Source organism: Ursus maritimus, unplaced genomic scaffold, assembly GCF_017311325.1.
Source record: "Ursus maritimus isolate PB19 unplaced genomic scaffold, ASM1731132v1 scaffold_2, whole genome shotgun sequence".
In the NCBI taxonomy this organism is placed as follows: domain Eukaryota; kingdom Metazoa; phylum Chordata; class Mammalia; order Carnivora; family Ursidae; genus Ursus; species Ursus maritimus.
In genome coordinates, this window is record NW_024424452.1 from 29,840,276 (window position 1) to 29,910,376 (window position 70,101).

At 50.5% G+C, this 70,101-nt stretch overlaps 2 protein-coding genes across 2 annotated transcripts in view; both read left to right on the forward strand.

Moving 5' to 3' along the window:
* The first annotated feature begins 11,893 nt into the window (after positions 1–11,893).
* Positions 11,894–39,128, forward strand: LITAF (lipopolysaccharide induced TNF factor). Its single transcript, XM_040635321.1, has 4 exons — positions 11,894–11,969; positions 31,469–31,693; positions 34,120–34,276; positions 37,538–39,128. Exons 2-4 carry the CDS (start codon positions 31,474–31,476, stop codon positions 37,644–37,646), a joined length of 486 nt encoding a protein of 161 aa, XP_040491255.1. The 5' UTR covers positions 11,894–11,969; positions 31,469–31,473; the 3' UTR covers positions 37,647–39,128.
* Positions 39,129–48,406: 9,278 nt separating this feature from the next.
* The window catches only part of LOC103668601, a 151,814-nt gene continuing 130,119 nt past the window's right edge, over positions 48,407–70,101 (forward strand). The window contains exons 1-9 of the mRNA XM_040635322.1: positions 48,407–49,209; positions 52,229–56,132; positions 59,305–59,352; positions 60,523–60,683; positions 61,942–62,012; positions 63,733–63,898; positions 63,979–64,113; positions 64,686–64,866; positions 67,080–67,210. Coding sequence (XP_040491256.1) covers positions 55,952–56,132; positions 59,305–59,352; positions 60,523–60,683; positions 61,942–62,012; positions 63,733–63,898; positions 63,979–64,113; positions 64,686–64,866; positions 67,080–67,210 — 1,074 coding nt within the window. The 5' untranslated portion in view covers positions 48,407–49,209; positions 52,229–55,951. The remainder of the gene's footprint in view (positions 49,210–52,228; positions 56,133–59,304; positions 59,353–60,522; positions 60,684–61,941; positions 62,013–63,732; positions 63,899–63,978; positions 64,114–64,685; positions 64,867–67,079; positions 67,211–70,101) is intronic.

Sequence of the window (70,101 nt, forward strand, 5' to 3'; positions counted from 1 at the left end):
CAAAATCTTAAAAAAAAAAAATCCAGTGGTGGAGGGGATGTGGTGGGGCATGGATGAGATCAGTAGATGCTGTTAATAGTGCTTGGTGATTTAGCAAAATCAATCTCTTAACTAGGTGGATAATTACATACCCTGTGTGAGCAAGGCCCTAAGGAGAAAATGGGGAGCCAGAAGTGGGGTTTCGAGTCAAAGGCCATGGTGGGAGTTTGGTTGATTCTAACTGGGCCACGGTGCCAGGTCCACACACTGGAGCAGGGGCGAGGGGCACTGAGAAAGTGCCTGCCGACCTCCTTTCCTTCTTGCTGGCCCTTCTCCTGCAGGAGCCTGCCTGCGAGCTTTAGGGACGAGATCCCCCGGACCTCTAGGTCTGGGGGGGGTCGCTGGAGGCAAAGCCAGCACGGAGCTGTGCCCCCAGCTGTCCATCTGCCCCATCTCAACACCTGCTGGACCTTGTCCTCTCTGTTCAGTGTATACCCAGTGCTATGGACTGAATGTTTGTGTCTCCCTCAAATTCACACGTTGAAACCTAAGCCCCCATGTGAAGGTGTTAGGAGGTGGGGTTTTGGGGAGGTGATGATGTCATGAGGGTGGAACCCTTATAAATGGGATCCGTGCCCTTGATAAAAGAGACTCTATGGAGCTCCCTGTCCTCTGATGCCATGTGAGGACAGAAAGATGGTTACCTGCCAGCCTTTGGAACCATAAGAAAGAAATCGTGCTGTTTCCAAACCACCCCATCTATGGTATTCTGTCGAAGCAGCCCAGACAGAGGGAGACACCCCGCATAACATGCTCTGGGCCCCATTCTTCATGGTCACCACCTACTGATGGGGTCCACGGCACACAAGGCAACCCACCGAGAAAAGATGCCCACCCTGCCAGCCCTGGCTCCGGGCTGCCGAGAGCCGGGGTGCCAGGCTTCCACGGTGGGAGGCCAGGAAGAGATGCTCTCCCCGCCCTCCGGAGCCCTTGGCGCCCGGCTGAGGGAGGAGGATGCTCTTTCCCGCATTGCTGCGGCTCCCTGACATGGGCATCTGGGTCACCGATGGCTCACATTAGGGGACAAAGGTGGGGATGATCTAACCACCCCAGCGTCAGTTCTTTTAGAAGGCGTGAGTCCCAGCTCTTTCGGAAAGCAGTTTGGCAGAGTGTTTCAGGGGCCCGGAAAGGTCTACGCTTTCCTCTCCAGTGATCACACTTCTGGGAATTTGCCTGAAGGAACTAATCCTAAAAAAAAAAAAGAGAGAGAGAGAGAGAGAAAGAAAAGAAAAGCCACGTGCCCAGTAGTATCTACTGCAGCGACATTTATAATAGGAAATCATCGGGCGCACCCCTTGTGCTGCAACCCTTGGTGGATTCGTAAGTAGGCATTTTTTAAAAAGGAGTCAGGAGGGCTCTTTATCCATTTGGAAAATGCTGATGATTTAACGCTAAGCAGAAAACACAATAGCCTTTTTTTTGGGGGGGGGTCCCAGCTTGGTTCCCCAGCTAGCAGCTGGAGCCCCGGGGGGCCCCCCCCGGGGCACCCATTCCATTTTCAAAATGAAGTCTGGCATCTTAAGGCGGGTTTCCTTTTTGGAGGATCTGTGGCTTTCTGGAGGGGTAGAGAAGGACCAGTGGAAAAACCCAGGGAGGCTCTTGAATTCCCCTGGGAGGCAGCACCCCCTCCGGACAGGGATTTGGCCCTTTTCACACTTGTTGGCAGCTCAAACAGCCCGGCCTCTTTCTTGGAGACTGAGGCAGGCACGTTTGCTTCTTTCCAAAAGGTTCTGAAAGCTCTTTATTTTATTGCAAAAGCAATCCACGTTCATTGTTAAAAAAACGAAAGTGCAGAACTGTGTAAAATAGAGCTCCTGCCCGTCACCCCCTCTCTTCAGAGGGACCAACCTTCGGCTGTTTGGGTCCGTCCTTTCCTTTCTTTCTTTTTTCCCATACTAACGGTTTTCAGACTTTTTTTTTTTTTAGCTGCAATCCACAGTGAAAAAATAGATTTTGCACTGTAACGCAGTATATGTGGACGCTGGCGTATAACTACCTAGAAATTTTATGCAATGCTGCTTATTATAAGAAATGCTGTCTGGGGTTGTGTCTCCTATCCTATCCTGCCCTGTCTGCCCTGTCTGTCCTGTCTGTCCTAGCCCATTCCATCCCATTCCATTCTGTTTAAAAGACAAGGCAGCTGGTCATCACCCAGTCATATGGTTTCACGAACCACTGCTGGCTGTGACCTTCAGGGAAACTGAGGCTGTAGGTGTTAATGTTCAAGGTCAGCTGTCCATCCCCCACGCCCTCCCCTGCCTCCCTGCTCTACAGCTTGCCCTTCCCACTTGAGGATTGCACAGCCCCATCTCTGTCACTGGACATACAGGGCTGGGACCATTTTTCCTCCTTTCATGGCGGTAGAGGAACGTCTGTCGGCAGGGACTTCTCACGATGTGTTCGTTCAGCTCCTTCTTAGTAGCCATTTGCATTGTCCACGCCCTGGGCTGTCACCAGTGAGGTTCTGTGGGATGTCCCATGTGTGCAGCTGCAAGGACATCTGTGCAGTGAGTTCTCAGGGAGGAACCCCACGTCCACAAGGGAGCACCTCTCAGACACCTCGATGGCAGCCGGGAATGGCCCGGAGAGGGGCTCACTGAGGTGTGCTTGGGGTGGGTCCAGGAGCACTGTTTGCTCCCCTCAGGGCGCCCTGCGTTCAATGATTACACAGGACTTCACTTCTGTTTCGTGGGAAGTACCTGTATGGGTGTGAGAAATGAGGCAGGCCCTGGATTTACTTCTCCTTTCTCCTTCTTCACTTCTTCTTTTGTCACTGGAGGGCTTTAGAGGAGGGGACCCTCCTCAGCCCTGATTCCACAGCCTTTCTGGCCAGGGGCCTTAGGGTTCTCAGGTTGTGTGACATGGCCTGTCAGTTCCCAGGTGGGAAAAGCTGGCTCCATGCACACATACACGCGATTCGGAATGGGGGCCCCTGGTTGCAGTGAATTAGAATGAGAATTCGAGCAGTTAGTACCAGAATTTATTCATAGTCCTACCTTAGGTTCAAATCCTGGATCTGACACAGGTGGCAAAACCTGGGATCTTGATTGCCTCCTCACTGATAACGTTTTAAAGAGGGGACAGCCAGTGCAAAGGCCCTGAGGCAGGACTGTGCTACAACAGCTGGGAGGTCGATATGGCTGGAGAGGAGTGAGTGAGGTCAAGGCATGTTTGGAGATGAGCGCAGAGAAGCGCAGGGCTTAGATCACCTAGAGTTCTGGAGGCCTTAGGGAGGGCCCTGACACCTCTCTAGATTGTGAAGAAACGGAGTCAGGAGCTCAGGTTGGAGGGGGTGGTTGGTGACTTGTGTCTAGAGTTCATTTGTTTGAGCGGGTTCGTTTTCTCATCACCGAGCCATGGCTCCTGCCCGCAGATCAAAACTGTGATTCCGGAAACAAATGGAGGCATGCTCCTAGGCCTTGTGGGTTTTTGTTTTTGATGGAAGGGGAGCTTCGGAACAACAGCAACACAATTGTAGCAGCTCTGAATGACTGAAGCCTCGCTCTGTGCCAGGCAAGGTGCCATGCTGCTTCCTTTAGTGATTTCGTCTCACTGTCACGGCCACCCTGGGAGCTGGCAGGACAGCTGAGAAACCGGGGGAGTCTGGAGGGAGGGGCTGGCTGAGGTCTCGCTGCTGGGAAGGAGCCAAAGGGAACTTTGGCCCAGGCCTCGTGCCAGAATTGAAGTCATCATCGACCGTTTCCTCTAAGCGGAGGGGCCTGACCACCCACCCCCGACCCGCGAGCCCTGCTCGGAGCCTCTGGAGGTGGGGCAGTTCCAGGCTTCCCTGGACCCACACGCACAGCCCCCAGCCTGCACTTCTGCTTCTGGCTGGAGGAGAAGCCAGCCTTGAACCAAGTTCTGCCGTTGGTGTCAGGCGCCTCGGAGCTGATGGACCAACACTGGCCTGCAGGTTTAAATTCCAGAAAATGCAGAAACAGGCCGGCAGTGGTGTGCCTGGGAGAAAGCTCCAGATGAGGAGGTCCCTTTGAAAGCCGGATAGGAAGCCCTGGACAGACACATCCATTCCACAGCCCTGGACTGGAGGGGTGGGCCAGTGGGGGTTGCGCGGGAGGCCGGGGAGGGGAGGGGTTGGAACATAAATCCCAGAGTCATACTTATTTAACACACAGTCACATGATGCACCAGGCACAGCTCTCCCCAAACCCTATGACGAAGCATTATCATTTCCATGTCACAGATGTAGCAATCAAGGCCCAGAGAGGTTAAGCAAAGGTGCCAAAGGTCACACAGCTGGTTATGGGAGCGGCGGCATTTGGAGCCAGTCTTGTGTTTAGCCACCATGCTGTAAGAGCTTCCTGGAGCTTAGAGCCTTCCAGATGATGTAGACCTTTTGGGCCATAGAGCCTCAGAGCCGTTGCCTCCAATGCAGTCTCCTATGGAGCCCCAACACACCAGACAGAAATAAGCAGTTCCGTGCGACCTGAAGCACTCCACCAACTTCCCCCAGCCCCGCCGAGGTCTCCAGGCAGGTTCCCTCCTCTGCCAGGGGCACCCACGCTGGCCGTCTGCCTCTTGCACCTCTGTCCCCGCAGGTGCCCCAGACACTGGTGCAGCCCGAACCCCTCTGGGTCTCAGTGTCCACAGTTCTAGAATAGGAGGGTTTTTGTAAAGAAAAAATGAGATAATGCATGTAAAAGTGCTTTGTCCAGGGCCCGGCAGCTAGTGGTGACTCAGCTGGTGATTCCCATCATCCCCTCGTCACCATCACCACCACCACCATCATCATCGTCATTGTTCTGTCTCAGGGGGCATTCTGCATCCTTTCCCAATTGCAGTGACCGGCATCTGTCCCATTGAATAGGAACGCGGAGACGCATCACAACATCTGGGTGTCATTATGAAGGGAGGTCCTGGCTCTCCTCCCGAGGACACAATTTCCCTGTGATTTTGGGGGTCCCCACAACAGGTGACCCAGTCCTCACTCTGAGCAGGCCAGGAAGGACTCTACCTGCAGCTTGTAGGGCCGGGGGAAGATGGAAGGGTGGCCAGGTCTGGACGGGTCTCCCACACCCCCGGGGCAAGGAGAGGCTGACCCATGTAATGACAGGGCTGGGGAAGCTCACGTGGGTGTCCAGCCGGGCGCTGGCTGCAGGTGCCAATGCTCACGGACAGAGACCAGGGACTGCCTGCTGACCTGGGCCTCCTGCTCTGGCCCCCGCAGACCGGGCAGGTGGCATTGCCAGAGAGAATGGAGAACATCCAAGGAAATGTGAGTTTTAGACAAACGAGGAGTGATTTTTGTTGTTGTTGTCATTAGTCTAAGTATGTCCAGTGCAATATTGAGACTACGTTATAATTCTGCAATATTGGGACATACGTACACTAAGCAATCACTGGCTGTCTGTCTCACATGCACCCGGGCACCTCGTGTTTTCATTTGCTACATCAGGCAGCTCTCCCAAGGCCTCTCTCCAGCACCCCCCCGCCCCTCCCAGCTCACCCCACTTTGGCTTCATCTCGTGGCAGCAGAAACAAAGGTCTTGTCCAGGGCCAGGATGTGGGCACAAGGTCCCCCTGGCCTCAGTTTCCCCATCTGCCTGACTCTGCAGTAAGAATCCCTGCTCCACGGGGTTTCTCGGAGGATGAGTCATGTGCTATGTGCAGGGACCGTGTTTTGCAAACGGAGGACGTATTATGGAAACATTAGGTACCAGAATCTGTAGTTAGGACTAGCACAAACCAGTCCGTGGAGGCTGTTTCTGGGGACTGAGTTCCTTCTCTGAAGATTCATTATTTTAAACGAGCAAGTTGTCCGTGTCCCGTAAATGTCAGAGAAATGGAGGGGAGTAACAGGGGACATTCTCATTATTCAGAGACTACAGTTGGTGGTGTTCTTTATCCTCAAGAAAGTACGAAGGCATTTTCTCAGGGGTGTGTGTGTGTGTGTGTGTGCGTGTGTGTGTGTGTGTGTGTGTGTATTTTTCCCCCCTTTTAAGAAAAAAACAGGATCATCTGCATTCTACTAGACAACTCGTTTTTCTCCCCCCGCTGCTGTCATTACTGATGTTCAGGAGGGCATTTGAGGGTGGTTCCCCCTTTCTGTCCTGTCCGTGTGATTCCAGGGCTGTGGGCGTACATGTGTTCACTTCCCAGATCTCATGCTGAGCCTTTTTGGGTTAGAACACAACAGCAAAGTCTTCGGCGAGAAGAAAAACAGTCACGGATGTCGTGAAAAGCCATCTAGCTCCCCACCCTGCCCCCTCTGCCAACTTTTGCTGTGTCCTAACAGGGCATACATGGGATGCCTGGTTTAAAAATTTTTTTAAAGATTTTATTTATTTATTTGAGAGAGAGAGAGAGCACAAGCAGGGCGAGGGGCAGAGAGAGAGAGGAAGAGGCAGACTTCCCGCTGAGCAGGGAGCCCACCGTGGGGCTCCATTCCAGGACCCCGGGATCATGACCTGAGCCAAAGGCAGATGCTTCACCGACTGAGCCACCCAGGCCCCCCTAGTTTTTTTTTTAATTGAGATAAAATTCACATAATATAAAATTTAACATTTCAACTATTTTGAACCCTAGGATTCTGCAGCATTTAGTACATTCAAAATATTGTGCAACCATCCCCACGATCAACTTCCAGAACATTCGTAGCACACTCAGAGAGAAACCTCATACCCATTAGAAGTTGCTCACCCTTCCTTGAGGCCCCAGGGCCGCCACTAATCAGTCTTCTGTCTCCGTAGATTTGTCTATTCTCGGAATTTCATACAAATGGAATCATAGGAAATGGGACCCCTTTCGTGTCTGGCTTCTTTCAATGAGCATAATGTTTTCAAGCATAATGTTTTCATCCACCTGGTAGCACGTGCTAGTACTTCTTTCCATTTTATGCCCAAATGATATTCCATCACAGGGAGACACAACATTTTGTTTATGCGTTTATCGGTCGACGAACATTTGGGTCATTTCCACCCTTTGACTGGTGTGAATATTGCCGCTATGAACATTCCTCTCTACATTTTTGTTTGGATACCTGTTTTCAATCACTTTGTATATATATTTAGCGCTGAAGCAGCAGCTGTACCGTTTTGCATGGCCACCAGCAACGTGTGAGAGTTTCAGTTTCTTCACGTCCGTCCCAGTACTTGTTATTTTCCATTGAGAAAAAAAAATTTTTTTTATGACCAACCCAGCGGGTATGAAGCGGTATCTCATTGTGGTTTTGATTTGCATTTCCCCGATGACTAACGATAGGAAGCATTTTTTTCATGTGATTCTTGGCCGTTTGTATATCTTTTTTGCAGAAACGTCTACCCAAGTCCTCTGCCTATTTTTAACTTAATTTTATTTCTTATGGGAAAATATACATGAAAATTTACCATTTTAACCATTTTTCAGGGGTCACATCAGTGGCATTAAGTACATTCACAATGTTGTGCAACTATCACCACCATCCAGCTCCCGAACATTTTAAAAGCAGTGCTAAGGGGAGACTGGGCAGTGCAGTCGGTGGAGCGCGCGACTCTTGGTTTCAGCTCAGGTCGTGATCTCAGGGTGGTGAGATCAAGCCCTGCATTGGCTCCGCGCTCAGTGTGGAGTCTGCTTAAGATTCTCTCTCCCTCTGCCTCTGCCCCTCCCACTCGTGGCCTCTCTCTCTAAAATAAATAAATAAATCTTAAAAAAAGGGGGGGCAGCTTTAAGTTCACAGCAGAATTGAGAGGAAGGTACAGAGATTTCCACCCCCCCCCCCAACTCCGGGTGTGCACAGCCTCCCCGTTATCAACATTCTGCACCGGAGTGGGACGTTTGTTTGTCTGTTTCTGCCAAGAAGGCAGTTGGGATTTTGACAGAGAGCACACTCATCTGTACATCAGTTTGGGGAGTCATGTCCATGATGATTAGTTTCATGCGTCAATTTGGCTAGGCTATGGTAGTCAGTACTTCAAGGAAACACTAATCTAGGTGTTGCTATGAAGATATTTTCAGATGGGGTTAACTTCTACAACGAGTTGACTTTAAGTAAAGGAGCTTATTTTGGTAATTTGGGCCTCATCCAATCAGTTGAAAGGCCTTAAGAGCAAAACTGAAGTTTCCCAGAGGAAGAATTACACCTACAGACCAGAGCTTCTGCCTTCAAGCTTCATCTGTCTCTCTCTCTATCCATCCTATCCTGTCTACCTACCTATCCATCCATCTCCCTACCTATCCATCCTATCTATCCATCCTATCTATCTATCTATCTATCTATCTATCATCCATCTCCCTACCTATCCATCCTATCTATCCATCCTATCTATCTATCTATCTATCTATCTATCTATCTATCTATCTACCTACCTACTTATCCATCCTATATATCCATCTATCCATCCATCCATCCATTCATCCTATCTATCCGTCTACCTACCTATCCATCCATCTCCCTACCTATCCATCCTATCTATCTATCCATCCATCCATTCATCCATCCTATCTATCCGTCTACCTACCTACCTATCCATCCTATCTATCCATCTATCTACCTATCCTTTCTATCTACCTACCTACCTATCCGTCCTATCTATCCATCCTATCTGTTATCCATCCATCCATTCTATGTCTATCCTATCTATCTATCCATCCATCCATCCCTTCTATGTATCTATGTATCTATCCATCCATTCTATCTATCTATCTATCTATCTATCTATCTATCTATCTATCTATCTACCAATCCATCCTATCTACCTACCTATCCTATCTATCTGCCTACCTATCCATCCTATCTATCCATCTATCTACCTATCCTTTCTATCTATCTACGTACCTACCTATCTATCCTATCTATCCATCCTATTATCCATCCATCCATCCATTCTATCTATGTATCTGTGTATCTATGTATCTATGTATCTATCTATCTATCCATCCATCCATCCATCCATCCATTCTATCTATCTATCCATCCTATCTATCCATCCATCCATCCAATCTATCTATCCATCCTATCTATCTATCCATTCTATCTTTTCTTTTTTCTTTCTTTCTTTTTCTTTCTTTCTTTCTTTCTTTCTTTCTTTCCTTCCTTCCTTCTTTCCTTCTTTCCTTCTTTCCTTCCTATCTATCCATCCATTCTATCTATCCATCCTATCTATCTTTCTATCCATTCTATCTATCTATCCATCTATCCATCCATCCATCGTCTCCTTCCAGCACTACTTCTCTGATAGAACTCTGACTGATATACCACATGAACATCTTTCCATTTATCTAGGTGCTTATTTTCTTCAGTAATGTTTTGCAGTCTTCAATGTACAAGTCAAACTTCCGTAGTTAAACTGCTTCCTGAATCTATTTTTGCGTCATTCCTTGCTAGTGCATAGAAATGCAATCGATTTCTGTATGTTGATCTAGAATCCTGCCATCTTGCTGAACTTGTTTATTTGCACTGACAGTTTTTTTGTGGATTCCTTAAGATTTTCTCTATATGAGATGATGCTATTGGGGAACAGAGATAGTATTACTTCTTCCTTTCCAATCTGGATGATTTTTATGTCCTTTTCTTTTGAAATTGTCCTGGCCAGAACCTCTGGGACAATGTTGGATAGGAGTGGCAAAAGCAGACATTCTTACTCGTTCCTGACCTCGGGGGGTGGGGGGAAACATCCAGTCTTTGACCGTGGAGGATAACGTGAGCAGTAGATGCTCTTTATCAGCTTGTAGAAAGTTTCCTTCGATTCCTACTTTGTTGAGTGTTTTCCTCATGAAAAGGTGTTGGATTTTGTCAAATGCTTTTTTAGCGTCCATAGAGATGATCACGTGCCTGGTTTGCTTTCCTTCCCTTCTCTGAAGCATTGGGTTGGAAATTCAATCTCTGTGGTTTCTCAGGAATTAAAAAAACAGTCAGAGTTTTACAGCTCTCCCCATAAATAATTGCCAGCTCCCAGGCGCAGTGAAGTGCTTAGGCTATATGAAAAAAACAAAGCCAGCTCTCGTGCTCAGCAGTTGCAAGCAGAAAAAGGAACGAAAACATGGTAGCACTGAATAAAAGCAGTAAATTCAGTAAGCAGTTACTTTTCCTCCTGCAAAAAGGAAAAAGGAAAGAAAGGGGAAGGGGAAGGCAGGCAGGCATGCAAGAAGGAGAGGAAAGGAGGCAGGGAGGAAAGCATTCACACAGGGCCGTTTCCTAAACATTTTGCTCTGAGTTTCTCTAGGCTCTAGAAAGAGGCTCTAGGCCTTGTGTCTTGCTAGTGGCAGTTTGTGATACTCTGCGTTAATGTCGGGATGCCAGGTCTTTTTGCCCACCTTGAGAATGGAGAAGGGCAGAGGTTGGGCATAATCCAGCTTCCTCTATCGTGTGTTTTTTTTTTTAAAGATTTTATTTATTTATTTGACAGAGAGAGAGAGACAGCCAGAGAGAGAGGAAACACAAGCACTGGGAGTGGGAGAGGAAGAAGCAGGCTCCCAGCGGAGCAGGGAGCCCCATGCGAGGCCCGATCCCAGGACTCTGGGATCATGCCCTGAGCCGAAGGCAGATGCTTGATGACTGAGCCACCCAGACGCCCCCCTCTGTCGTTTTAAAAGAAAGGATTGGCCTCCCTAATAACATCTCCCTGGAGATTTCTTATGGTTGGGAGGACTTTGAAATCCCCTCCTCCGATTGAGTCCATGGCTGATAATGGCTGGGTCCACATGGTAAAAGGTGGTGTGAGCTTTGGACAAGGATGGAGGGGACAGTTTGCTGTGGGACTTTGGGCAAGTCCCACTCCCTGTCTGGGTCTCAGTGTCTCTGGGGTCTCAGTGTAAAGGTAGGGGATTCTATCACTGGAGGAGTTCTAGGATCCAGTAGGATCCAGGTCTATGAATCCCTCGAGTGGCTCATAGGCTCTCCACCCAAGTGGCATTTCTCTAGATGGCCACATTAGGGTTCCTGGCATCTCCAGGACTCTGTACTCTGAAAGCTGCACGAGCTCCTTAATGCCTTGGGATGACTTCTCAGAGGGCCTCGCTGGATCAGGGCTGCTGCTATTACCCGAGCAGGCAGACAAGGCTCTCACCAGATAGGCAGGCAGTACTCATTTAGGGCCAGAGGATTGAGTGGATGTTGAAACCGGAGATACTAATTTCCAGAGCTTTTAGTGATGGAATGAGAAAGTACCTAGGGGCCCTGGTCCACCCTGGGGGCATAGGAAGTAGTAAAACAGCAGATGGTTTTTTGTTTTTTTTTTTTAAACACCCAATCTCTGCTAATCCCTTTGCCTGCATTATATCGGTGAATTTTTAGTAGAATTTATGAGACAGATACTGTTATGCCCATTTTACAGGCAGGAAGCTGAGGCCCAGAGAGAGTGGGTGACTTGCCCAAAGGCACGCGGAGTATTTCGGGCTGTCTGGATGCGTCTGAACGTACAGAACTGAGTATTGGGGAGAAAAGCGCCGCGCTACGAAGAGCAGGGAACCTTGGATCTGGGACTGGTGGTTGATGGTCCACGTTGTCTGAGGGTGGGGAAGGGGAAGGAATGCCAGAGATGGGGTGCCTACGGGAGTGGGGAGAGCAGGAGGCGGAGATCGGGAGGGGAGGGGACCGACTTTTAGGGGCAGAATCCCTAAGGGGAGACCCAGGGTGGGGCGACTGGGGCTCCGAGGTCAGAGCGAGGGCCCTGGACTGAAACTAGCGGGTCCCGGGAGTGAGCGGGGTCGGGGTGTACTCTGGGGATGCTCCGAGGGACGGAGGGGACGGGCAGAATCAGGAGGGTGGACAACCTCGGGCAGGGTCTCGGACCAGGGTGGGACGGGTGGGCCCGCACTCTGGTAGTGGCAGCTGGCGGACAACAGAGAGCCGGAAGCTGGAGTCGCCCCGCCCTCTCCCCGGCCCCCGCCCCCGGCCCGGCCTTGCCCCGCCCCCGGATCCCGCCCCCGGCTCGGCCCCGCCGCTCGCCAGCGCGGCGCGCTCAGACCTCCCGGCTCGACTGGCGGCGCGGACGGCGGTGAGTGCAGCTCGGGCGCGGGCGCTGGTGGGGGGCGCGGCGGCCCGCGCGGGAGCGGGTCTCGGCGGTGCGAGCACTGGCCCCCGGCTCGGGAGCAACCGAAGCCGAGAGATCCGCGGCATCGCACCGGTCGCGGCGGCGGAGACCCCGGCGGGTCCCGGGGGTCGAGGCGGGCTGGAGGGCGTAGGGGTCCCGCCGAGATGCGCCGCGCGGGGCCTGCCGGGGCCGGGGGACAGGCTGGGTTCCGCCCATCGCCCGCGCTGGGGTCCTCTGAAAGAATTTTCGGACGCCGGTCCCAGAAATTCGGCTTTTAAGGGCCGCGCTGTATCTGCGCTTTTTGCCTCGCCACCCTCAGCGGATGCCTTTGTGGACACCCGGGGGGCCTAGGGAGCCCCCCAAGAGGTGAAAATACGGACAGAGCGCGAAGGAGTCTTGGCCCTGGCTAGACCCCTTCCCGGCGGGTTAAGGTGGGCACCAGGTGAGTGCAGGGGTCGGCTCAGACCCGCCCACTGCCGGTGCCGGATGGATGCCCTTGGCACCGGGTGGGTAACCTGTGGCAGAGGTGGACATCACCCCTCCCCTGCCAAGCCTGGCAGGTGGCCTCCTCCCCTCTGCTCTCCAGCTCAGTATGGATCCCAGCAGTGGGGTTGGTGTTGTGTCTGCACCTCCCGGTCAAGGTCAGGGGATGGGGAAATGGGCATATTCTGGAAGGGCAGTACATTACAGAGATCAGGCCAGTTGGACCTTCACCAGTTTTCTGGTCGCTTTTGTACTTCCGATTCATGGGGCTGATGTCATTACCTGTTGAACTGACGTTTGGTGGTTGGGAAACCCAGTTTCTGGAAGCCACGGGCCCTTCCCTTCTTAACTCATCAGGTTAGACTCTCCCACCAGTCTTCCCAAGAGGGATAAATCCCTGCCTTGGGCCTGGTGGGCTGGTGCTGGTTCAGGGGGTGCCTGGAAGGCAGGTTGGCCCTGCCATTCCCCTGGGGCCCTTGTAAGGAAAGACATGGTTTGCATTAGTATATGCTTGACTGCCTCACTTACCTTCCTACCCCCACCCCCAGCTTTTTCAGGGTGGTTCTTTTAAAATAGGACTAACCCGGATGCCATTGTAAAGAGAGGCATGAGCTGGTGTCTAGGACTCCACCACCGGGTTTGGTTTTATCATAGTTAGGTCAGAATCCAGAGAGCAGGTGACTTGTTCTACCTGGCATGGAATAACATCTCCTGCTGCACTTGGCTTACCTCTAAGCCAGCCTTTGTCTGGGATCTGAATGTGCACCAGCCTCTCTAAGAAACATTAATTGTCCATCTACTCTCAGAGAGGGCCATCTTCCCTCTTTCCTGTTTTCCTTTTACTTTAAGGCATTAATAATAGATGCTTTTATTCACGTTCGAAAACGTATCCTTGTAATGTTTTTTTGCGGGTGAAGTGACTGGGAGATTGATCTGAGACAGAGGATCAATTTCTTAGGTCTCTAAAATACTAGATAGTTTGGTGAGTATACCTCCCTTTGCTCCTTCAGTCCCTTTTATTGGCTGGCTGTGGGGAAACAAAGTGCTACCCTTGCCCTTTAAAGGACACAGGAGAAATGGCTCCTGGTCCAGAGGGGTTTACTCTGTGGGTTGAAAGGGGAAACACATTCAGGTGAAGAAGTCAGTGCTCTCTAATGCGGGGAAGGAGCTTGAGGGGAGTGGAAAGGAGGGAGGTGTGGGCAAGGAGCCAGGATAGCCACAGTGGATTTAGTAGCAAAGCTGAGGCCTGAGCTTATGTGGTAGAAGGGACATGTGGACACGGTGAGCCTGCGTTGGTATTCTGGGCTACTGTGAACACTTCCTTGGCTAACGTAGTTGTCCCTGGGTTACAGGTTATTTCAGTAGAAGTGTGTGTAATTTCACAGGCTTCAAGACACGGAACAGAGGGCTGCCTGGCTGGCTCAGTCGGTACCGCTTGCGACTTGGGATCTCAGGGTTGTGAGTTTCGAGTCCCATGCTGGGGGGTGAGATTACTTAAAAATAAAATCTTAAAAAAGAAAAAAAAAAAAAAACAGAAGAAAGGACAGATTGCAGGTGTTTGTGTGGTGGTTCCCTGCTCACCTGTAGTAGGTAGAAGTTTGTTTTGCCAGGATCCTAAAAGCTCGAGGCACTCCCTGCTTTATCACTTTCTTCTTTATAGGTGTTAACTTGAGGGAAACGAAAGGAGGATTGCAGCTGCTTAGCTCATGGAGCTTTAGAATTGACAGTGTTCCTGGGGTAGATTGAAGAGCTCAGCATTGACTTGCCTCAACCTTGAGTCCAGGGAGGTTATTTGTAGGCGATGCGTTGATGTTTTTGAAAGTTATATAAAAAATAACACTATTGCAGAAAGCGTGGAAGATAAAGAAGATCGGCCATAATCTCAGCCTATGAACCAAACAGCTAGCATCAGTTTTCCTTGTTTGTTCAGCGGCTCGACCTTTTATCAGGGGTGCCTGTTTATTTCTGAAGCTACAATCAGGGTACATACAATTTTGTATCCCGATGCATTCCTATTAATGTTCTCATCGTGCCGCTTCATCAAAACTTATCATTCCTGTGGAAACTTGGGGATGTGGTTTCACCAGGAATCCAGAGGGAAGTCGCCCTCTCTGATTCCGGGGGAGCAGCCCACCTCCCCAGTGGAAGGATTTTCCATTCCGCAAATCAGTGTAATTTGTACTTATGCCATCTTTGAACCTGGCTTTCAGACTGTGGTAACTTTATCTTTGATTTGTGGGACATGTCACCCCATGGAAACAGACAGAATTCAGAGGATGGCATTCGAAAAGAATTTCTCTGAATTATTTCCTATGAGCTTTGGTGTTTTTACTGAGGTATACTGAATTTGAATTTGTTTGAGGGCAAATAGCCCAAGAGCCGTAGTAGTGTTTTCTCACTTCCTTTCCCAAAGAGGGCTGGAGATCCCATTTTCCCCTCTTGTCTAAATTCTTCCTCCTTACTAATTTAGAGTTTAGAAAGCACCATTTGCCTGGGACATTTTCCGGAACCGTGGGCAGGTTAAATTCCATTATAACAAAAACAGCATTGCAGTATCTTTGTATTTTCAAGTTTGCTAGCTAGTGGCCCTTAGTTTAAGAATTTTGAGCAATATTCGGTGTAATACACGTACAAGCCAGATGGTTTCTTAGAATTTTTATAATCCGGTTTTGCTTATGTCCACATTATTATAAAGAACATTTTTCTCCAGAGATCGCAAAAGGTCAGATCTTTTTGGCCTTCTCACCCGGTTCTCCACCTTGTGTACAAACAGGGCTGTTTTCTTAGGGCTCCTGACAATTTGTTGGAGTGCCCTTTGCTCCACCCCACACCCCACCTTTTTCGTTTTTTGCTGAAGGAATCCCTTTTCCACTGGGGTCCTTTCAGTGATGTGAATATTCGAATATTGGGAGCTGGTCTCTGGGCTCCTTTTCTGGGCCTGGAGGGTGGGGGCAGGGAGTAGAAGTGAATAATCTTTCTTTTCTCTCCTTGAAAGAACTGATTTTAAGAAGGAGGATTAAGTTGGTGGTGAAAAAGCTGCTTTATCTTCTCCCTGAAGACCTTGCTCTTTTCTGTGTTGATCTCATGTATTTTTAGAAGAGTTTATCACCCACATGTGTGTAAAACCACTGTGAGAGTTTTGAAATCAATGTTTTAAGGGAGGGGTACAGATCTGTGGCCAGGCATCCTCGTAAATCCAGCTGGGAGGGGTTTGGAGATTCCTTAAACCTCAAGGCCTGTACATTCGCTTATATTTGGGGATATCTTTTTCTTTCTTTTTTTCTCTTTAACCTCCCCAATTAGAAATAATTAGAAACCTAGTCACAGAAACTGGCTTCACTTCATCTTTTTCATTTAACCAAAATACACTTAAAGAAAAAAACAACTTTCTTAAAAAAAACAAAAAACAAAAAAAACCAAACACAACACCTTTAAAATTTTTTTGGTGTTTTAAAATTCAACCTGAACACCTTTGGGTGAGGCCTGCCTGCCCTGGTTCTCCTTATAGTTTAGTTTTAAGTTTGCAGAAAAGTTGAAGCTAGCACCGGGAGTTTCTGTTGTTAATGGTGTTGTGCGACATCCCCACAGTACCGTCAAACCAAAGAACTGACATTGGTGCCTCGCCATTAACAAAACTCCAGAGTCTGTTTTGGAGTTCACCAGGTTTCCCCCTGCCTTCCTTTTTCTGTTCCAAGGTCCCATCCCGGGTACCACAATGACATTTTAACTCCTTTTCCCAGCAGCCTCTGATCTCACAACGTCTCAGTCTTGTTTCCGTGACTTCTTGAGGAGTACCAGTCGGAGGTTTTGTAGAATTTCCCTCAGATTGGGTTTGTCTGGTGTTTTTCTCATGGTCGGGGGAAGAATTGGCATGGAGGCGAAATGCTTTTCTCTTGACATCAGGGGGTACCTGCTCTCCACAAGGCATTGCTGATAATCCGAACCTTCCTCACGAGGCTGAGGTTGTGGTTGCCAGGTTTGCCCATTGCCGAGTTCCTGTCTTTGTCTTTGTTGTAGACTGTCCCTTGAAAGCAAGGTAGTAAATCCAGCCCATACCTGGGAGAGAGATGGAGGGACTAAGCTCCACCCCCTGGAGGGAGGGGTACCGACACACTCCATTTGGGATTCTTCCATAAGGAAGATTTGTCTTCTGTATTTAAAAACTACACACTTATAAAAGAGCTTGCATAGTGGATATTGCCATCGTGTGTGGGGTACATATGCTGTGAATGTGTGTAAAATCACAGCTCCACAAGGAGGTAGTGTGGCATTGCCCTTGCCCTGGAGGGGTGTTATGTGGTCCACTTAGGGAGACAGAATCTAACTTGCAGGCAGGAAGCAATTAGGATGCACGAGGAAGGCTTGTGTTGTGGGGGGCTGGATTGTGTAGGCAAGGCCTGGGGCACGGGGGCAGGCTTTAAGAGCACTCAGTAAGTGACGTTTACCACCCTGTTCTCACCTGAAGTCTTGCTAAAGGCGAGGCGAAGGTTTCCCATAATTTTCAAAGACATGACAGTTATAATCCCCGCAGTCAATTGAAACATAGCCAGAATTAAGGAAATAAGCAAATGTGAGACTCCCAAGTAACACAGATATGTATCAAGACAGACGCCCAAGTGTGTTTACCTTACTCACAGAAGGCACCCAAGGAAACCAGTAACTTACTTTGCACAGAGTTCTTACACAGTGGATGCTGTTTTCCCATGCTCAGAGGCTTTGACACAGCGAGGGCAGGGGTGGGATGGGGGCTGCCAGCAGCCCCAGGTTGGACCTTCCGCAGTCTGGGATAGCACAGAACCACCAGATGCCGACCCAGGCATCTTCTTCTTGTTGTTTGTTTGTAGACTTTAAGGAAGCAGAGAGAAATACGGGGTCGGTATTAGAAAATATTTCAGATACTCTTTGGGTAGGGATGCTGCTGGAAGCCACCCGTCAGAATGAAGCAGTAGGAGAAGTTATGAGGCTGGGGTTTTCGTTGTGTTCAGACATGATGTGGGGAGAGGGACCCCCTTGGCTATGGGCCGTTGGGCCTTTGATGTGTGTTTATACTGATGGGAGTTGCTCCGTGGCTTCCGCCGTGGTTGGTTTCTCCTGGTGTTCTACGTTTTGAGGCTTATTTTTAGAATCTAACTCTCCTTCTTGGCAGGAGTTGAATTTTTTAAGGGGGTTTTTCAAGTTGCTCTTGGGCTGCTGGTTAACTAAGCAGAACCCTTGTGTGGGGTCCCTCCCTGAAAGGTCCAGCCCCGCGCGCACCTCGCCAGGACCAGGCAGGCTCTTGGTGGTGGGAAGGCTCCCATGATCCGATCCCACCCTCCTGGCCAACTGCTGCTCGCCTCCCCACAGGACACAGGTGTGCCTGTTTCTGCACGTCCAGCCACGCTGTTCCCCACCCCTGACCTGCCCTTGCCTGTGTCCCTTCTAGACCCTCCACTTGCCTTAGAATCTGGACTGTTTCCCCTTTGGAAACATATCTTCCCCATGTTGGCTAACTTTGCCTCCCCAGAGGGATTCCTTAAGGCCAGTGAAGGAGGGTCCATGTCTCTCCAGTCCCATATAAACCACCAGCCTTCAGAACCCCCTGCATGAAAAATGGGTCATAGCACAAAATTCAAAGAGAAGAACTTTATTTTGGTAAATAGGACATTGTTGGTACAAATCTGGGGATGATATAGTGAGATTAATAGTTTACACATCTTGTCACCAAATAGAAGTAATCAGAAGCTTTAATCACTCTGCAAACACTCAGGGAGGGGCTAAGGGCCAGGTGCCGGGCAGCAACGTGAGATGGTTCACTGGACAAAGGGCTGTGATGACATCATTTCACCCACAGGTGGGAGTACATGGGAGGCTGGGCTGGGGAGGGCAGATACGGGTTAATTTTTAATTTATGTCATTTAATTGTAAATATGTTATGATTCATAAATATTGAGTCATGTAAATTTAATAAGCTATAATTAATAAATCTATTTTATTGAATTTTTTCTTAATTCGATTTTTTCATTATGTAATATTGCCATGGCTCAGTATACAAAAAGATCAGCCAAGTGTCGGTGAAGAATGTCCTTCCCACTGCCTCCCCCAGTCCGCCCCCCTCCCCTGCTCATAGGCAGCCACTGTTACCAGTTTCTTATATATACTTCTGGAGCCATCCTAGGCACATTCTGTAAGGATATATGTATATCCTTCTTCCTTATACCCAAATGTTGGCCTGCTGTGAGCAGTGTTGGGGCTTTTTTCACGCAGCGATATGTCTGAGAGGTGTGTTTCCACACATAAAACTCTTGCTTGTTCTGTTTTGATGGCTGTGTACTATTCCCTTGGTGTGGCTGGGCCATCACGGATCTGCCCCGTCCCCTGCCGATAGATAGTTAGGTGGTTTCATTGCAGCAAATACCCCCGTGCTCATGATTTGTCACTTCACCCATGCGTGGGCTCTCTTGGCTCCAAATACCTAGAAGAGGAACTGCTGGGTCCATGGTCTCATGCACATTACATTTTGGTAGATGCTTTCATTGCAGATTTACAGAAAAGTCGCAGAGTTAGCACAGAAGTCCCATATTTACCCCATCCAGTTTCCCCCACTGTGTAAACATCTCACATCATCAGGGCATGTTTGTCACAACTAAGAAACCGACGTCGGTGTACCGGACTCTTCACCCACTGCAGACTATGCGAACTCAGAGGAAAACCTTTGCTTTTTCTGCTGGACTCTGTTCCAGGATCTAATCCAGGATCCTACACTGTATTTATTTGTCATGTCTCCTTCTCCTCTGGTCTGCGACCGTTTCTCAGACTTTCCTTATTTTCTGTGACCTTGGTGGCTTGGAGGAGTGCCGTCCTGGTTCTCTGAGGAAAGTCTGGGTTTGTCTGATGTGTTCTCATGGTGAGCCTGAGGGTGAGGGTTTGGGGGAGGAAGACCACGGAGCTGAAGTGCACTTTTCACCCCGTCGTATCAGCAGGTGCATGACGTCCGTGTGACTTCTCACTGATACTAAGCTTGACTGTCGGTCTCTGCACCATTTTAACTGCATCTCCTCGAGCGAGATGAGCAGCTTTTTGCCCGTGATGACCCAGCGGAGTGGTCCAGGATGGGCCAGGGCCAGCTTGATGGGTGTGTGGTTGAGGAATGCGCGCAGACCCCTGCGTCCCAGGGGACCTTTTTGGGGAGGGCTGGTGGGGAAGGAGCACCCCTTGAAGGACACAGAGGGGCAGGCCTGTGCCAAATGAGGAAGGCCCTCCAGCCTGGGGAGAGGAGAACAGGAACTAGGAAGTGGGCTTAGTGGGGTCATGGCTGAGAGAGAAATGAGGCCCTTGGGGGTGGGGGGAGTGAACCTGGGGATGGGGAAGAAAAGCAGGGAGCCAGAGGGGCTGAGCACCCAGGCTGACAGAAGAGGGGTGTTTCTTTTTACATGGTGATAAGGAAGGGTTTGAGCCATCATAGAGCTCTTAGGAGAGGAGCCATCCGAGAGGCAGGACACATTGGCAGGTGGGGGACACAAATGGAGCAGAGTTCTTGGGGACACGGCAGGGCATGCCGGGCTGGCCACGCTTAGCACACTTACATGAAGTCTGAGCCCCAGAACGGCTCCTTCCGTATTGAGGACAAGCAGACAGAGGCCTGGGGGTTCAAATGGGAGGCTGAGGAAGTCAGGTCTGCAGGGGGGGCAGAGGCGTGGGGGGCCCCACATGGGAAGGTGGGGAGCCCCCTCAAGAATCCACAGATCGGGAATCTGGGCAACCCAGCTGTGAGGTGTATTCATTTCCTATGAGCTCAGTGGCTCAGGTAACAAATCCAGTATCTCACGGGTCTGGAGGTCAAGTTCAAAATGGGTGTCACTGGGCTAAAATCACGGTGTCCCGTTCCTTCTGGAGGCTCTGGGGGAAATCCATCTCCTGGCCTTTCCCGGCTTCCAGAGGCACCTGCGTTTCTTGGCTCATGACCCCTTGCTCCAGTTTCAAAGCCGGTAGGGGAGCACCTCCTCTCTTCTCAGGTCCTCCTGCCTCCCTCTTACGAGGAGCCTCGTGGTGACATTGGGCCCACCAGGTACTCGGGACGGTCTCATCTCTTAACTGAAGCACAGCTGCCAGCGTCCTCCTGCTGTTTAAGGCACTGTGCTCACGTACGCACATGTTCTTGGGGATTAGGGTGTGGACGACTTTAGGGGGCACTGTTTCAGGTAGGAGTGCGGGTAGGTCGTGGCCCCAGAACGGGAGCACGGGGTGCATTGGGGTCTATGCTTGGATCTTGGCAGTGAAACCTCTGTGCCCCTGTGGGCGAGTGATGCCCTCCCTGGTCCTTGTCTGGTTCCCTGCAAGTCAGTGGCACGAATGCTGTTATAGTAACCCTCTGCCCAGGGTTCTGAGCACATCCACTTGCACCCCTCTGAGATATGGGTACTATTAGCCCATTTTCCAGATGAGGAAACCAAGGCACAGAGAAGTCGGGCAACTGTCCCAAGTTCACACAGCCTAGAAGCAGCAGAGTTGGGCGTTTGAACCAAGGGAGCTTATCAGTTCCAGAGTTTCTGCTCTTAAACGTTCGACCTGCCTCTAGATTCCGTCATCTTAAAATAAATGCATGCCATCACCTTGACTTTCTTTTGAACTTTTCTTTCTTTTTTTTTTTTTTTAAGATTTTATTTATTTGACAGAGAGAGAGACAGCCAGCGAGAGAGGGAACACAAGCAGGGGGAGTGGGAGAGGAAGAAGCAGGCTCCCAGCGGAAGAGCCTGATGCGGGGCTCAATCCCAGAACTCCGGGATCACGCCCTGAGCCGAAAGCAGACGCTTAATGACTGAGCCACCCAGGTGCCCCTCTTTTGAACTTTTCTGTTCCCCTCTCTGTACCCTTCCTGCTCCCGTCCTTCCGTGTCTTCCCTTGTCTTGCGATCACTGGTGGGTCTTCAGCAGGCCAGCCTATAGTTCCCTGCCATTCCTAGTGACCCCTGAGACATGGGTGGTGCCTGCCCTCTCTTGTATATGACTGGGGAGTGCGTGCAGGTGTTTCTGGAAACCCCACGTGTGACTGTATCTTGGGCACCAGGCCCGCCTGAACTGTCCCTGAACTCGGTGGTGGCTGTGGCCTCCGATTCCCCACCAGCTCAGCTCCTGGTTGGATTCTGCAGTGAAGCCCATCGTGTCTTGTACCATTGCCCAGAGAGGCTTCTCAGCATTGGGCATCATCTCTCTGTCCTTCTTTGCTTTGGGGGCTGCCTGTTGGTCATCTCATCAGAAAGAATGGAAGGGACGCCTAGGTGGCTCAGTCTGTTAAGCGTCTGTTTTCAGCTCAGGTCATCCCAGGGTCCTGGGATCAAGCCTGGTGTCAGGCTCTCTGCTCAGTGGGGAGTCTGCTTCTCCCTCTCTCTCTGCGCCTCCTCCCACTCATGCATTCTCTCTCGCTCGCTCTCAAATAAATAAATAAAATCTTAAAAAAAGAAAAAAAGAAAAGAAAAAGAAAGGGATGGGAATGGGCAGGAAAAATGACTCGAGATGTTTGAAGTCCCTCATCTGCCGAGAGTATCCCTTCCGTCCTTGCCCATTATAAACAGGCACTGGAGATCGAGGGGCCAGCGCAGGTGTGAACCCTGTCCCCCCTTTCCTGTCCATACTCGGCAGCAGGAGTTGCTGACGTTTATGGCATCTTGGGGTACAGGATAGTTAGAGCCTCTGAGTTTTCTTGACACCATGAAAAAAGGACAGACTGTCATTTCTGGAGAATGGATGACACACCATCTATGGCGGCCAAGCGGCTCGAGAGCCACACCACGGACCAGGTAATGAACGTGGAGGGGCAGGTGTTTCTGAGTTGGGGTGAGAGCAGCGAGTACCCGGCTCACGAGTCCGGATTTTGAACGGATGATCGTGTCGTTGGATGAACCCCTCATTCCCTTCAATAATTCCAACCAGAGCCAGGAGCACCTTCTGCGGAGCGGGGATCCCAACAGCTTCGCAAGCTTGCATTGGGGAGTAGAAAGAACCCATCTTGAGGTTCAGAGATGGTGGTTTTTTTTTTTTTTTTTTCTTTCTGATTCTATCTTGTTCGTGTTTGCAAGCCTCCACACTTCCCTTTCCTGCCCATGTCTTGGCTCGTTCTCCTGCCATGACACCCCGGGGTGCCCTGTTGAGAAACACCACTCTCCTCAGGGATCCTGGAGGAAATGAAGGATTTCAGACCCAATTAAATGATTCCAGCCCTGGAGCGTGTTTGGTGACACTTTGGCCAAATACTCGTGTTACCTTGAGCTGAACCAGGAGCCCATCTGTTCCTGAGGCTTGTCATGTATAAATCTGTTCCTGCAGAAACGGTCTTAGCTTCTAAGTTGAGGTGTTAGGGGAAGACCCTCCCATTTACTTCTGCTTCCAAATCCTGATGCCATCCAAGATGGGTCCGGTTTGCTACCCACATTTGTTGGAAGTGTCAGGGTGACCAGCTTGCCCTGGGTTGCCTGAGGTGAGCCCCCAAATCCCATATCCAGGGAAACCCCTCCATCCCGGTGGGTCACCCTGTAAAGAACCCATGTGTTTTGAGTCTAGTTCTAGGTGCTAGGGATGCGGATTGTAATAAGTTTCAATCCTGGCCCTCATGGGGCCCACAGACTCATCTGGAAGCCAGACAAGTACAGAAGAGTGCTCTGTGACAAGTTCAGTGGAGAAACAGGTCTTGGTCACAGCTAACACATACTCACTGCTTCTGTGCCCCTCTTTGCTCTGCCTGCTTTTCACAAGGGGACTCATTGAATCGTCCCAAGAGCCTTAAGAAACCGCCAGTGTCCCCGTTTTATGGATGGGATAACTGAGGCACCAAAGTCATGCCGTGAGGCTTGCCATCTGACCGGAGACAGTGTGGCTACAGATGCTGTGCCCTTGATCTCTGCACTGTGTAGAGAGGTTCAAGTGGGGATTAATCCTCCCCTGAGATCGCTTCTTGGGGGAGGTGATGCACAAGCTGGGGTAGGACGGGTGAGAGGGAAGGACACCAGGGGCGGGGGAAAGAGCATGCCCGGGATGTGTCTGGGGACATCTAAGCCAGGCTGCAGACGCATCACAGACCTGCAGCGTGGTGGCTGGTGACGTGGGAGATGGGGTAGGGCGAAGGGTGCGTGGTGCCCTGGGAACCCCCTCCATCCCGGGCAGCCCAGGATCTTCCGTCATCCTAGTCTTGGGGGCACTGGGCATGTCGGAAAGACCCCAGCGGTTTTGAGTTTTAGGTAAATGGGGCCCCAGGATGGGCTGAACTAAGTCTAGTGGTGAATTTGGAGGCTTAAATTGCTGGCCTTGGCTTGTGACCCGGAGACTGGAGATTTCTAGCGATGCCTTTCCTTTCCCCTTTGTGATTAAGGTGAAGCTTGCATAGCATAAAATTCACCATTTCAGAGTAACAGTTCAGTGGTGTGTAGCACGTTCCCGGTGTTGTGCAAACATCACCTCAGTCTTTCTCCAGAACACTTTCGTCACCCCAGTGAGCCTGTACCAGTTAACAGCCCACCCGTGTTCTCCGCACAGCCCCCCTCCAGCCCCCTGGCCAGCACCGCCTGACCTTCTGTGTCTGGACGCCCCCGTTCCGGGCGTGTCTTGGAAATAGACTCAGACCCTATGCGGTCTTTGCGTCTGGCTTCCCTCCCCCGGCGTGGTGTTTTCAAGATTTGCCCGGCGATCTCTTGGGGCCCACTGCTCGGTGGTAAGGCTGGTCTGCCTGCTGTCTCCAGGCCTCCCAGAGGTCAGAACCTTCCCTGGGAATTTAGGATCCCGGGCAGAGCGCTGCCGGGCTCGGCTCCGCAAACACCGAACGTGCATCTGTGTGGGCACAGAACGGGGAAGACGATCCCCCGAGAATAGCAGCCCCCCCCTCGGGCGTTCCAGGGAATTCTGAGACTGTTCAGGCCGAAGTTTTTAGGAGCAGATCTGTTGTTGAAAGCGAGGCCTCTCTGGGTTTGTTCCAATGTCCCGAGGTCTCAGGACCAGTTCGTTAATAGCAGCTCAGGATGTGAGGCCCGCCAGGCCCGACAGCGGGGCTTCTCTCCAGGATTTTGAGGGCGCTTTGCTTCTCTTTCAACAGAGCAATATTAAAAGACTGAGGCTGAGCTGCTCTAGACTCCGCCGGCCAGGCACCTCTGCCTTTCCCACCCCAGGTGTTCCAGCAGGTGGCAGAGACACCTGGCACCACGAGGTCCCTTAAATAATGCAGCTTCGGACCCACGTTGTATCTCTGGGGGGTTCTGGGATCCTCCCCTTCTGTGTGTCTTTCTTCCAGAATGAGAGGAAGAGCTTTGTGTGTGGATATCTGCCTTTGGTTGATATTAAGGTCCTGGCCCCCTGATCCTTATTAGAGAAGCAGATCATTTTTGTTTTTGGATTTTTTTAAAGATTCATTTATTTTGGGGGTGGGGGAGCAGAGGGAGGGAGAGAATCTCAAGCAGACTCCCTACTGAGCACAGGGCTCCATCCCAGGACCCTGAGATCATGACCTGAGCCAAACAAAACCGAGAGTTGGATGGTTAACCGACTGAGCCACCGAGGCACCCCAAGAAGCAGATTATTTTAAATCACAAAGTCATCAGTGACAAAATTAGTTGGAATCCATAATAGGTATTTTTTCACCCTGTCTTAAGTGTGTGCTGTGAGAGTCTGCAGGAAATGGTCTTTTTGCGCGTGTAAGGCAGAGAGAGAGAAAGGCGTTCCAGTGTGTTGCTGCCATATTTTCATGTTTCATTTGGGGGTAAGGTGATTGATTGTGTCTGTGTCTCCTGGCCTGGGAGGTGTTTGGTGAGCTCAAAAGCACTCCAGAGTCCCCCCCGATGTGGGTTCAAACCCTAGCCCCGCCTCCTCCATCTGTGTGACTTTGGACAGACAAGCAGCTTCACCTCGCGGCCCCAGTGTTTTCGAGTATGAGTTGGGACGATGGTAACAATCATTCACTCAGCGGTGTGAAGACTACATGGGATGACACGCGTGAGGGTGTGAATTCCAGAGCCTGGTGTGGTAAAGTAAGAGCCCACTGTGGTTCATCTTAATGCAGTTGTGAATCTGGGGTGGGGGTGGGGAGTAGTTGACGGGTGGTGGATTTTGCTCAGACCAGAACCTCTGGACTCAGATTCCTGAGTATGGTTGATTATCTGGCCCCCCTTAGCACCCTTGATTTTCCTCCTACGTGAGAATCCAGCAAATTCGATGCAGATTCAAGACTCAGAGGAGTGACCCCAGCACCCCCATCCTGCTTGGCCCCATTATGCAGAGGGGAGTGCTCCCCCGCACTGGTTACCTTCACCCTCCCATCTCCCTTGGTCATGGCTCATTAGATTAAACCGTGAGAGAGCTGGGCGTTGTTGAGAAAGAATATACAGATGTAAGGGACCTCAGGCCTCAGTCAGTAAAGGGTTAAAATTTGTTCAGACAATTGGATTTATGATGGCAAGGAAAGGGGAGACACATTTTGGGAATACTAAAGGAACAAATGTCGGTGATTTGAAAAACTCATTGGCACCCAAATACCTCATTCCCCACCTCCCTCCCCCATTCTCAGCGGGGACCCAGGGGAGTGCAAGTCAGTTTTGGAGGAGGGGAGAGGTAAAAAAAAAAAAAAAAGAAAAGGAAAAAACAAGTCTTAGATATTACAGTGGTGTGTGGCCCTCCAAAACTCAACCCTATCCAATGAAATCTTATTTCTTAGTATTTCATTTTCTCTTGTTAGGCAGAAATTAAATTATATTTAAATTAATTAATTAAATTTAAATATAATTTAATTTTTCTCCTTGGGGGCAAGGGGGGGTGGTTGGAGGAAGCTATAATGAAAACAAGACTGAGAAAACGTGTTCTGTACCCGGGTTTGATGAATGAAGCTACTGCTGGACTCAGTCCCATACACCCAGGAATAAAATATCCGTATACCCCTCACTGCCCACTTAAGAGAGAATCTCTCACCGAGGAAATCGTGGAGACTTGGAGCAAAGGGAATTTGCAGCTAGGGATCCCAGAGTTCCAGGTGCCACATTGACAGGTGAGAACGTGGGGGCCAGGGTCGTGTGGCTGATCATGGGTCAATTTCCAGGTCCCTCTCCAGTCCTTCTCGCATTAGAAATGCATCTCCGTGCATCAGACCTGCCTCGGTTCCCGTGACCTGCGGTCACACTGGGCTTCATGACCTGGGGCCCCAGCGCAGCATGGAAACGCCGGCCCCGGGTTCCCTTAGTCTTCAGAATTTCAAGATGGTAGCCGCAGAGTGTTGGGCTGAGCGTAGTCTCGTGGGGCTGCCCTGGTCACATTTTCTGATTGAACAATGGGTTTGGAATGCCTCTCTGTGGATTTGGAAGTCGCTAATGACAGAGCCATTCTGAGGTGGGGAACACGGAGCTCCCCAACCCTGAGCAGTTCCTTGATCTCTGTGTGGACGGGTGGTGGTGGGGGGAAAAGGTGGATGGAGAATTGCCTTCAACGCGGTCTTTCAAACGGGCAGTTGAGAAAAACCACTCTCAGGGGCCTAATAACAAAGTTAAACAAGTGGGGAGGGAGGAAGGAGACCCCCTCGTTTTCTCCTTTATTTCCCCCCTGGAGGCTCCCTGTAACTATGACAACCTGGCATCTAAAGAGCCCGCCCCAACCCACCGCCAGGGCCGCCGAAGGGATTCTCAAGGCAAAACTGTGGCTTTGCTCTTCTGTTCAATTCAGAGATGCTTTCCTGTTTGTCCCAGAGAAAGGAGCTCAGGTATTAGATGGAGTTGGGCTCATACCTCAGCACGTTGGCGGCCTGATGTGGAGGGACAAAGGGTTCTCTGGTGACAGTGGAGTGTGTGTGTGCGCGTGTACCTGTCTGTGCATCTATATTTGGGTGTGTGTGTGGGGGGGGTCTATTTCTGTGTCCTGTGTGTCTGTGCATGTGTGTGGGTGTGGGTGTTGGACTGAGAGGGACTGTCGGTTGCCCTTGAGGACTTTCGTGTTGTGGGGCGAGGACCAGGAGGTCGAGGCAGGTTGAGCAGATTCTTTCTGGGGGGGTGGCTGGGTGGGTGGCTAGGTGGGCCTCCTGCCCCCTGGGGAAGCCGAATTAAAAAGAAATGGGGGTGGGGAGTGTGGGGAGAAGAAGAAAGAGAAGTGGGATTGAGCGAAGTGGCATTTCCTGGCCTGGGGCCTGGCGAAGGGAGGCTGTGGAATTTATTTAGAAAAGCCCTCAAACCAGCTGCTTATGGGTTTGGTTTGGTTTTTACCCCTCTAGCCTGTCGCTCTCGCTCCTTTTCAGAATCCTAAGCGTTGTTTACGTGGCTGTTTGATACAAAATCAGTGTTCCCGAGAGGCAGGGTCCCGAAGTTCAGAAACTAGGCCGTGGCCACAAGACCAGTGATGCCCGCACGATAAGCCGGTCGGCCTTGATTTCCAGAAGCTCAGGCCTTTCCTTCCTTGAGAGGAAAGGATCACCCCCCCCTCCCGCGCCGCCGCCCCCAGCACCTCCATGTCCGCCCTTGACGACGCAGCTGCCTTGGGTCACTTTTGGAGTAGGGAGCAATGGGTCTGAAGGGGAGGGATTCAGTTTCCGAGTTGAGTCATTGTTTCCCAGCAGTTTGACCCAGACTTTTTTTTTCTGCACAACTCAGGGCGCCCCAAGACCTCATTTCCCCCCTCCCAAAGCACTCCCCTTGCAACCGCGGCACACCATGCTATTTTAGGCCCTCTGTCTGCCCCGGTGTTTTCTGCTCTTGCGGTTTTCTGCTGTGAGTCAGTTTTCATGATAAATTGTGTAGGCAGCTGGGGGTCTGCCTTTCCTGAGACAGGAAGGGACAGCGAGTCCCTGACGCTCGGCGAGGTCGTGAGTTCCTCCAGCTCCTCCAGCGCACCGAGGCGGCCGGCCCCCAACCGGAGTCTCCGAGCACAGGCTGGGCCAGAAGCAGCTGCGCGGGGCCCGGGGAGGGGGGCCGTGTTCCTCGGGCCTGGGAAGGGACATCAAGCCAGCTTCGAGGGTGAACCGGGGAAGAAGTGTCCAGGGGCTGCTGTTTGTGGTCTGCCTCCCTCCTTCCTTCTGCTTTTCTGTTCCCGTACGTCAGAGGATATTGACCATATGCCATAACCGCTTCTCGCAATCGTTTTCGCATTTTTAAACCCTGGACCCGTTGTCACCTAGCTGCCCTGCCATCTCCGTAGCTCCCCTTCTGTCTTCCTGATTAACTGTCCCTGTAGACTTAGATGTGGCGGCCACCCACCATCCCCTCCACCCACACCCAGGGGCCTTCCAGTGTTTGCTTCTTGCTTCTCTGACAGACCTGCTTCATCTATGCTTTCTAGGGTTTCTAGGGTTCCCTATAACCTTCTATGGCTCCCCATGTTCCATAGTGCTGCCGTCCTGTAAAAGCAGAAAACTGTGAGCCACATAGGTAGTTTAAATATTTCCTAGTAGCCACATTTTAAAAAGTACAAAGAAACGGGTGAAAGGAATGTAACAATGCATTTTACTGAACGCCAGCTCTCTGAAATGTTATCATTTCCAATATAAAAAATTATGAACAAAATATTTCACGTGAATGTTTAAAAAATTTTTGAAATCCAGGGTATATCTTGTGTTGACGTCATATCCCAAATTGGATGCTAATATTTTGTCAGAATTGTTTGATCTAGATTCAGAGCCCATTTTATTTGCGGTTGGAAAAGTAGATTCACATAGCCAAGTTGCCCTTTGGAAAGGTGGGAAAAGTTACGTAAGTTTCTGTAACCTTATGCAAGTTTTCCAATAATTGCCTGGTGTATTGGATTTTATTTATTTATTTTTTTAAGAGAGAGGGACAGAGCATGCAAGCTGGGGGAAGGGGCAGAGAGAGAGGGAGAGAATCTTTTTTTTTTTAAAGATTTTATTTATTTGAGAGAGAGAGAGCTAGAGAGCGCAAGCAGGGGGAGTGGCATAGGGAGAGGGAGAAGAAGCAGGCTCCCCTCTGGGCAGGAAGCCTGACTCGGGCTCCATCCCAGGACCCTGGGATCATGAGCTGAGCCAAAGGCAGATGCTTAAACGACTGAGCCACCCAGGTTCCCCAGAGGGAGAGAATCTTAAGCAGACTCCATGCTCAGTGCAGTGCCTGACTCAGGGCTTGAGCTCATGACCCAGAGGTCATTGCCTGAGCCGAAATCAAGAGGTGGATGCTTAACCAACTGAGCCACCCAGGAGCCCCTAGATTTTAAATTTAAACCATTTAACTTTTACAATGTAAAAATTCAGTTCCTAGGTCACACCAGCCACACTGTGAGTGTGTGTGTGTGTGTGTGTGTGTGTGTGTGTGTGTGTGGCGCTGCTGGGCAACCATATTGGACAGCCCAGATGGAGAACATTTCCATTCTTCCAGAAGGTTCCATTGGGCAGGCTTATACAGTAAAGCCCAAACACCTCCATAGGGCTTTCAGTTTTCCTACAACCTGGCCCCAACCTGTCTAGCTTTATTTATTGACTTTATTTGACATATGTCCACTTTCCCATGCTTCTCTTTCCCCTCTGAAATCTCCTGTCCTCTCTTCTCCTGGAGAAATCGCTTTTGGTGTCTGCTTAAAGGCAGAGAGCTTCCTCGAAGGAGTCTCCCCTTCTCCCCGCGGCAGAATGACTTGCTGCCTCCGCTTCCCACGGGTTCTTGGAGACGAGGCAGAATGTGGGGGGAAGAGGTGGCAGGCCTGTCTAAGCCCCTGGCCCCGTGGCACACCGCCCTGGGAGCTCATTTCCCCATTTCTCCTGAGGCAGGTTTGAATGGGTCTTCTAAGCCAGAATTAGCCCTGCCCCTTTAGAAAAACAGAACGACACAAAGGGCTGCACTGTGTCCTTCTCCAGCTGCCCCAGGGCCACTGTGCACAGGGCTGCAGACAGGAACACACCCTGGGTACAGGCCGTGTAATTCTAGGCGGTCATCAGCTCTGGGGGGGGGGAGGGCAGAAGCGGGAGTGGGGGGGCACCCTTTCTTTGCCCTCACAAAAGGAAATATGTGCCTGGCTCCTCTGATAGTCCTTTTTCAAAATGGGAGCTGGCTTGTGTGTGCGTGTGTGTGTGTTTACTTTTTATTTTTATTTTATTTATTTATTTATTTATTTTTAAAGATTTTATTTATTTATTTGACAGAGAGAGAGGCAGCCAGCGAGAGAGGGAACACAAGCAGGGGGAGTGGGAGAGGAAGAAGCAGGCTCACAGCGGAGGAGCCTGATGTGGGGCTTGATCCCATGACGCCGGGATCACGCCCTGAGCCAAAGGCAGACGCTTAACCGCTGTGCCACCCAGGCGCCCCTTGTGTGTTTACTTTTTAAAAACCGTAACATACAAATAGAAAAATGCACACATCTTAATTGTAGCGCTTGGATTTTCACATAGTGTGCACACTATGCGATCAACCCCAGATGAAGAAAAAGGACAGGAGCAGCCCCTTAGAAGATCCTGCACCCACCCGTCCACCCCTTCCAGCCTCCATTCCCCACCCCTCCAGGAACAACTGCTTCCCTGTCTTCTGGCCCGTGACTCATTCGGCCTGCTTGTGATCTGGGTGTAAATGGCATCACACCGCGTGTGCGTTTCTGCCCCCTGGATTCCTTCACCAGGCACTCTGTTTGCCATAGCTTGTGGTTGAGTTTGAGTGCCTTTGTCTTTTCCGGCATCTGAAATGCTTTTAGTAAAAACCACAGTGGTTAAAAAGAAGACAGTACTCCATGTGAAAGACAGGCCACTGTTGCTGGTAGTTTGAAGGGTGAAGAAGAGAAACTTCTGCTCTAAGTGGGGTGATGTGTGCCCTGGGGATTTTCTAGGTTTTGATGATTTGGGGTTGTATCTATTTACCTTTTAGCTTTATTTAGGGAATCCCGTGTTAAGGTGATAATTCTTGGGTCTGAGAGGGACATTAACTCCCTTTCCGGCTTTTGGACAAGGCTGGACACAAGCCACGTCTTCATGTTTTCTGTTTGTCCGGTAGAAATTAGAAGATTCGGGGGAAAAGGGGGGGGGTGTCACTCGCATTTCTGATCCGGTGTCTTCTGGTTTTGCTTTAGGTAAAATGTCTGTTCCAGGATCCTACCAGGCGGCTGCTGGGCCTTCCTCGATGCCAACCGCGCCCCCATCCTACGAAGAGACGGTGGCCGTCAACAGTTACTTCCCCATGCCTCCTGCCCCCGCGCCGGGGCCGACCACGGGGCTGGTGACGGGCCCGGATGGCAAGGGCATGAATCCTCCTGCCTACTACACGCAGCCAGTGCCCGTCCCCAACGCCAATGCAAGTATGTGCTGCCTCCCGCACCCTATTACCTCTCCTTGGCCCTCCACCCTGGCCTTGGGGACTCGGCGAGAATCAGGGGAGCCACGGAAGCGACTTTCTCTGCCTAAGGGTCTAAGCCACGTGCTGGTCAGTCCGGCTTGACCCCTCGTCCTGGAATGTGTCCCATCTAGTCTTCTGGGATCCACATCTGGGGGGCTTGCGTCTTTTCCCTAACAAAGCTCAGTTTGTAAGCTCTCCCAAGTCGGCCACAAAGCAATCCTTTGGTGCTAACCACAGAGGCCCACCAACAATCCCAGAGAAACTGGGGAATGGGAGTTTGCTTTTAAGGACCCCCCCCCCCACTTCCTGCTGAGGCCAGGGCTGGAGAGGGAGAGGGAGCAGAAACAGCCAGGAGTTAGACACCAGTAAGCTGATGCTGTCCCAGCCTGCCAGCCCACCCGAGCCTGCGTGGCTTCCCTGCCTTCCAGCAACTTCTTCATGGCCTTGCCCCCTGGGACTTCCTGCCGCCCAGGTGACCCCAGGTGTGTAGCTGATTCAGTATCACAAACAGCTGAAGGGAGTAGACTCGCCAGCTCAGAGAGTAGGCCTGTGAGACTGCCTGGGTTCACCTAACCGCCTGGTGCCTCAGTTTCCCCACGTGTACGATAGGGCTCATCAAGTGCCTCCATCAGTGGGTTGTTCAGATGAGATAAAGTTCTATGAGTAATCCCTTTGATAAAAGTGAGCTATTGTCATTGTGCTCGAGTAACTTTGACCCCTTCAGATAGAAGAGAACACGGTGACTTCAGGCTGATAATGCTCTGATCAGTAATTTATTGCACCAGAAAAAAAAAAAGACTTTAATACAGTTTACATGTAAGTGGTAAAGTATGCTTAAATACTGCTTTTCTGGACGGAGAGTCTTTCTAGGTCTTTCTAGGAGTATTAAGTTCTGTTGGCTTGGACAACAATGAATTTCCCCTAAGACATAGATTATAGAAATGGCATTCCAGCACCGCAGAAAGGAACAAAGGAAGTCACTCTGACAGAAATACGAGCTCAAACAACTTTGCCGAAACCCAAAAACATTCTCAATGCTAAGGACTTCCATGATTTATGTAACTCTGGGCTCTTCTCTGGTGACCGTGAACGCCTGTACGTGTTTTTCACCTTGTTTTCTCTTTTTAGCACAATTTTATATATTCATTTCGTGTGTCAGCTCGATTCCCGGACTCCTTGCAAAGCCTGGGCCAGCGTCCCCCGGCTCGGTAAACGCCAGCCTTATCGCTGGACCTTGGACTTAGGAGCCCCGTGTGAAATGCGGGAACAGTGTAATCGAGGGTTCGCCGTGTCCTGGAGTGCGAGCTGCTTTACTGTCCTTATCTCATGGAATCCTGTTCCGTAGAGTTCACCCTTTCAAGGTGTCTGATTCAGTGGGGTCAGTATAGTCGCAGAGTTGTGCAAGCATCAGCACTCATTCCAGACCATTTCCACCGCCCCAGAAAGAAACCCCATCCCCCCCTGCCCTCGGCAACCGCTAATCTATGGATGAAGAAAATTGAGGCTAAAACCCCGTCGTATCGGTGTTTCTGGAATTACCATCTGCAGACCACCTTTGTCGAACCACACAGGGAGCTGAAAAAGCCTTCTGGGGACCCTGCCCCGGACCTGCTGACTCGGCCTGTCCCAGCGTGGGGGGAGGGGGGCCAGGAACCTGCATTGGCAGCCATTGGCAGTAAGCTCCCCACCCGATTCCGTGGTCAGCGAGTTCGTAAAGCCTGGTCGTGCTGAGCCAAATCCCCAGTCCCGGAACCTCTCCCCATCTCACGTATGGGGGCGGTTGGGGGCATGGAGAGCCCCTCAGATGATAATGCTGGAAATCCGCCACTGTTTTGGTAAAATACACGTCCCGTAAAATTTATCAACGTAAGCACCTCTCGGTGTACAGTTGAGTGGTCTTAATAAGCACATTCATGTTGTCATGCAAGCATCACCACCATCCCTTTCTAGAACTTTAAAATCTTGTAACACAGAAACTCTGTACCCGCCAAACAGCGGCTCCCCGTTGCCCCCCTGCCCCTCTCCCAGCCCCTGGCATCCACCGTCTCGTCTCTGTCTGTGAATGGGGTGACTCCAGGTGCCTCATATATGTGAGAAATTGTGCAGTGTTTGTCCCGTGGCTGGCTTATGTCGCTCAGCGTCGTGTCCTGAAGGTTCGGCCAGTTGTAGCGTGGGTCAGAATGTCCTTATAAGGCTGAGCGAGACTCCGCTGTCTGGCTAGCCCCCATCGTGCTTATCCATTCGCTCATCCGTAGACACTTGGGTGGCTCCCCCGTTTGGCTCTCGTGAACAGTGGGTGTGCAAGCCCCCCCCCCCCCGAGACCTGGCCCCACCTCCTGGTTGTCTGACGGATGCTTTCCCCATTCACCAATCTCCCTGTTCCCCCAGTTGCTGTGCAGACCGTGTACGTGCAGCAACCCATCTCCTTTTTCGACCGTCCGGTCCAGATGTGCTGTCCTTCCTGCAACAAGATGATCGTGACTCAGCTGTCCTATAATGCCGGCGCCCTCACCTGGCTCTCCTGTGGGAGCCTGTGCCTGCTGGGGTAAGTCTGGGGCCCACTGGGCCCCCAGGCTCGTCTTCATTCTTCTCTCACAGGATTTCTGCACCGCAGCGGGATTTGTCTGTGCTGGAGTGTGTGGGGGGATGTGTGCACCACAGGGTGTTAAGCCAGAACCCCTGGCCTCTGCCCTCGATGCAGGTGGCACCCCTCTCCGCACAGACCCCGGTGGGGAACAAGTGCCCTGGAGCAGATCAGCACCGAAAGCTGCTGTCCCCTCTGTCTGCTCAAACCACTCCCTGAGTGTAGGGGCAGCACAGCAGCTCCCTGCATCCGTGTCGGGTGATATCCTGAGGAATGCCTTTTTTTCTCTTTTTTTTTTTTTTTTTGAAGAATTTCACGACCTAAATAATAATGTTTGCCCGAGTCTGAGTGAAGCTTTGAATAGCCTGCACGTTGAAGTACTTTATAGTCATCTCTCTGACACTTCTTATCCTTTTAGGACCCCAAGTATTTTTCCGTTGTCTACACAGGGAAAATGTGTATTTATGTTTGCACCAAGGGTATTGTCTTGAAAGAGATCATAGTTTTTGTTCTGGGAGAAATTTGAGGAAACACGGTTAAATTTTTTTCCCCCCAGACAGATAAAGGGAGCCTCCTTATTCCTGGCTCTGTTTTCTCCCTTGAAGGAAACAGTGTCTGTGGATTTCTTTTTTAGGAGCCCCGACCTCTCGTACAACTTGTTTATTCCTCATTGTTTGTGGCTTAGCCCAAGAAGGAACGCTGTTTCTCTTACTCATTTCGAAGAGAGGCCCCAAAGCCCCGGAGAGTGTAGCTTCCTTGAGGACACATGTGCAGTGGGGGTAGAAAGGAGCCCAAGCAGGATTCTTGGCACCAGGTTCCCTGTCCTGCCCACGGGACTGCAGGGATGGCCGACCTCTTCAGTCCCTGGACCGAAAATGTGAAATAAAAGTTCATCGTCCTTGGACATCTGTATTAAAACTCATTTTTATCTTGGAAACCAGGGAAAGACAGGATGAGAACTATTGAAATGTCAGCCTCTGCTGATCTAGCTCTCAAATCGAGGCAGCTTTTCTGTCCCCCCCTCCTTTTCTTCCTTACATGTGGCCCTGTGGGTTCCAATCCTACCTCTCACTGCTGTGTGACTGTGGGCAAGTGACTTCACCTCTCTGTGCTCCAGGTGCCTCCTCTGAAAACTGGAGGTAATTATGCCCCCCTTCCAGGGGGGTTGTGGAGGATAAAATAAGTGAATATGTGTGTCCAGCAGCTCGGAGCTGAGTTTGTAGGCGTAAGAGCGCGGTAAGGATTAGCGCTAATGCACTGTGGCCGCCCTTACTTGAACTTGGGTAAACTTGGGCAATAGGAGGAAATTTTTTTCATCAGGTCGTTTCCTCATCAGGCTGTATCCTGTTTCTGCTTTATGTAAATCAGTGTCTTCCTGGAACTTGTTGATTTTCTTATTGAATTATAATTGACGTGCAGTATTATATCAGTTTCAGATATACAAGATAGTGCATTTGGTATTTTTATACAGTATGAAATCGTCACGGTAGGTCTAGTTACCATCTGTCACCCTATCAAGTTATGACAGTATTATGGGTTATATTCCCTGTGCTGTGCATTATAAAATGGTGATTTTTAACTAAATTTGGGCAAACATTGGTCGTAAGGCTGTGGGGGTGTTTTCTGATACCAGCGAGCTCTCTGACACTAGCTGGGTGTCCGGTGATTCAGTTCAGTTCTGACACTAACTCCTTGGCATTAGTGCAGAGCCCACGGCTTAAAGACCCAGTCCCGTAGGCTGCCCCCCAGTAGAGATGCGAGTCACAAGCCTCAGGCCACCCAGACTTCTGACAACCAGCGATAAACTGAGGGTCCTGCTGTCCCTTCTTCAGGTTTGCTAATTTGCCAGAACAGCTCACAGAACTCAGGAAGGCACATTATTTACATTTACCAGTTTATTATGAAGGATACCAATGAAAAGCAGCTGGATGAAGAGGGACAGGATGAGGTGCAGAAGGGTCCCCAGTGCAGGGGCTTCTGTCCCTGTGGACCTGGGGTGTTACCACTGTCCTACCACAAGGATGCTTTTACCCCTCGAAGCTCTCCACATATAGTTGTTCAAGAGTTTTTATGACCTGACCCCAGCCCCTCTCCCCTCCCTGAGGTTTGTGGTTGGCTCTGAAAGTTCTAACCTTCCAACTGGGAACCAAGGGTCTTTCGATCCTAAGGCAGGGACTGCCCTGGTCGCCTTATTAGCATAAAATCAGGGGTGATTGAAGGGGGCTTGTTTTGAATAACAGAAGGCACTCACTCCTGTCACTCAGGAAATTCCAAGAGTTTTGGAGCTAATTGCCAGGAACTGGGGACAAAGACCAGATCTATTTCTTATTCCACCATAGGCTGTCTGAAACTCCTGGCTGGGTGCACGGATAATGGATTACGTAGATTAAGAGATGTTATGTGGGGAATTTTGTTTGGTTGTAAGAAGTGGCCTCTCCATATGGAAGAGTAATCAGTCTAGACACCAGGGTTAGCAAACTACAGCCCTGGGGCCAAATCCAGCCCATTTTCGTTCTACGGGAACATACCACACCATCTGTTTACAGATTACCTGTGGCGGTTTGCAGGTGATGGTGGCAGAGCAAGGTCCGTGTAGCCTAAAACATGTACTATCTGGCCCTTGACACAAGAAGGTCACCGACCCCAATCTAAGACAAAGATGCTCAGATGACCCAGGGTTTGAAAACACACCCAGGGCGGTCTGTCTGAGAGAGCCGGCTCGGCATCGGCTGGTATATTGTTGCCTAGAGCTGCCATGACAAATAACCACGAACCTGGCGGCTCAAACCCAGAAAAATCTATTCTCTCTCCCAATTTCGGAAGCCAGAAGTCCACAGTCAAGGTGCTGCGCTCCCTCTGAAGACTCGAAGGGCAGAGAATCCTCCCTTGCCCCTTCCAGCTTCCAGGTGGTCCTTGGCTGGTGGCTGCAAGACTTCAGTCTCTGCCTGCATCTTCACGGGGCCTGTGTCCCTCCCTGTCTTTCTGGGTGTCCCCTCCTCTCCTTGTGAGGACATCAGTCATGAGTTGAGGGAGCCCACCCGGATCTTGCAGAGTGATCCCGTCTTGAGATCATTCATGACACCTGCAAAGACCCTGGTTCCAAGTACAATCAGAGCCAGAGTTTCCGCGGGGTTCGGCCGGCCGGCCTGTCTTCTTGGTGGCCACCGTCCAAACCTGTGCCAGAGGGTGACGTGCTCCGTGTCTGGCTGTTCTGCCCTCCAGGTGCATCGCGGGCTGCTGCTTCATCCCTTTCTGTGTGGACGCCCTGCAGGACGTGGACCACTACTGCCCCAACTGCAAAGCTCTCCTGGGCACCTACAAGCGCTTGTAGGACTCGGCCAGACGTGCGGGGAGCCGCGTGCTGCTGGAAGCGTGCTCCGACTCTCACCCCGGCCCGCCCCTGGTGTGGGGGGGTCCCACCTCGGTAGCCTCATCTCTCCAGGGGCTTCACCTTTGTGTCTTCTTTTGGGGGAAAAACATCGCAAAAGTAACACACCTCCTCCAAAACCCCAGAGATTGCTGCTTGGAGTCGTGCACAGGACATGCAAAGACGTTCACCTCGAGTGCTGGTTCCCGCCTACCGTGATGCCAGGTCACCCCACCTAACTGTGACTGTTGCCCCCCTGTGAATATCCTCTGGTGATCGGCCATTGGCCGGCTTCACTCCTTGCCTCCGTGGGCCTTTCTGGAGGCGGTCTCAAGCTGAGAAGCCACGGGTTGCCTTATTTTTCGAGACTGTTCTGGCCCGAATACGGCCGACCCCACCTTTAGTGCCTCCCGTTCACCTGTTCCCACTTCTGATGACAAAAATCTTTGCCTTACCAGCGAAGGGCTTGGCTCACTGTGGGCTTTTCAAAGCACACAAATTCACTTTAATTTCTTCATTCCTTTTTAAGTGCCAGGCAGAGCTATTCCCACCCGCCAGACTCCCACCCATGAGGTCCTAAATGCGTGCTAGAGATGGAAGGCTGGGCCTTACCTCGAATCCGCCTTCCCTCGCTTCTCAGCACCAGGTCCTCAGGCCCTTCTGGGGAAGGGCTTTTTCTTCTAGAGGAATTGTTTGTTTTAACTGTTCTTATGACCTCCTTTTGGTCTTAAACACCTTTGAACATAATTGAAAGGAGGGATTTATTGAACCATTTTTCGTAACCATATGATTACCGCCACTTTCCTATGGGTCAATGCATTCTTTTTTGGGGGGGGGGTCCTTAACAGAAAAAGCAATGGGTAATTTTATCCACTGCCTCTATTTGGGTTTAATGCAATTCTTAAAAACCTTTATAACGGGACTCTTCAAGGCGGACCCCTTGGGGGATCCCAGTGGTGTGTTTAGAGAGAGGAACGTACAGTGAGCACATCTGGGTACCATGGTGCTGGAGAGCCTGGGACCTGACTGTTTTCAAAGGAATCTAAATTCTGATTTTATTTTTCAGAAATACAATTTCTTGTAGGACATCAGAAGACATGATTTCTAGGACTCAATCAGCAAGCTAGAGTTCTCAGTTAGCTGCTGCGTCATCTTTGAAGTCAAGAGAAAGCTGGGCTCGACTTTCGAGAGTCCCCATTTTGATAATAAATAGGCACAGGGAATGCACGTGAATAATATTACATAGAAATTAAGCCTAGACCTGGAACGAAAATATGTATATTGGCCGAAAATTATAGTTGTAACCAGTGATCCAGCTTATTCATTCGATGTTTTCAAAGTTCCAGTAATTATTTTTGCAATGAATACGGATCCTACATAGTACTTTGGTGTTATCTGCTTTTAAAAAAATAAAGTCTTTGGTTCACTCGGTGAACTATTTATCAATTCTTATGGTGTGAAGAAAGGTCTCGTGTTGTGTTTCCAGCCACTGATACAAAGAACCTTTATTTGTTCATAATGGTAGAAAACCCTTCATGATAAAAACGTCAGACTTGCTGACTATCCCTCCATGTCAAGATGACCGATGTTGAGTTGGGTGGATTGCTGGCGCGTCTGATGTGGACGTTAGGCTGTTGGAACTCACTAGGCATTATCTGTGGCAGCCTGCCATAGCTTTCAAGTTTTAATAAAATGCCCAGAAGAAAGCGGTCCTCATTCATTCTCCAAACAAAACATGCTTTGTTAATTGATCGGGCCAGTTGCGAGTTGCGAGAAGGGGGCCATTGTTAACTCACGGGGATATGAATGTCATCCACCCTTTTCCTACCTGGTGACAAAGCTGCATTTCGGAAGGCACAGGACACTGATGTCGTCTTGCTGTGGCTAACGTTGTCCTTTAAACTCTAACTTCAACAGCCCCGGAAAATTGCCGCTCGCCTGATCTCAATCGTGTGTTTTCCTTTCATTTGACCAAACGAGGGCTCTGCGTATTTAGCAGTTCTGCTCAGATGGGGGTATATAAATGGTCTCAAGCTGTTATTAATTACATATGCAGAGTCAACAAAACAAGAGCCCTGTTTCAAGGACCATAAAACATATTCCGTGGAACTAAAAATAAGGTCAGACGCCTGGACTAGGAGGCCTGCATCCGTCGTTCCCTTGTATTGTTTGCAGTGCGGACGTACTCATCCATGGTTCCCAATTAAAAGGCTCTCTGGTTTGGCCTCTATGCATCGGGGACGTCGGAGTTAAGTTTGTTAACACAGAATCACAGCCAATTGATGGAAGAGCTTTAAATCGGCTTCGACCTCAATGTAGAATTCTGCCAATTTCAAGCCCCCGACGGCTTACCTACTGTTAGTCCATCTGGGAGAGGTGGGCTTCTACTGAAGTGTGGGGTTTGTGCCCAGTTAACAAAGTATTCAATTATAGCTTCTATTTAAGCCAACTAGGAGCACAGGACTGGTTCCTGGCTGACCACAGTGCTACCCACGAAAATGTTTTCTCTGGGACAACTGGCTTCCCAGTTGCTACTGAGCCGCTTCTGTTGGGCGCCGAGCTATTCATAAGTGTGGCTTCATACACTCACACGGCTTGGCCTCGGTTTTCTCCCCAGCGACAGCCTCCCGTGTTCAGGATGTTAAAATCCTTCGCTGACGTTCTGCGCTCAAAGATCTCTATTAGGAGTAAATTCAGACGTCGGAATTTTACTTCCAAAATTCCGATTTGCGTTTTGGATCCTATTAAAGTTATCTCCTGCACGTACGACTCAAATGTTTACAATGAGCCGTCTGTGTTTCGTAGGCACGCGAGAGAATTGTAAGTAGGTCCAGCAAGGCGATGAAAGAGAGAAACCAGGAGTTTGGTGTTTTTTTCCCCCAGTCTAAGAATTTTAAAGAAACAAGATTCTGAAGCTCAGCTTAAAACACGAGCGCACGCGCGCACACCCCCCCCCCCAACAACACCCCAGTTCACAGCCAAGTATACCGGCCAGCACATTTAACCGTTCTGTGACTAATCTCCACAGTATTAGGAAGATGCTCACACATGTAAGTATCTTTATTTCCCTTCTCAATAAGCCTTTTGAGATCAGTTTAGGTTCCCAGCAGAGCGAAGCAGGAAGTACAGAGATTTCCCAGGCACCCCCTGTTCCCCACACATGCACGACCTTGCACGGACCCATCAACACCCGAAGTCCCCCATTTCCATCAGGGTTCATTCGCTCCTAGTGGCGCACCTTCCACGGGTTTGGACAAATGTGCAATGACGCGTGTCTGCCATCAAAGTACCCTACAGACTAGTTTCACTGCCCTGAGACTGCGCTGTCTGTTCATCCCACCCTCCCCCTTAACTCCCGGCAACCACGAATCCTTTTTCTCTCTCCACAGTTTTGCCTTTTCCAGAACGTTTCAGAGCTGGAATCATCCAGGATGGAACCGTTTCAGATTGGCGCCCTTCTGCTTGGCGTTTTGCAGTGGAGCTTGAGAGCTCCTTTGTTTTGGGTGCTGAATAGTGTTGCATGGGGCGGATGTGCCACCCATTCGAGGGGGTCTGAAGCTGTCCGTGCTGCTGCGTCTCCTCAGTGGTCATGCGCCGTGTCCCAGATAGCATCAGCTTTGCGGCGCGTGCCCCGTGACACGTCATCACAGAGCACAGTGTTGTTCGTGAACCTGTGTGTGTAGAGTCGTGCATGGGTGTGGGCAGGGGCGTCACAGTGCAAAGCGAGTGCTGAGGACGATGTCTGGGAGCCTCCGGTCTGCCCCCTGTGGTCTCCGTGTTATCATTGATTGACTCCTGCTGTACCTGGGGCCTCGTACAGCGGGGGTACCAAACACAGCCCTGCCTGGGAAGAGGGAGCAGTGGGCCTAGCACGGCCCTGCCAACGTGTCTGGGGGCGTCTGTTTTTTAAGCTAAAATGCACCTGCCATTAAAATGTGGAATGCCGTGCGGTTGAGAACGTTCACGGTGCTGTGCAACCCTCTCCTCTACCAAATTTTGCACATTTTCATCGCCCCCCCCGCCATGAAATTGCACACCCATGAAGTCACACCCCTTTGCCTCCTCTCCAGGCACCTGGTAGCGTCCCATGAGCCCTGTGTTTCTCTGGATTTACCTATTTTGCATATTTTGCATATTTCATGTAAATGCAGCCATCTGATCTGTGCCCTTTGGAGTCTGCCTTCTTCCTCTCAGCACCCTGTTTTTGAGCTGCATCCATGTCGTACCCGGTCTCCGTGCTTCCACCTGGTGTGGATACATTACCCCACATTTGGTCTGGGCCGTTAGGAATAATGGAAGCTGCCGCTCATGTTGGTTTGCGGGTTTTTGCGGGTTTTCGGTTTTCCTGAGTGTCTACCTGCGGGGGGGGGGGAGTTGCTGAGCCCTACGGTAATTCAGTTTAACTTTTTGAGGAACCTCCCTGTTGCTTCTTAAACAAATGTTTCCTATTGCAAAGCCACATCTAGCAAGGGATCCCCATTTTGAACCGAGCGGGCGTGGAGAACTTGGTCATCTTCCGCGGCAAGAGCCATTGGGAGCAGCTCGGTGGCCATAGAGCTGGATTCCGAGCAACCTGCAGCCTAGGTTGGCCTGCCTCGATTCCTGGGCTCATCTGACCCCCTTCGATCCTTCTGGGGCTCTCACTGAGCCTGAAAAATAAGGAGGGGTGGGTGCTGCATCTCAGCCCTCTGTGGGGAGGGACCCTCTTTTGAGAAGGAGCCACAGTCTCCTAAATAGAGTGATCAGATGCAAACTTATTTACCTGTATGCTCCGCTTGGGGGACAGCACTGAGGGGGACGCTGCCCCCTCCTCTGTGGCATTGACAAGAGAAGGGGAGAGAGACAGCAAATAAACCTAGCATTATGGACTGTTACAAGCCGGGAGGGAGAAGGGCAGGTGATTGCCTGTGTGGGGAGGGGCACTTCATCCTCTGGATGCTCTAGTCATTCTATTTTTTTTTTATTTTAATGATTTTTTATTATATTATGTTAGTCACCATACAGTACATCCCCGGTTTCCGATGTAAGGCTCGATGATTCATTAGTTGCGTATAACACCCAGTGCACCATGCAATACGTGCCCTCCTTACTACCCATCACCAGCCTATCCCATTCCCCCACCCCCTCCCCTCTGAAGTCCTCAGTTTGTTTCTCATAGTCCATAGTCTCTCATGTTTCATTCCCCCTTCTGATTACCCCCCCTTTCTTTATCCCTTTCTTCCCCTACCGATCATCCTAGTTCTTATGTTCCATAGATGAGAGAAATCATATGATAGTTGTCTTTCTCTGCTTGACTTATTTCACTTAGCATTATCTCCTCCAGTGCCGTCCATGTTGTAGCAAATGTTGAGAACTCGTTCTTTCTGATTGCTGAGTAATATTCCATTGTATATATGGACCACAACTTCTTAATCCAGTCATCTGTTGAAGGGCATCTCGTCTCCTTCCACGATTTAGCTATTGTGGACATTGCTGCTATGAACATTGGGGTACATATGGCCCTTCTCTTCACTACGTCTGTATCTTTGGGGTAAATACCCAGTAGTGCAATGGCTGGATCATAGGGTAGCTCAATTTTTAACTTTTTAAGGGACCTCCACACTGTTTTCCAGAGTGGCTGTACCAACTTGCAGTCCCACCAACAATGTAGGAGGGATCCCCTTTCTCCACATCCTCTCCAACAATTGTTGTTTCTTGCCTTGTCTATTTTTGCCATTCTAACTGGCGTAAGGTGGTATCTCAGTGTGGTTTTGATTTGAACTTCCTTGATGGCTAATGATTTTGAACATTTTTTCATGTGTCTGTTAGCCATTTGTATGTCTTCATTGGAAAAGTGTCTGTTCATATCTTCTGCCCATTTTTTGATTTGTTTATTTGTTTCTCGTGTATTGAGTTTGAGAAGTTCTTTGTAGATCTTGGATACCAGTCCTTTATCTGTAGTGTCATTTGCAAATATATTCTCCCATTCCGTGGGCTGCCTCTTAGTTTTTCTGACTGTTTCCTTGGTCATTCTAAATGTTTCCTCGGCATTAGGAGGCAGCCCTTGGGCTTCTCCGCCGGAAGAGTCTGAACGTTTATTTGCTGTTCTGTGCCTTTTTGTGACTTAATTTGCTGTTTCTCCCTCTTTGGGTGGAGTCACCGGATTCCTCCCATTTTCTATGGAGGAGCGGCTATCCTTGAAAAATAATCCTTTCCTCTGGCTCCTGCCTCCTGATTTCCTGTCGATAAGCCGGAAGCGGGGGGCTGGCTTCCAGTAAGCGGGTGGGTCCTGGTGGGGTGTGGCTGGGCCCACCTGCCTCTGGTCGGTGGAAATGGGACATCTGCCCACAGGGCTGCGACGTTCTCCTAGGCGTCCGCCCCTGAGGGTGGGGACCCCCTCCAGAAGCCGGGTCACCTGAGCAGACTTGGCCATCCCCAGTAAGGACGTCGTGGGAAACATGTGATGACCACTTTCAACATCCAGGGGGGATATTTCTGTTGCCTTGTTCCCAGGGTGTCCCAGCCTGAGAGAGGAGGGAAGGGCATATATGGTAAGAACACACACAGCATCTTAGGATAGTTCTAGAAACTCTATTTTGTATTTCTTGTTCCTGTTTGAAATGAAAGTGGTAGAAAAAAAGCCCTCATTGTGAGGCTGGTGGGGAGGTTGTGGGTTGGGGTCTCGCCTTTCTGCACATTCTCAAAACTGAGCTGTTAGCACAGCAGTGAGCTCCTGTGTGTGTGTGTGTGTGTGTACGTGTGTGATCATGGCATGTTTGTCATTTGGCATCTGGACCGTGTAATTACAGGATTCTTTCCCCATGTCATCGAGAGCCTTTCTTTCTTTGTGGTTGTACTGGTTAACTTTCCCTGCTTTATTATTTTTTTTAATTAATTAATTTTTAATTATTTATTAGAGAGCGCACACAAGCAGGGGGAGTGGTGCACAGAGGGAGAAGGAGAAGCAGGCTTCTCACTGAGCAGGGAGACCAATGCAGGGCTTGATCCCAGGACCCCAGGATCATGACCTGAGCCAAAGGCAGCCGCTTAACTGACTGAGCCACCCAGGCGCCCTGCTCCTGGGGTTTTAACTAAGAACGTTATCATTTTAGGATCGCTTTTCCTGTTATAAGGTTATCTTGTATACTAACACTTCTTTGCATGTTGTCTTCACCGATCCTGCCGGGAATGCTTCCGGGTGGAAGGACAAACTTCATCCCCGTTTTACAGATAGAGTAATGGAGACACGGACTGAGCGATTTACCCGGGACCACTGAACAATCCGCAACAGAGTGGCGACTTCTGGTCCTGAAATTCACCTTCTGCTTGCTAAACTACGGATTCCTGGGCCTCTTGCCTGGAGACTCATATTCAGACGACCTGGGAGGGGCTCAGGAGTATGCATTTTTTTAAAAAACTACGGGTGGTTTGTGGGGTGCCTGGGTGGCTCAGTCCGTAGAGCGTGTCCAACTCTTTGATTTCAGCTCCAGTCGTGATCTCAGGGTCATGGGATCGGGCAGGCTCTGCGCTCAGCAGGGAGTGTGTTTCTCCCTCTCCCTCTCCCTCTGCTCCTCCCCCTACTCACACACTCTCTCAAATAAATAAATAAACAAATAAACAAACGAAATCTTTAAAAAAAGCAGGGGCTATCTAAATGGGGTCATAACAATTAACAAGTATATTAAGAGTATAACGTGTAATTAAGTAATATTGGTAAAGCAAAGGGTAGAATTGAGGGCAGGACCTCCGTACTACCGTCTTTGGAACCAGGACAGTGCAGAGGAAGGGGGCAGTACAGGCTTGCTGACTTTCAGAAGGAAAAAGAAGTGAAAGCAGCAGTTCCATCAAGAATTGTGCCTGAGTCACCTACAGCCTGCAGTGTGGTTGGGGCAAGTCATTTAAACTTCCCTGGGCCAAGTTCCTCTCCTCTGGAAAAAGAGGTAGGGTGATCCTTCCAGCTCTAAAAGTCTGTGCTGGGGAATAGGCGGGTCCAGGGGAAGGCTATGGAACATTCCAGAACATGCCAGAACATGCCAGAGCATGCTGGAATATGGCAGGGGCCGGCTCTCAGGGCCTATCAGGGGCAAGCTAGGAAACTTCTCAAAACACATGCTCAGCACCAAGCAGTCTCAGTCAGGACCAGGCAGCGTTCAGCTTTGATGAGCAGGATCAGAAGAGCCAAGCAGGTGAGACTCAAGACCTGACCACCCGTGTCCCCTTTCCAGCATCTGCTGCCAGGTGTGAGTGTCGGCATCAGCACACCAGGCTCACCGTGGGGACGGAACCAGTGGCCACCTCTGCGGGTCACTTGAAAGCCCTCACGTTCCTTTACAGGTGGGCCTGGGGGCCGCCTTCCTCCCCAGCCTGCAAAGCCCTCTTGAGAGCATCTCTTCCGTGTTCACGGGCCTCAGGCCAGGTGTTTCTTCCCTGCGTCCTGATGAACGGGGCCCATTCCCTGGAAGCAGAAACGAATACACGCTTGGGCGTGGGTTATGGTCGTCACAGGAGCTCATTGATTACCTGGCGGGCCCCAGCAGCGGGTGTGAATAGAATGCTGCACAGGTGTTCTCAGGTTTGGAGGAGGTGGGGTTGCAAGCAGGTGTGGATGATCTAACAGAGACCCAGGCGCAGTGGTTGCTGGGACTTTGAGCAGGAAAGGTGGGGGAGAAGGGGCTGGGAGACGTAGGCTTCCGGACACGGAGGAAGCACTCAAACTCCACTGTGCGGTCTCTTCTGTCGACAGCCACTGACAAAGGGTGTCAAGGTAAGAGCTTTCTTGGTGGGGGGGAAGGGGTAATAGCTTTATTTTATGGAGATAGAATCCTCCCGTTTAAAGTGTACAACCAATGGGGTTTCTTGGGGGTATATTCAGTCATAGAATTTTGCAACTATCACCATCATCAACTTTACAACGTTTTCATCATCCCCAAAAGAGACCCCCTTTTCACTAGGTTGATCTTTCAGAAGCTTTTTTTTTTTTTTTTTTCACTTAGCACAACATGTCTGAGTTCATCCACGTTGGAGTGGGTGTCAGGAAGTCTCCCGCTGCGTGGATGGACCGCATTTGGTTTCTCTGTGGATGGCGACCTTTTGCTAAGACATTCCTGGTTGTGAAATCGCTACTTGCTGTGTTGGCCGTTCAAAAAAGGGTCAGCTGTGTGCTGTTTGTTAGAAGGGTTGCTTGTTGGACAGTTTTGCTCGCCGTTCTTTGAAGATTTTTTTTTATTGCGGCAAGCCAAGGTAGGAACTTTTGAGGATGAAAGGGGTTGCTGTTTACGATTGTCCGAGACGGCAGGTGTGAGTGGGGGGCCATCCTGGGCAAACTGGAGGTACGGATGCCCCACTCCTGGACCAGGGTCTTGCTCCAGCGGCCCCTCGATAAGGACGCTGGGGAGACCGGCTCCTGCTGACGACCCCGTGTGTGATTTCTCAGCCTGACCAACCGGGCTCGGGGCTTCCCACTCTTCCCCCGTCCCCCTCCAGCTCAGGGTCCGTAAAACAGCCAGAGCCTTTTGTTCTGGGAATTCCCCAACAGTGAGAAGACTCCCCTACGTCTGGGCTGATCCACCTGAACCTCCGTGGGCACCCTGTTCCCTGGGTTGGGGGGGCGAGGAACAGGAATGGTTCCCCCTTACCCCATCGAATTGAGTGATTGAAGGGTTAAGGTGTCATTTGGGGCTGGTTGCTTTAACTGATAGCAGCTCCATGCCTGGAAGCAGCTGGAATGGGTCCTTGGTCTTTGGTGGGAAAGTGGTTTCTGTATTGGGAGGCCTGTAGCTGGTGTGTTAAATTAACATGAGGCTTGACGACCTGACCCGCTGAATGTGGAGGGCAGCCACCCACATGGGGTCCGTGGGCAGGTCCTTTTCTCTGCATCGGTGCTCCCACCTTGGGGAAGTGAAACCCACGGGGTCGTTTTCATTGAAGATGCAGTTTCAGTACACCCCCACAAAGGAAGTAGAGTCACAAGATTGATTATGTAAAGAAATGGGCTGGGGCCCCAGTGAGTTGGGGGATGGGCAGTCCTCTGGGCCAGGGCACCAGGGAGCAGGAGACGGAGAGTGGGGTAGCCTCCACCTGTCCCTTATAAGATGGTGGGGTGGAGGTCGCTGACTTTTTCAGTGCTCAGCTCGGGGCGGTTAGTGCCTCCCCGGGAAAGCAAGGTGGGAACTTGGGGTGGGAATCCGGGAGCTGGGGTTCTCCCCTTAAATGTGCAGATCCTGGGCGTGAGCTGGGTTGTTCTATGGTCACATGCCTCCCTAGCAACTCAAAACAGCTGATTTCTCATCACAGTTGCCCCCGCAATGAGGGATACAGAGGGAAGGGTGGTCTTTGCCCTTGACGTTATTACACTGTAAAGCGTTTCATGGCCTGGCGCTTACCTGCCTTCCCTCTTTCCTGCAAAACATCCAAACGCCTTTTCTGTTTCTTTTCCCTCGTTTTTCACTAGCTGCCAGTATTCCATGCAGACTTCTTGGCCTTTCACTCATAAACAGTTAAAATTTATTAAATGTTCCTATTAATGTCTTTTAGAGTATTTTTCTAAGTTTGTTTATTTTTTAATATTCTGTGCACCCAACATGGGGCTCGAACTCACAGCCCCAAGGTCGAGAGTCGCATGCTCTTTCAACTGAGCCACCCAAATGCCCCCATAAACAGTTAAATTTTTAAAAGAAGATTTTATTTATTAGAGAAAGCCTGTGAGCACACAAGCGGGGAGAGGGGGAGAGGAGCGGCAGGCAGAGGGAGGGGGAGAGGCAGGCCCCACTGAGCAGGGAGCCCAACGTGGGGCTGGATCCCTGGATCTCGGGATCTTGACCTGAGCTGAAGGCAGCCGCTTCACTGAGCCCCCCCCAGGCACCCCAAACAGTTAATTTTTGAATAAGCATTCTATGCCCCAGAGCAAAATTCAAATGGTGCAGTAAGAATGGACTCTTGTTCATGCTTCTGGCAGCCCCCCCAGACAAAACCACGGTTACCAGTTCCTGGCAGGTTCTTGCCCACAGGGCTCTACACATTAGCAAGCAGACACATTTATTTTCTCTTTTGCTTCAATCTTTTAACACATGGTGATGGCTTAAAACCTGCAATGCTCTGCATCTTGCTTTCTTCATGGTGGAAATATGAAGCATGGTGGAGCACGGTGGTCCCCGAAGTCCATACACGGGTCCCTGCAACCTTGATGTTACAGTTCGAGGCCAGAGGGATTTTGCAGGTAAGGTTTACAGACCTTCGCAGAGGGCGATTATTCTGTATTACCTGGGTGTGCCCAGTGGTTCGAGGTGAGAGTGACCCCCTACGTATGTTCACATTCTGATCCCCAGACCCTGTGAACGTTACCTTATATGACAAAGGGGACTTCGCAGATGATGAATGTAAGGACCTGGTGATGGGGAGATTATCTTGGATAATCTTTAAGATGGGGACAGGAACCATAAGCCAATGAGTGTAGGAAGACTTCAGAAGCTCAAAAGACACGAAAATGGGTTCTCTCCACTCGGACCTTCCAGAAGAAATCAGCCCTGCCAACACCTTGATTTTTAGCCCGGTGAGATCCACATTCAACTTTTTTTTTTTTTTTTAAGATTTTTATTTTTAGGTAATCTCTACACCCAACACGGGGCTCGAACTTACAACCTCAAGATCAAGAGTTGCATGTTCTGAGTGGGCCAGCCAGGCACCTCTAAGTCTCTTTTAGTTCTATGAAACTCTATCGATGTGTTGTTTTCTGTGAATAGGGTGCTCATATGCCTGGTTCATTTATTGAAGAATCTTTCCAACTGTACCTGATGCTATTTTTATCACTTGTAACTCCTCTGTGTACTTGATTCTTTTCTGGCCCCTCTGTTTTCCACTTGAACAAAATATGGAGCCAGAAGACCCTCCACCCATAATTTCCAGCTCCTTTATTATGTCAATGAATGAGTAAATCCAGAGAAGTCATAAGACTTTTCTAAGCTCACACTACTAAGTGCTCAAGAGATGAGCTAACCTTCCCCACCCTACCCCAGCTTTTCCAAACCCACTAATCAACAGGGAGCAGGCTTTATTTCAAAGATAAAAGATACAGCAAAAAGTAGAAATCCTACCATGCCAGCCCTGAGATTACAATGAAATTAAACTGGAAACTAATAATAGAGAACAGAAAAATCCCCAAATACTTGGAGATCAAACAATACACTTCTAAATAACAAAGTGGTCAATGAAGAAATCTTAATAGAAACTAAAACATATTTCAAACTAAATGGAAGTGACAATACAACTTAACCAAAATTTGTGGGACTCAGCAAAAGCAGTGCTTACAGGGAAGTTTGTAGCATTGATTGTAGGTTTTCTGCGCATCTAATGTATGCAATCGATAATCTAAGCTCCCACCGTAGGAAACTAGAAAAAGAAGAGCAAATCAAAGAAAGCAGAAGAAATCCTAAAAATTAGAGCAGAAACCAATGAAATTGAAAAAGGATATCGGAGTCCACAAAACCAAAAGTTGGTTCTTTGAAAAGATAACCTGGCTCTAGGCTTGTAAATTTTATTTAACAAAGAAAAAGAAAGGATACAAATTACTAATATCAGAAATGAAAGAGAACGCATCATCATAGAGCCTGTGGACATTAAAAGAATAGTAAAGGAATACACTCTATACCCACAGATCTGATAACCTAGATGAAACGGGCCAATTCCTTGAAAGACACAATCTGCCAAAAACCATATAAGAAGGAACAGGTGATTTGAATAGGTCTGTATTTGTTAAGGAAATCAATAATAAACCAGTCAATAATTAACCTTCCAAAACAAAGCAGTGCAGATGGGTTTACTGGTGAATTCTACCAAACGTTTAAGGAGAAACAGTACCAGTTTTCTGTAATCTTTTTCAAAAGCTAGAAGCAGAGGGAATACCTATAACTCTGTGGGGTCAGCATTAATCCACTAGTGAAATCAGACAAACACGTTACAGAAAAGAAACAAAAAACAAACCACAGACCAATATCTTTCATGAACATAGATGCAAAAATCCTCAACAAAATATTAGCAAACTGAACCCAACAATGTATAAAAGGTATTATACACCATGATCAAGTGGGATTTATCCCAAGTATGTAAGTCTGGTTCAACATTTGGAAATCAGTTAATGTAATCCATCCCATCAAACATACTGAAGAAGAAAAATCACATGATTATGTCAGTAGGTGCAGGAAAAGCATTTGACAAAATGCAATACCCATTCATGACAAAAACTCAACCAGAAATAGAAGGGAAATTCCTCAACCTGTTAAAGAAAATCTATCAAAAAATCTGCAGTTAACATCATACTTAATGGTGAGAATCTAGAAGCTTCCCCACTGAGATCAGAAATAAGGCAAGAATGTTCCCTCTCACCACTCCTTTTCTTTTTTTTTTTTTTTTAAATGATTTTTTCCCCTCTGAAGTCCTCAGTTTGTTTCTCATAGTCCATGGTCTCTCATGTTTCATTCCCCCTTCTGATTACCCCCCCTTTCTTTATCCCTTTCTTCCCCTACCGATCATCCTAGTTCTTATGTTCCATAGATGAGAGAAATCATATGATAGTTGTCTTTCTCTGCTTGACTTATTTCACTTAGCATTATCTCCTCCAGTGCTGTCCATGTTGTAGCAAATGTTGAGAACTCGTTCTTTCTGATAGCTGAGTAATATTCCATTGTATATATGGACCACAACTTCTTAATCCAGTCATCTGTTGAAGGGCATCTCGGCTCCTTCCACAATTTAGCTATTGTGGACATTGCTGCTATGAACATTGGGGTGCATATGGCCCTTCTCTTCACTACGTCTGTATCTTTGGGGTAAATACCCAGTAGTGCAATGGCTGGATCATAGGGTAGCTCAATTTTTAACTTTTTAAGGGACCTCCACACTGTTTTCCAGAGTGGCTGTACCAACTTGCATTCCCACCAACAATGTAGGAGGGATCCCCTTTCTCCACATCCTCTCCAACAATTGTTGTTTCTTGCCTTGTCTATTTTTGCCATTCTAACTGGCGTAATCACCACTCCTTTTCAACATTGTTCTGGAAGTTCTAGCTAGTGCACTAGAACAAGAAAAGGAAATATAAGATATACAGATTGGGAAGGAGGAAATATAACTCTCTTTATTCCCAGATGACCTCTGACCATCTATGCATAAAATCTGAAAGAACTGACTAAATGACTCTTGGAACTATTAAGCTATTATAGCAAAGTTTCAGGATACAAGGTTCATAGACAAAAGTCAATTGCTTTCCTATCTATTAGCAACAAACAAGTGGAATTTGAAAGTAAAAACGACACCATTTCTAGTAGCATCCCCCAAACGAAATACCTAGGTATAAACCTAACAAAATCTGTGTGGGATATACATGAGGAAAACTATAAAACTCTGCTGAAAGAAATAAAATAACTAAATATATATGCAAAAGACCCTAACAGACCTCCCCCAAAATCTATGGATGGCAAGTGAGTGCATAAAAAGATACTCTGGATCATATGTCATCTGGGAAATGCAAATTAAAATAATGAATTTTACTTTTTGCCTATTTATACCTATTTGCATAGCTAAGATCTGAAAGCCTGACAACATCAGATGCTGGTGAGAATGTGGAGCAACAGGAACTCTCATATGTCGCCAGCGGGAATGGAAAATGGTGCGGCCACTTTGGAAGACGGTGGTTTCTTAGAAAACTAAACACACTCTGCCGTACGGCCTGGTGATCACGCTCTTTGGTATTTACCTGGAGAAGTTAAGGGCGCCTGGCTGGCTCCGTAAGTGGAGCATGTGACTCTTGGTCTCCGGTCGTTCAGTTCAACCCCCATGTTGAGCACAGAGCCTACTTAAACAAACAAACTTATGTCCACACAGAGCTCTGCACAGAGATGTTTATGGCAGCATTATCCATAATTACCGAAACTTGGAAGCAACCAGGGTGTCCCTCAGGGGGTGGATGGATCAGCACGCATGGTATATCCAGGCAATGGAATATGAGTCCGTTCTGAAGAGAGACGAGCTATCAAGCCAGGAGAAGATGGGAGGAACCTTAAGTGCATATTTGCAAGTGACAGAAACCAACGTGAGATGGCCACATACTACGATTCCAACTCTACGACATTCTGGAAAAGACAAAAGTATGGAGACCGGAAGTGAAGAGATCAGGGATTTCCAGGGACCAGGAGAGGGAACGATGAATAGGTGACTCATAGAGGAGTTTCATGGCAGTGAAAATACCCTGTATGATGCTGTGGTGATCGATACAGATCATTATACGTGTGTCCAAACCCGTAGCACGTACACCACCAGGAGTGAGCCCTAAGGCACAGTATGAGCTTGGCAGGATAACGATGCACGATGCATCAGTGTGGGTTCTTCAGTTCCATCAAATGTCCCACTGTGCTGGGGTCATTTGATAACGGGAGGCTGTGCATGTGTGGGGACAGGGGGTAAATGGGAAGTCTCTAGGCCTTCTCTGTTTTGCTACGAACCTAAAACTGCTTGAAACGATGAGGTCTGGAGAAATGTGGGTGTGGGTCATTAAGGACCAGTGTTTTGTGAACTCCTCCACCCAGGGAAGAAGAGCTCACTGTGCCCCCTACTGGTAAGTTCTCTACAATGGGTTCTCTCTTGCCCTACCTATGCAAAATAATGCTGTCTTTGGATGGATTAAAATGAAGGCTTGCGAATTTTCACAACTCTGACTTGGGTGTGATAGGACTTAATTTATCCTCTGTGTGAATTCAGAACGAGGAGCTCAATCCCCAGTTACTAGCAAGCCCAGCCCTACTCCCTGCCTTTTTTTTTTTTTTTTTTTTTTTTGAGGAGGAAGCTGGACTTGTCTGACTTGTCTAGGAGGGTCTTTCTGCAAATCAAGTCCTTGAGTCCTGGTGCTCCATCCAATGGGTTCACCAGCTTTTCGCCCAGTAAGGATAGAAACATGGAGAAGCGGAACCAGAGATGCAGGGAGCCCTACCCTGGCCAGCTATGGTAGAATGGCCTGATGGCACACTCAGCTAGTCATCACACTGGTCTGGAGGGAGCTCCTCCTCCCCCCCCCCCCCCCCCCCCGGTAGTTCTGATTTTCCAGGCCCAGGATGTGATGCCGCTGTGTTGACTGGGAACCGCCAGGTGAAACATAGCAAGGTTTTCTACCAAATTCCTGACCGTGAACAGGGGAGGATTCTAGGACTGTGGGCAGAGACTAGAGTCTCCTGGAGAAGATGGAGGAAGGCTGACCCCTGAGCTAAGCTGCAGAATTGAGAGAGAGGAGACTCTGGAGCCAGGTGGAGTCTAGCTGTGTGACTTGGGGCAAATGACTTAACCTCTCTGTGTCCCACTTCCTTGTCTGTACCAGGGGATGATATTAATTCCACCTCAGCGGTGGTTTTGGTGGTGGGGTGAGGGGGAGGTTTGACTGAGTGAGTTAATATTCAGTGAGTGCTTTGCCCAGTGCCTGATGCGATTTTTAAAACTTGAGATATATTTGACATACGACACCGTGTAGGTTGGAGGTGTGTGACACCTTGGCTTGATACATTCATCCCGCAGCGTGGTTGCCCCTGTAGCATGAGCTGACTCCCCTGTGCTGTCCCGTAACCATCATTTCTTCTAGTGTGTGGCACGACTCAGAGCTCGTCTTCTAGCAAGCTTAATGTTCATAATCCAGTTTTCTGGTCTGGAATCACTGTATTAGGTCTCTAGGGCTTAGCAACTGGTTGTAAGTATACAATTTTCTAATAACATTAGTATCTGTTCGGGTTGGGTTTTTTGTTTTGTTTTGTTTTTGAGTTTTAAGGCAATCTCTCCTTCATAAACTCCCAACAATCCTCTGGCATAAAAACCATTCCTTTCTCAAAACCAGGGCTCTCCTTGGTACGGTTCACGTCTTCTGCATGTGTGTCTCATTTCCTCGCCGGGATTTTAGCTCCTGTAGACCCGCCCTGTTTGATGTAGTTTTCTTCTTTTCTTTATAGCATTTGGCCCCACCCAGAACATGTCATGGGCCTCCAGGCAGCTGTAAGGGGACTTTTAAATCTTCAGCCCTGCGGGTTGGGGGCCAGTGAACATGTTTGAGCTGGCGGACAGGTGGGAGGGCAGAATTTCTGGTTTCAAAATATAAGAAGAAAGTGGACCATGTATAAAAGTGTAATTGGTTGTTTCTAGAAAACATCATGTGTCAGCCAGTCAGCTGAGCCTCAGTGTAACTCTCAGACAGTTACACTGAATGAGCACTTCACTGTCCATCAAGGGGTGAATGAATAAGCAATCTGTGGTTTAGCTGTCCTGTGGAATAGTACGAAAAGGCAGGAAGCACAGACAGCTACATCATGCGCGAGCCTGGAAAACGTGACGCTCGACGCAGGAGACCAGTCGCTAAAGGCCACCTACTGAATGGTTCCATTCCTATGAAGTACCCACGGTTGGCGAATGCATGGAGACCGCCTGTAGATCAGCGGTGACCAGGGACTGGGGTGACAGGGAATGAGGAGTCGCCTGGTGATGGGATTTCCTTTCCTGGGGATGAAATGTTCTAAAGTTGGTTGTGGGGATGGTTGTGCAACTCTGCGTGGACCAAAAACCATTGAGTTTTGCACTTTCCATGGGGGAGTTGTCGTATCTGCATATCGTGATAAAGTGGTTTATAAAAAGCAGATTGAGAGCGGGAGGTAGGTGCCGATGAGGGGGTGCTGAAGGAGGTGGGGGCCCAGGAGGTTGGCTGCCTGGAGCCTAAAACCAAAGGTGCCGGTGAAAGGGACTTTTCAGCTGAGGAAGAGGAGGGGGGGTCTGGGAAAGGACATGGAGCAGGGTGAGCCAACCTCCCCCCTCTTCTTATCTGCTGGTCCTAATGTGTCAAGGAGGGAGGCCTTGGGCCTGAGCTCTGAGAGACCCTGCAGCTGTCCCCTGTTTGGTGACAGCCATGGCTAAGGCCTGGCCTTGCCTACCCAGAGCAGTGGGACAGACGAGCCAGACCTAACAGTGATGACAGTCTCGTGACATTGTGGAGGCACTCGGTGCCACCAAAGTGCCATTTAAACATGGTTAAAATGGTAAATTTGATTAGACCCCATTTAAAAAAAAAAATCAACCCATGGCCGTGTTTGCCTTCTGCCCTGAGAGCTCCATTTACAAGGCTTGAAGAGGCAAACCTTTCTTTGCCCTATACTGAAAAGGGATTTTCCCCCTCATTGGTCAGCGGCGCCCCCCCCCCCCATCCTGGGTAGAGTGCTAAGAACTTTATCAGAGGCTTCTGATTGGCTGGGTCTTTGCTCCCCTCCCCACCGGCCCCCGGGATGGGAGAGTTGATCCAAGCTGAACACGCCCCTTTGGGAAAGAAAATCCCTTCCAGGGTGCTCTGTGCCATTGGAGAGAGGCTGATGGTGTGGGGCTCCCTTGGGCTGGTGGCGGTGCTGGTGCCCATGGGGCTCCTCGGTCTGATCCTGCTCTGGGTGCTGGTGGCCGTGACTTCGGGGAGTAAGTAAAGCTGGTGTGGTCCTGGCTCTGTCTGGGCGGGAGCTGGGACAGCAGCTCATCCACCTGGGACAGAATTTCTGCAGCTAGATGCCTGTTCACCTGCTTCTCTGCCTCGCTTGGTTTGGCCTTTCGTGGGGAAAAGCAGAGAGAGCTTATAGGTGGATCCCTCATTTCTTGCTCCTGTCTGCCACCGACCTCCTCTGAAACCTGAGACCAGATCCGCAATCCTGAGCCATGACATGCTGACCTTGGGTGCTCGAGCCCGTGTGCGGGGATGCTTAGCTGCCTGCCGGGCTGTATGAGCTTGAAGATGCTAAGGAGCTCTCTGGTGCAGGGTAACTGGGTGAAATGAGCTTTTATCTGCTGTCTGTTTACTGCAGAAGGGGCTAGGACAGCACTTTTCAGTAAAAATACAATGGGAGCCAATATGTAATTTGAAAGTTTCTAGCAGCCATGTTTAAAAAATGTTAAAAAGGTATGGGTGACATTAATTTTAAGAATATATTTTACTGGACCCAATAGAGCCAGAATCTCATTAGAACATGTAATCAATGTAAAAACTATCAGTGAGATGTATTTTCCGTTCTCTGAAATCCAGTGTGTGTTTTATACTGAGAGTGTATTTCAGTTTTTCTTTTTTAAGATTTTATTTTTAAGTCCTCTCCACACCCAACGTGGGGCTTGAACGTTCAACCCCGAGATCAGGAGTCACGCGCTCTCCCAAGTGAGCCAGCCAGGCGCCCCCATGTTCCAGTTCAGATACTAAACTTTCATTGCAAATACTTGATGTGTATTTTGATTACCTAAGATATAGAGTTGAAAAAGGAACTTTGTATTCTAAGTTGTTTTAGACGTACTTAAGTTTCCCAGTAGCTGACTTTAGTAACGGTTTTTAATTTAAAATTAATAACAAAAAATTAAACTAACAAATTACAAAATGAAGAGCTCCTCTGTAACCCCAGCCACATGTCAGATGCCCACTAGCTACCGTGGCTGGCATCTGTCTATTTTGCTGGATGGTGCAGGTCAGGTTATAGCTGTTTTTTAATTTTGCTTTGTTTTTTGGGTTTTTTTTTTTTTTTTTTTTTTTTGCTATCTTTTTAGCACTTAATTGCCCAGTGCATAGTAGGTATTCAGTAAATCTGTTCTGGATTAAATGAATGAACACAGAACAGAACTGACATCTGAGAAAGCTGAAATGAGACCCGGTTTCATTTCCAGGCTGTAGAGATAGCCTCAATTTCAGTCCATTTCAAATCTCTCCCTAGAAATGAGTAGAATCCGATGGGAAGATTTCTTACCTCCCAAGACTCCGTGTTTCCCCCCTCCTTTGTTGATCTCTTAAGTGAGATTGTTGAACTGTTTTGAAACTTTTTTCTTTTGATTTAATTTTTTTTTAAGTGTTGGAGAGGTGGAAGGGAACAAGACTCTGTTTGAGCACTGATGCACACACCTCGTTTCTGGAGCTCACGGTGGATGGGGGCTCACGGGCTCGGCTGCTTTGTGGCATAGCTGGTGGGCAAAGCAGATGGAGAGGTTGTTGGACAAGCAAACAGGCAGAATGCTGGATCTGTGCACGACTGGGCGTTTAACGATTATGTGTAAATTAACGATTATATGTAAACAGGTTTAATTTGGTGCCCAGAGTACATGTTGTCAAAGAGTTGGAGGAAAATTGGGAGGTAAATCCACTGAGTTAAATGTCTTTGAAATGCAGTTTTACCCATCGATACTCGAATGCATTTTGTTAGATGACCGACAACATTTGGGAGTTGGGGATATCCTACCATGTTCTTGTGTTGCCAAGGGTCTATACAAAATAGTCTAAAATGCACTTGACCCTGTCTGGGGAAGTGCTTTGTCTTTCAAGGGATAAAGCAGGCTGGCATGGGTAACGATTGAGGCACGGTGGGGTGGTTTTGAGGATAGAAATGGTATGATTGAAAAGCCATTGTATGAAAATGGCGGCAGCTGGATACCTGGCTACGGCTGCTCCGGGAGGGCTGATGGTGGCCGATGGTGGCTGGAAAGATCCAGGCAAATGGCTGGAAGGAAGGACAAAGAGGGTTGACAGATGGTGGAAGTGGGGAGGCCCCAGGCTGGGGAGGAGGGCTGGGGGATTCCCTGCAGAGGGAGCTCAGTGTCCTGAGGTAGGGGCTCAGCAGGTCGGGAGCCCATGCTGTTCATGCTGTGGTTGTCTTCTGCAGCTGAGAAGGCGGTGGGGGCAGGGATGAGGTGTCCCGAGACCCACCAGGGAGCAGCACTAGACCCCACCATTCACTGCTGCAGCCCCTTGGTCTGGCTTGTTGGTTCACAGTGGTCAGGGCGGGCCCGCTGGGGTGGAACGGCAGGAGCCTGGGGTGTGGAAAGCAGGAGGAAGAGTGTTTGGGCAGGAAGCAACAGCGTGTGCAGAGGCCTTGATCTGGAGAAGAGCCAGTATGGCTGGAGGGTGAAGGTGGGGTGAGATGTGGCCGGAGGGCAAAGCGAGGCCAGCTCTCAGGGTAAGGACGTCCTTATGAGTGCATGTGGCTTGGGGGTGGTGGGCAGGAGACCTAGGAGCTGTTAAACCAGGAGTGATGTGATCAGGTTTTTAGGTTTTTCAGATGACTTTAGCTGTGGACGAGGAATTGTGGACATGGGGAAGAGTTAGGAGGCTACTGCCATCATTTAGGCATGAGAAGATGTGGCTTTGCCTAGAGTGATGGCCAGGGAGATGAGACACAAGGAGGGAGGGAGGGAGGGAGGAGAGGAGGGAGGCAGGGATGAAGAGATGGAGAGAGGGAGGGAGAGAGAAATGGAGGGAGGGGGAGGGGAGGGGAAGGAAAGGAAAGAGATGGAGGGAGGGAGGGGAGGATGGAGGGAGGGAGGAAGGGATGGATGTAGAGGGAGGAGGGAGGGAGGGAGCAATACGGTAAAGGAGTGGAAGCACAGATGACTCCCAGTCACCAGCCTAAGCCATCAGGACAGTGGTGCCACCTCACAGGATGGGGAAGAGCAGGTTGGGTAAGGGGTGGGGAGGTCACTCCCAGCCCTACAGGAGAGAGGAGAGCGGGCGTTCTCTCTTTTCCCCTTGAGCCCTTAAACGTCCCATTCATGAGTAGGTCAGTGGCCCACGGGCTGGGGCCCTCCTCCTTCTGACCTTGCCCTCGTTCCATCTGATCTGTGGTTTCAGCCGTTCCAGATTCGCTGGCGAGACCGCCCTGCGTGACCGCGTGCACAGGTGAGCGAGTCTCCCGGGAGACCGTATCACACCTCTGGTGACCAGGAGGCAGGATGGGGTGGGGTGGTTGTGGGAACGAAGCGGACCAGCTGCCAGGTGTGATTAGGGACAGACTCGGAGGGCATGTCCCTGTTCCCAGGAGAGGCCTGTTGGGCGGAGCCAGGCCGGTTCTGGAAAGGCCATCTGGTCATCAGCAGTTAGAGAAGCAAACAGCACGCCCGAGGTAAAGCCCGTGGGCTCTGGCCTCATGCCCTGTGGTCCCCAGGTGGAATAAACATCTGTTCCGGGTGATTCTGTTTGCACTTCGGGGTGGAGCAGACGAGAGAGCCGCAGGGCAAATTCTTTGGAGGGAGAGAAGCACCCTGGGAGTGAAAGGTGTGGCTGTGTTGGAGCACAGGAAAATGTCCATTCACTTGCAAGCCCAGTGAAGGGTGGGGTGTCATAGTTGGTTTTGCAACCCCGTCACCCAGCCTAAATAGAGAGTTGGAGAAGTACAGAGCTGTTTGATCCTGAATCAGCCCTTCCCGCCACCTCTGTGCCCCTGAGGCTGGTCTGCTTGACGGTTTTGCCCCCGTAAGAGTTCAGGGCGACCCCCTCCTAGCACACACTACTGTCCTCAGGGCAGCAGGTGAGGAGTCAGACTTCCAAGGTTGGCATCCCGGCTGTGTGACCTTGGGTGAGTGAGTTAACCTCTCTGAGCCTCCGCTTCTACCTCTGTAACATGGGGAAAATAAGAGCACCCACCTCCACGCTGGTTAAGAGGCGTGAGTGGGTTCACGTGAGCGTAGATCAGTGGTTCTGAGCCGGGACGGTCGTACCCCTCAGGGATGTCTGGCAATGTCTACAGATGGTTTGGGTTATGGCAACCGGGTGTCCCATCAAGTGGGAAGAGGCCAAAGACGACATACAAAGCTCTCAGAAGGGGGCTCAGTACCTGAGAACAGTGGTTCATATTTACCAAGCACTAAACTAACTGTTAATATTTTAATTTTCCTCTTTACCTTCCCGGGAGTGTGCAGCCCTCCAGCCTTCCCCTCCACAGGGAGCAGGCAGCTCAGGACCCAGGTGGAGGGAGGGAGGTGGGAACAAGGATGTCCAAATAGTCTCTGTGGAGTTGGGTCCCCGAGGGTGATGGGCTGTCAAGGTGACACTGTGCCCTCTGCTCTCCAGGGTCAGCTGATCCCCACCTCCCTGTGGGCACCCGATACACCTATCACTTTTCCACCAACACCAGTACTGGCCTGCAGGGGGACCCCGCGGAGGGGAGTGGCCTTGGCCTCCAAGGCTTGGTCATTGTCGACGTGCTTGGCCCGTGCCAGATGGCCTTATGGGTGAGTGTCTTTGGGCAACCTAGAGGTCACAGTGATGCTGTGGAGGGCCAAGGGGAAGCCACAGACCCCTCAGCTTTCCAATAGAGAGGAGATTTCTGAGGAATCTCAAAGTCAATAAGTCAGGACTTGGGAGGTTACATGGGAACATGGCGCCATTTTGGTTGTAGGAGGTGCCCAGGGAGGAAATAACCGTGGTTAAAAAAAGAGTGAGGGTATTCCTTGGAGCAAGTAGAGCTATGGGTTGGGCACGAGCTGTGTCTTTGGTAGGAATGAAGGTCAAAGCTGGGGAACCTGCAGATCCCAGGAATGAACAAAGCCAAACCCAGTCAAGAGCCTTGTAGACAAATGGACACACTGGAGGGGATACCCAAGGCCTGGATGGAGCCCCCAGGCCTGCCCTGGGCAACTTTATACTGGACACTGGGCCTTGCAGTGCCTGGGTCCACGGCTCGTGTTAAAGGCAAGTGGTAAGGTGGCGTGGTGGTATTGGCTCTGGGCTCTGTCGAGGCAGAATTATGAGCTAGACTTGGTGGTCCTAGGTTTTCTCTTATTAAGATTTTCCCCAGAGCTCCCTTGTGTTCTCGCAAGTGGAAGTGCCTGGCCATTCTTTCCTGTCTCCTTCCTAATGATTCTCTTGTTTTCTGAACAGACCCTCCCATCCTGCATAAATGGCCTCTTAGTTTCACTGGAGTCCTCTCTCATTCATGCTGGAGAAGCAGTTGAACTGGCTGGAGCACTTGCGGACAAGAGTTTTTAAAAAAAACCTTTTTTTTTTTTTTTTTAATGTTTCATGTAGATCACAGGATGGGGTCTTTCATGGGGTGGCTCTGAGCTGCCTCTGAATTCTTAAGCCATCCAAAATGTCTGTTAAGCTCAGACCTGCCACTTTGTTGTCTGTCTGCTCACGTCCATCAAAATACCAGCAGCCGTATGGTTTTTTCCACAGGACCGGTTTTCACAAAGCAAATGGTGTGCTGCTGCTGACTCATTCGGTTGCTTTGTTTTTAGCATTAAAAAAAAGAAAAATTGATGGGAGCCTGGGTGGCTCAGTCAGTTGAGCATCCGACTCTTGATTTCAGCTCAGGTCACGTTCTCAGGGTCGTGAGAAGGAGCCTTTGTCGGGCTCCACATTGGACGTGGGGGCTGCTTAAGATTCTCTCCTTCTGCCCCTCCCCCTGCTGCACTCTCTCAAAAATTTAAAACATATCCCCTGGGTGTCCCAGGAGAGGTCCCTGACTCATGGTGCTTTCTGCTTCAGCTCCAGGATTTCCAGGTGACATCTATCCTGGGGTCCAAGGTGGCAGTTCTGAGGGAGTCAGAGAATGTGAGGTAAGACACTAGGCCTTGCACCTTGTGGGACTGGACGTGTGAACCCCAGACGCTCTTCCCACAGCTGCCACGTGCTGGACGCTCCAAGTTAGATGGGAAGAGTGATACCCTCTTAGGTTTGGACTTGGAGGCACCCAGACCGGATCGTCGGTGGGGACTGCCGTAGGAGCCTTGGGTGACTCTCAGTAGCCTCCGCGGTCTTCCCTTACGTGGTGGACAGAACTCACTTCCTGTTTCCCTGCCTGTCACCCCCAGCGTGCCCAGATTTTGTGTTTGTCCAGCACCCTCTGGGCATTGTCCTTGAGTACGTTCTGGAAGACACTGGGTGTCTTCCGCTAAAGCCCACCCCTCTCTCCTCCCTGTCTCTGCTGAGATGGGGGTTTTCTTGGAGACCCGTGGCCTTTCCTGTCCCAAGCTAAGCCTCCCTTTTGTGACCTGACCAAGCCTGGAATTCTCTCTCCGGCTTGTTTCCCAGGACTCCCTGGCAGTGGCCTCCGTGGCCTCAAAGCTCAGTCCAGACTGAAGACAAGCCCATCTCTGTAGATTCCTCTTCCTTTTTTATTGCAAATTCATTTGTTAAAAAAATAAAGCCTTTGTGCTGGGGTGCAGGGATGGGGGATGCTGCCGAGGGGCAGCTGGATCCCCGCCGAAAGGCAAAGGCGAAAGGCGTGGGGTGGTCTCCTCCACAGGGGCATGCGGGCTATTGTCCTTGGGCTCCTCATCAGAAATGCTAAGTCAGAGGGCTGGGGGTTGTCAGCTCCTTGAGGCCCGACTGACATTTGCTATTCTGGAAGGGGCGGGCACCATTAGCATTTCTCTGGGGCCAGGCCTGAGACCCAGAGGGCTACTTCTAGAAGATCCCCAGATATTAGTTGGAGCTGGAGAGGTGGCAGTGACCTCCCAGGGAGGTACAAGTAGAGACACTTCCGTCCCTCAAAATTCTGCCCTGCTGGCTGGACGCTGGACTTGAGCTCTATTCTACCCCCACACACAACTGGGGACTTCACCACCCGTCACCCCACTGCACCCCCATCCCCTCGCCTGGCAGATGCAAGACACAGGCTCCTTCCTGCCAGGTGAGGGGTGGCCAGACGAGCACTGGGCTGAATTCTGGTCCCAGCTCCTCCCTGACTTGCTGTGTGATCCCCTTGAGTAGCCCCCCCCACCCCCCGCCCCAGGCCTCTTTTCCTCATCTGGACAGTGATGGAGTCTCAAGTCACTTCCCGGGGTGGGGGGAATTTGAGACCCATGACCCTAGAGCCAGCCTGCCTGGGTTCGAATCCGAGCTGCTGCCCCAAACAAGTCACATTCGGGTCCTGAGCCTCAGTTTCCTCCTCTGTAATGTGTGTGTGGGGGAAGGCTGGCTCCCTCCCCGGTGGGCTGGGGAAATGAGACTGTTTGGAATTCAGAACGCTCTTGGACGTGCAGTTTTCGAGTATTTGACGCTGGGCACACACTGGTATTTCTGGTGCAAGTGTTAGTAAGGCAGGGGGCAGCTTTGAGTCAAGAGTTGGCCACCCCTTGTGTTTGATTCAGAAGTTGCTGGAGAACCCAGCTCAAGAGGGAAGCAAGGCTGTTTGGAAAGATGTGGGGGTACCCTGGGGGGCTTCCTATGCAACTGACCTATAGCAGAAGGAGCAGGGATATGTGGCCCCCACAGTGAAGAGGTGTCCTGGAGCCTTTGAGGGGCTCCGCCTGACTCCCGCCCACCCGTTCCCAGCGCGGCCCTAGGCCGCCACCCGCTGCGCTTCGTCCTGCAGGCAGGGCGTGTGGCCCGCCTGTGTCCCCGCCGCGCGGAGCCTCGCTGGGCGCTGAACGTGAAGCGTGCGGTGCTGAGCCTCCTGCAGGGGCGTCCGGGCACCCGTGCCCCCCAGACCCTCGAAGAGGTGAGGCCAGGAGCCTGGAGGGGGTGGGGGCGGGGGAGGAGCCTGGGGCAGACAGGGAGCTGACGGTCCCGCTGGCCCAGGAGGACGTCCTGGGCAGGTGTCCCACCACGTACGAGCCCCATGGTGCCCAGCTGCGCAAGACCAAGGACCTGGCCCGCTGCTCCCTGCGCAGAGTGCGCTCCTCCCTGCGCTCCCAGGCTCTCCCCGGGGAGCAGGTAAGTGCCCTCGGTCCTCCCATCCACTCCCCCAGTCCCGCCTTCCTTCCCTCCTCCTTCCTCAACTCACCGCCCTGCCCCATCTACAAGTCTACATGGTTAGTCCCCTCCTTTCCCTCTTCCTTTCTCCTTCCCTCCAAACTCCTCTGCTCCCTCTGCTGCCTGCCACTTCCTCTGCTCCCCTCCTGTCCCTGCTCCCTGCAGAGCACGTGTTTTGTAAATAGTACCTTTCTGGGGAAGGATAAGAGACGATCCTTGGTGCCCTTAACTACTGTTAGACAAAGTCTGATCCCTGGCATCCCTCGCAGCTGCCTCTCCTGTTTTGCATTTTCATCCTGCGGTTTTATGACTTGCCCTGGGGTTCCTGTTCCTGGGACTTTCTTGCTTCTCTTGTGTCCCCCCTCCCCCCATCAGCCTTTGCTTGGGCTGCTGGTACTACAACCCCGGGTGGGGGGGCTGAGGTCCCGTGTTGAAGCCCCTGGTGTGCCCCATCTCCCTCCAGCCCTCCAGGGTTCCCTCACAGCCTGGACCTCCCCTGAGCCCCTGCCTTTCCCGCCCCCGTGGTCCAGCAGGCTGGCCTGGCCTCCCGCCTGACCTGCGTCCAGAGTTTCCAGGCTGGCGTGCTGAGGGAGGCCTCCTGCATGGAGCTGGACACTGTGGGGCCCCTCTCTGAGAAGGCAAGTGCTGTGCAGATGCGGACCCTTTCCTCACTCACCCTGCTGCGTGCGATGTCCCTGGATCCGGCTGTCACAGGTGACCAAGGGTGGTTGTGAGGACCCTCAGAGGAGCCTTGAGACCTCCTTTGGTGGAGGGGCTCAAGCAGGCCTAGGCTCTGTTCCTCTGTCCCTGTCTGTCTTGAACCGTTTCTGAAAATGGCTATTGTCAGGAGAGTCCGTCTCTTTTTCTAGAAGTTTCTCCAGAAGTTTCTGCCGGCTCACACGGCTCATGCTTGGTCTTGACGTTCTCCCTGGGTTGTCTTCAGTGGAGATAGAATCTTCTGCTTCCCTGCTTTTGTGAGCGAATTCTGCCTTCCATCTGATGACCTGACCATTTTGGGGGGCAAGCTGACTCAGCTTTCCTGGTTTTCTGGAAAGTCTCTGCCAACACATAGCATTCCCTGGAGCTTGGCTCTCTTCCCCAATTTTGCATGGAAAGAAAGAAGCAAGGCATGCATCTGAGGGAAAAAGATAATTTTTTGTGATTGAAAAACTGTTTCTCTGAATAATAAAAATGATTATTATTGCCGACACTCGGGAAGAAGGATTTACTGTGGGCCAGGAGCTGTACTGAGTGTTTTATGTGAATTATTTAATTCAGCTCTTACTATGAGCCCATTAGGAAGGTACTGTTATTAGTCACATTGTCAAATAAGGAAGCTGTGCCTCCAAGAGGTAAGAGGACTTGTCTGAGGTCGCACAGCTAGTGAGAGGCAGAGCTGAGACTCGAACCCCCAGCTCCGTTCTGTAGCCCTGGCCGGTAGCCCTTGAGCTTCTGAACCCGGGCTCACTGCACCACCTGCAGGAGAACCTGGGGCTTCCCAGCATCCTCTCTGGTGCCATGAGACACTGGCTATAAGATCCCAGCCCCACTTGCCTCCTGAGCTCTCCCTCAGGCACCATGCTAGCCGGACGGGGCATCTAGTCCTGTCAAGGCCCAGGGGCTCCCCACTGAGTTGAATGAGCTTTTCATTTTTTTTTTCTTCTTTCACTAAGATACAAGGGGTTTTATTTATTTTTTATTATTTCTTAAAAATTGTATTTGACAGAGCCAGAGAGCACAAGCAGGGTGGGGGTGGGGGAAGCCAGAGGGAAAGGGAGAAGCAGGCTCCCGGCTGAGCTGGGAGCCTGATGCAGGACTCGATCCCAGGACCCTGGGATCATGACCCGAGCCGAAGGCAGACGCTTAACTGACTGAGCCACCCAGGCGCCCCTAAAGATTTATTTATTTTGAGAGAGAGAGAGCACGGGGAGGGGGAGAGGGAGAGAGAATCTCAAGCAGACTCGAGGCTGAGTGCAGAGCCCGACTCAGGGCTTGATCTCATCACCCTGAGAGCACAACCTGAGCTCAAACCAAGAGTTGGATGCTCAGCTGACTCAGCCACCCAGGCACCCCATCAGTGGTTTTATTTTTATTTTTTATTTTTAAATTAAAAAAAGTTTTAATTTACCTGCTGTACAGTTAATCCATTTATTATTTTTTAAAAAAGATTTTATTTCTTTGACACAGAGAGCACAAGCAGGGGCAGTAGCAGGCAGAGGGGGAAGGAGAAGCAGGCTCCTTGAGCCCGACATGGGGCTCGATCCCAGGACCCCGGGATGGTGACCTGAGCTGAAGGCAGATGCTTCACTGACTGAGCCCCCCAGAAGCCCCCAATTAATCCATTTAAAGCGAACAATTTGATGGCTTCTGGTATACTCAGAGTTGTACACCTACCATGGCAACCAACTTTGCAACATTTTCTTCACTCCACAAACAAATTTCACACCCGTCTGCCATCACCCCTATCCCCTGCAGCCCCTGGCAACCACTCCGCATCTCTGGATTGGTCCGATCTGGATGTATCATTTAGACAGAATCACACAGTATGTGACCTTCTATAACTAGTTTCTTTCACTCTGGGTGTTTCAAGTTTTGTCCACATTGTAGCAGCTGTCTGACCTTTTTATTTCGGAATAACCTTGGGTTGCGTGGATGGACTTTTCTTGTTTTCTCTGTCAATCCAAGAGGGCTTTGGAGTTAGCCTGTTTGACCACTGCTCACAGATGGGTATAAAGGTTGTTTCCCATCTTTTGCTGGTAGCAACAATGCTGCCGTGACTGTCCTTGTGCTTATCCCCCCCCCCCAACCCCTTGTCAGAAGCATGCAGAAGGAAGCATTGGTAGGGTTGGGGGCGGCTCTCAGGGGACATTCTTCTCATTCTGGCTTTCCTCCATATGGTCATCCCCATCTAGTGCCTCCCACATCAGATCCGGACGATGGAGATGTTACTCCAAGCAGCCTCTTATACGAATGGGAGGAAACACAGTCTCAAGCTACAGTGGTCACAGCGGCCACGTCAGTGAGGAAGCTGTGCCTGGCTCAGACCACAAGCTTTGAGGTAAGTGCTTTCTCCAGCCCTAAGCCAGAATCTGGCGTGGGTCCCAGGGACGCCCTCTCTTTTTTGCCAAATCCTTTATGGTCTGCTCTACTTGATGTTCAGGATCAGGGCTGCTACGTATGGTTGCTCAGGTTGTGTACAGCACAGCTGTGCCTGGTTACAAAAGCAAAAGGAGGGGAAGAGATCTAACTTGTGTGTGCCAAACCTTGTGCCCCAGTACAGGTATGATACGAGCAAAGAGGAGACCTTTCTTTCATCTGTATATGGACAAATAGTCCTGTTGGGGTCTCATGCTATCTTTCTGAACGGGGTAAGGATGTGGCTGAGCACTTTGGACAAGGGGTCTCAAGCAGAAGACATTGGAGATGAGACCTGGGGGTGTCTCTTTAAAATCAAGGGGAGGGGCGCCTGGGTGGCACAGCAGTTGGGCGTCTGCCTTCGGCTCAGGGCGTGATCCCAGCGTTATGGGATCGAGCCCCACATCAGGCTCCTCCGCTATGAGCCTACTTCTTCCTCTCCCACTCCCCCTGCTTGTGTTCCCTCTCTCGCTGGCTGTCTCTAATAAATGAATGAAGTCTTAAAAAATAAATAAAATCAAGGGAAGAAAGAACTCTGAAAAAAGCTTGGAAAGGACCAGAGTCTGGAGCCTGAGCCCTGAGGACGGGTCTGGGGAGCAGGTCACCTAGCATCGCTGGAGCTGGACAGTGAGGACCAGCAGGGCTGGCTCCTGCAGGTCCTCATGGTCAGGATGATTTCTAGAATGTTCCAGGTACATAGCAATCTTTGTCCCACCATCCCTGCCATTCACAGCTCTGGGTGCCCCCACCAGTGACATTTTGGAGACTCACCACAGCCATGATTTCTGCCCCATCTCAGAGTCGCTGCTGACTTAGCGTGAGAGCCAGGGCCTCTCCTGGAAGGCATGAGAGATGAGGGATTTTTGATTCAGGCCTCAGCACCTGTGTGCTGAGAAGAGCAGAAAGGGGTGTTTTCCCTCTGATCCCTTAACTGCCTGGGAGGGTTCACACTGTCCTTGTTTGTTTATCCCGGATAATACCTGTTTCAGTGGCTGCTTACGCAGGACCCAGGATTTGGGGAACTGAAATTGGTCATTCAGGGGCCGGGCAGAGCAGGGCCCCTGTCTCCAGCTGTAGGCATGGTGCCAAGTGTCCCAGGCACACCCTCGCCCTCCAAAGCTTTCCGGCAGCACTTGGGTGTGGGGGCTCCTCAGATATGCAGATGACCACACCCTGAGCCTCGATATTCTGACCTGGCAGGTGGGGGCTGGGAACAGGTGTCTGGGTGCACCGCTCTGGGTTTCTCTGTGTTTCTCACGCAGAGTAGGGACACACGAGGATGTTGGGAGGCCGGTGCCCAGCCAGCCGTAGCCCTCAGGTCCAGCAGCACCTTAGGCTGGAATTCTTGGCACCAAAGTGCCTCCTGGGAGTCCTGCCTTGGCGAGGTGAAGTGTTTGCTCTGGAGCTTGGAGAGACTGGGCCGGAGCCATCGGCGGGGGGTGGGGTGGGGGTGGGGTGTTGGTTGGCCTCCATCTCCAGGGGCAGGGCTGAGACCAGCAGACCCCTGTGTCCTGCTGGGCTTCAGGAACACCTGGGGTGCTTGAGCGGGGAGGCCTACACACCTGTGAACCCAGTGTCCTGGGCCCCGGGGGGCAGGGGGGAACAGGTAGAGCAGGGAAGGAGGGCGAGGGGCAACAAAGTTCCTGCATGGGGTGCAATTTGAAATGATGGATGGCCTGGGAGGCCTCCCTGGGGATGTGACCTTGAGTAGGGCTTTGAAGTTGCTGTGCAGTGGGCTGTGTGGATGTAGGGTGGGGGGTTGGGGGGATAACAGTGGTGGAGGGAGGGCCACAGCACATACGCTCCAGGGTGGGAGCTCCTGCTGGGGGAGTTCGAGTTTGAGTGGCCTGGGGAAGGGGGGGGCGGAGGGGGGCGGTGGCTGCAGCCGGGTGGGGAGGGTGGGAGGGGACCAGGGTCAGCCCCTTGGCAGAGCACACAGGGCACTTGTTCTCGGGGTAGTGGGGAGCCTTGGAGGGTGTTGTGTAGAGGAGGGAGGTCACGGTCTGATGTGCATTTTAAGGCTCACCCACCTCCAAGGCTGGAGAACAGACTGAGGGCCAGGTGGATGCCAGAGCCCCGCTAAGAGCTGTTGCAGCAATGTGGGGGGGGACATGACAGGAAGGAGGGTGGTCTGGGGTGGCGGGTGGGAGGTGAGGAGAGAAGGACCGGATTCAGACAGACACTGAGGCAGCACGTATTTTTATAGTATGTTGAATACATAGACTACACGATAGTCTCGACTACGTGTTAAACGTGTAGTTGAATATCTTGAACCCAGACTATTCGAGACGTGGACACTGAGTGCATGTTGCACGCACGCGCACACACGCGTGCACACGCTGTGCATTCTGTGCGAGGATTGATGCGCAGCAGACACCCCTGCAGCTGGGTCGTCGCTGTTCCAGGAGCCGGGCTCCCAGCTTCTCGATCCAGTGGGCCTCACCCGGGGCTTTCGTGGGAGTCAGAGAGCAGCCCACAGCCAAGGGGCCATCTGCCTCACGAGGGGGTCCTCCCGGCCACCGGCCGGTAACTGACAGGGCCAGCTGTCGCCCTAGGCAGCCTGGCCCCACAGCGGGGTTCCTACCTTGACACGACTGGCGCCTTGGGCCGGATCGTTCTTTACTGTGGGGGCCATCCTGTGCATTGTAGGCTGATAGTGGCACCCTTTCCCCAATTGTGACCCCTGAAAGTGTCTCCGGGTGGTGCCCGGTATCCCGCTTTGAGAACGGCCGCTCTGCAGCCCAGGCGCTAACCATCGTGCTGCTGATATGCAGGGCGCGCTGGGCGGCCACAGCACAGGCCCGCTTCCTCCCG

Excerpts from the sequence above, each read along its gene's own strand:
- LITAF (XM_040635321.1), top strand. The coding sequence starts at position 31,474 with ATGTCTGTTCCAGGATCCTACCAGGCGGCTGCTGGGCCTTCCTCGATG. Across the intron at positions 31,694-34,119 it reads CGTCCCCAACGCCAATGCAA|TTGCTGTGCAGACCGTGTAC; the intron begins GTATGTGCTGCC and ends CTGTTCCCCCAG. Across the intron at positions 34,277-37,537 it reads GGGAGCCTGTGCCTGCTGGG|GTGCATCGCGGGCTGCTGCT; the intron begins GTAAGTCTGGGG and ends TCTGCCCTCCAG.